Source organism: Hibiscus syriacus, unplaced genomic scaffold (assembly GCF_006381635.1).
Source record: "Hibiscus syriacus cultivar Baekdansim isolate YM2019G1 unplaced genomic scaffold, ASM638163v2 tig00110377_pilon, whole genome shotgun sequence".
NCBI classification, from domain to species: Eukaryota; Viridiplantae; Streptophyta; class Magnoliopsida; order Malvales; family Malvaceae; genus Hibiscus; species Hibiscus syriacus.
The window spans coordinates 940,160-1,012,248 of NW_024062711.1; the positions used below are offsets into that span (position 1 = coordinate 940,160).

A 72,089-nucleotide genomic window follows, 5' to 3' on the forward strand; every position below is an offset into this window, starting at 1 on the left:
AACATTTAAAAGGACAACATATAGGTTTAGTGCAGGTTTAAGGACAACATAAAGAGTAGTAGTTTATTCTTGAAACTTAAATTAGCAACACTGTGAAGTTAGTATTTGTCTTTGTTTTTTTGTTAAAGTAATGCAATTCATTCAAGTTTCAATTTGTAGAATAAAAGAAGTTTCTGAAACTTAAATTCACAACTCGAAAATGAAAATCGCAACGCGAAAATGAAAATCACTTTGTGAATTTGGTGTTGCAATTTAGGGTTTCTTCAACAAAAAGACAAAACAAAGATAAATACTAACTTCACAGGGTTAAAGACTAAACATTTTAGCAGTATTGGCAGCAACCGAATGAATTTAGCAATCTCAGTGAAATGGTTAATCTAATAATAATACAAAAAATTTAAAATAAAAATAAGATATTAAAAAAACTAACCCTCGGTGGTTGATTTTCCATTTCTGACAGTGAATGGTTGTGAGGGTTGCTCTGAGAGATGGAGATAGACGGATTTCGTCGGAAATGAGGATAGATTTTGTTGGAGATGGGGACGGATGTTGCCGTAGAGAGCGAGAGATGGAGATGGGATTGAGTTGTGCTTTAGGGTTTTAGGTTAGAGATTATTTGCGATAATACTGTTTACATTTTTGTTGCGAAATTAATATTGTGTTTCGCGTAAAAACATTTGACTTTCGCGTTGCGAATTTGACTTCTGTGTTGCGATTTACAAATTCACAACGCGAATTTGACTTTCGCGTTGCGAATTTGACTTTCGTATTGCAAATTTGACTATCGCGTTGCGAAATTGGAAACTGAGTTGCGAAATTGGAATTCGCGTTGCGAATTTGTAGGTCATTTTGGCAAATCCAAAAAAAGTTGGTTAAATTTGTATATTATAAGACATTTTCGGTCACTGAGGTTATTTTCTCTTATTTTAATTATCTTTAAATTTCATTGAAAAATAAATTAAGAGAAATTGATTGGTTGACAATAAATCTATAGTTTTATTTATATTGTTAATGCAATATATGTATATATTCAATTTGGTTTTTAGTTTTGAATGTTGGTTATTAGAATATATATTTTGAAACAAATTAACTCATTTGGCTAAGTCTGATATTTTAGTAGATTTGTTGAAACAAAATGCTGCCAAAGCGACATCTTTTTTGTAGACTGATTTATTTGAAATATCAAGATGATTATGCGTTTCTTATGATTCATGTGTTTATTAATTGGCCCAAAAGAAGGTTAATATTTGGCCCTATTTCAAGCGACACTTGTGGTAATAACATGTAACGATTATAAGGTATTTATTTTATACGAGCTTTACATTAGTCCAAAGATTAGTCTTTTGTTCGACATGACTTATTGTCAATGTTTGATTACCACAATAAGAGTATCAATTACTGTTAATATTATTGTCTAAAGACTTGATATTGATGTAGTGTTTGGTATCTTATGATGGGAATTAGCCATAATTTTGAATTTATTTGTTTACTTAAGATGTGAGCTTCAGTTTTATTTATATTTTGTTCTATATTTAAATGATTTATTTATTTTCTACTACAATATCTACTCTACAGACAAATGTAATTAAGAAATTGAATATTAATGATTGAAAAATGTACTTACATAAACATTTGGTTGTATGAACATAGACTTTGCGCTAAGGAAAGAACAATTTCCACCTCTCATGAGGGATAACATTCTTAGTTGGTATAAGGGATTCGAGAGGTGATTTTTTTAAATTGCATTTGACGAAATCGAGAAATATTTTCCCAAAAACAATAAGGTCTAAATGACATCACTTTTGACTTCTTTGATGTCTATAATGTATAAGGGTCAAGGAAATGTGAGGGGGTTACATTATGAATATGTTTCATATTGCTTTAAGATTTCAGACACTTAAGATCGAGATTTTTCTAAAGAAATACTTGTTTTTATAATTCCAATATTGCTTCATATAGAGTTTAATCAACTCAAAGAGAGAAATGAACTCTATATGAGCTCATTTTTCATTGTGTGTGGGATGAAGAAAGGTTGAAGCATAATAAGTTTGAAAGTACTCATTTAAAAAATGCGTATAAAGATAAGGGAAAAAAATAAAATCAGAATATAGTTATTAAGGGTAAAATCAGAATATAGTTATTAAGGGTCAAACTTAAAAGAGATAACAATATGTTATAAATGGTTGTTCTCTTTTGTAATAAGTTAGAACATATGAGGAGAAATTAAATTCTAAAATAGTAAGAAATTACTTTCGTTATTCTAAACTATCAAGGGGTTATAAGTTTTATGATCTCATAATTAGAAATATTTTTTTAAGGTGAGATCTATAACACTATCTTTTACGATGTTGGGTTTAGAGAGAGAAATAAGGTTTGATGAATAGATTCTGAGGATGAATTGAATTATAACTCAATTCCTATTATCACTTTTGATGATATCCATGTGTCCATACATGTCGTTAATCAAAAAGTGAATATAGAAATCTCAACAAGGTTATTTTGAAACAACTCTTCATTTAAGTTGAGAAATTGTTACGAAAGAATAAACTCAACAACCTTAAAGAACAAGTGTAATTAGGAAGGTCCATGAGACAAGAGAAATATTATTATGTTTCTACAAGAAACAAGGCTGACAATAGGACGATGAAAGATGATCTAATCATCTTTCATCATGTCATAAAAGTTATGACTCACAAAAGTGGATTAATGCCATGTAATAAGAGTATAAGTTCTATACAAGATAATAAAGTTTGAGGACTTATCTCATTGCCTGAAGACGCAAAGCTAATTGGTTATGAATGTATATTTATAACCAAATATGGATGCAAATGGTGATGTTGACAAGTATAAGTCGTGTCTTGTACACAAAATATATACTTAGAAATGAGACATTAGTTTTGTAGATACTTTCTGTTGAGTTAATCGATCGACGAATCGGCCAAGATGGGTGAATTGGCAATAAAAATTTTGGTGGAAGCTTTTGCAGAAAATTGAAAATAATTGCACAACGATTTAGAGTGGTTTAACTTTCTCAACCAAATTCTACGTCCACTACTTTAGCTATCCACACTAAGGATTTTCCAACAAATTCACTAATTTGTTCTTTCTTTTGAGGACAAAGTGTAACCTTACAACTCCCTTAAGAATTATACCTCAAATTCTTGAGAACACTCTCTCCCAAAGAGAAATACACAAATTAGTAAACTTACAAGAAAACCTCACAAGGTAAGATGTTTGCACAATTCTAGAAAAAAGAAAGAATACTAAAAAATAAATACAATAGAGCACAAATGGTGTTCTTGAAAGCAAAATGAATATTGAATGAAAAATAGGCTTGAAATGCTCAAACTTGAGGTTTGATGCTTTCTCTTTGATTCTCTAGCTTCTCTTCTTAATTGTTGCTGATCAATGGCTCTTAAGCTTGTTTAAATATTCCTTGGATCACTTGTGAACGTTGGGGATCATTAGTGGAGTCAATAGAGCCGTTATTGTGTGAAAACAATTAATAAAACAGTTGGGAGCGTGTGTGCATCGATGCATAGCCAAGGTGCATTGGTACACTATGTGTAAAATTCAAATATTTCGACCGTTATAAGACTTAGTGCATTGGTACACAAATTACATTCGATGTTTCAAATGAGCCTGGAGTGCATCGATGCATGGTATGTGCATCGGTACGCAGAATGCATTCGATGTTCAAAATATTCAAGAGTGCATCGATGCATGGCTTATGCATCGGTACACAAAATGCATTCGAAATGGGTGTCCATCGATGCATCAATGTAGTGAATCAATACATCACTTTGTAAATTTGAATTTTGGCTCGATTTTGGTTCAAAATACTTTGTGAAAATTGTTTCAAAAATATTTTTAAGTATAAAACACAATTTTTACTCTAGTAAGGATTGAAATTGAACTTTGAAAAACTTGGAGTAATATTTTGATATTCGAATAATTGAATCGAATATACTTTGAAAATAATGTAAAATCTTAAAATTCAATAACATTTAAATTGTTATATCGAAACATCAAAATGTTTTCAACAATCTCCCACTTTTTGATATAACAAAACACTTGAGTAATTTTAATATTTTCTTTGAAAAATAATTTTTGAAATCAATTTTGTAAAATTACTCCCCCTTACTATAACACATCTTTCTCTCCCTTTTTGTTAAATCAAAAAGACTCTATAAAACGTTTTGTTCAAAACAAGACTTTGGAAATTTAGCCAATTGATTTTAAATAAATATAGCTTAATCTACTAAGATCACAATCAAGCGAAAGGTTAGCTATTAGTTTCATAAATCAATATTCATAATCAAATGTGTAATGGTAATTGGTCATATTTATCTAAAATGTGAATGATACACAAATAATAAACATTAAGCACAAATTGAAAATTCAAACCAAACCAATATATATATATATATATATATATATATTAAGTTCAATCATCCAAAACATTCAAGTTTAAACAACCAACATCCATAACAATCCAAAAACATCAGAATGTTTAGCAATAAGTTCTAAATCCAACCCAAGAAAACTAAAGCAAGGCAAGGTTTAATCCATAGGAGGATCGGGAGGAGGAGGATAACGTGCTCGTATTTCGAGTGTGAGAGCATCTAAACGTTCATTCATCTCCCGTTGTTGAGCCCCCATAGCAGTGAGATGGGACTTAATGGATGCAAACCGTAGATCAAATGTCTCCAAGAATGATCAAAAGTATGGAGGCACTTGATCCTCTTGTTGTGTCGGCTCATCATCAGGAACTTCATCGACAATATCTTGCATAAGTTGTTGAAGTTCTGGATCATCGTCTGCTGCCGGTTCCGGAGGAGGTGGAGGTGGAGCTCGTGATGAACTAGCTCCCGGAGTTTTCTCAGGGGATCGAACCCATTGACTAGATTCCTTATCCTTTTTCCATCCCGATTTCTTTAAGGAAGTAAGATTGAGTTGGTTTTGAAGAGGGATGAAAATGTCAAGAGTGACCCTAAGACCAAGTTTGATAAACAAGTTATTGAGAAGACACCCGTAAACTAAAGTTTCTACATTCTTAGAAGAGACAATGTTTACGGTATCTAATAACTCACTAAAAATGATCTATGGCAGATTTATTTTCTTGTTATGTTGGATACATTGTATCCACCATAAATCTATAACTCTAAGTGAGGAGTACCTACCTCCGGATGGTCTAAACCACCAAGAGATCATCAAATGAAGGAATCTGTCGTGATGAGTTCTTAGGGTACTAACACTATCCTTAGACTTATAGGGTGTTGCCACAGTCTCATTTTCGTTATATAAACCTAAGTTATCTAGTCCAAAATGGGCAGCGATTGTGTCGGAATCAATAAAAAGAAATTGACCTAAAAGATTGGATTGAATTCCTATGGTTTCGATTCGACGCTCGTTTTGGACACATACCGCATTGGAATAGAAGATGTGGACTAATTGGTGATAAAAAATAGGTTTGAGTTTAAAGAGTTTATCAAACTTCCAGGATTTAAGAGTAGAAAGATATTGAAAATTCATATCTTCCATAGCTTAGATCGAAGGGATACACTCTTTCCGGATTTTTTATGACTCAAAACAAGTATGATACCTATGGTAGAGATCTTGTCTAAGACCAGACACATTGAAACAAGAGTTAAAAATAGTCATGTTTGGGTCATTCGAGTTTGGATTTGGATTAGGAGGAGGAATAAGAGGTCAGTTTTGACTCGAACGACTAGACGATGTCCTAGGTCGTTTAGGATTATACATGGTTTACGAACTGGAATAGGATAGGATAACCTGCAAATTTAAAACACATGTATGCAATTCAATCAATCCCAAAACTCAAATGAGTCCTCATTATTTCAAGGTTCTCTAATGGGCAAAGTTTTGAAAAACTATTTGAAAAATAATGTTTTAAAATCATAATACGTATAGTTTTCATGAAAACAACATACTTGAATCAAAAACATCAATGAAAACAATAATCTATAAAATTTGTATATTTGAATTTTTTTGAAAAATCTTGTGTCTTTGATAAAATTGATTGTAGGAAATAGTTTCTAAACACTACACAATCAATGCCCGATATTTAATTCAACCTAGAACTAATCAATACTAGTCCTAAGTTCAAAAATCAATAAAATAAAGGTTTTTTGAAATATTACCTTGAAAATTTCGGATTTTGTGAGAATGCGATGTTGTTTGCATAGATTTAATGATGTTAGCAGGATCAGAAGTTGAAGAACAATCTAATTCCGACTTGATTCGTTGGTTTTGAAGCAATTTTGAGAGTGGAGAGTGAGAGAGAGGGCGACGGCAGAGTGTATGGGTGTTAGGGGTTTTGAAAGAATGAAGAAAATTAGGCATTTAAACCCAAAAACCCGACGAGTGTATCGATGCACAACAGAGTGCATGGATGCACCTTCAAGGAGTGCATCGGTGTACCTGCATGGTATATCAATGCATATTCAAGGGATACATCAGTATACTCTCTAGTGTATCGATGCATTATGCACAAAATGCCAAAAATCCATTTTAAACATTCAAAATGCTAAATTAATTAGCTTTAGTGGTATTGGCAACTCATATATTGAAAATTAACTATGTTAATCAATCAAATCAAATCCTTAAACCTAATTTGAACATATAATTAATTCTCACTAAGAATCATAAACCCCCTAACTAACAACAAAGAATGCAATCAAAAATATTATTTTTATAAGCATTTTCCAAAACTAATTAAAATTGCTAAAATTATTTTAAATACTAAGTGAAGATAGGTAAGTTAAACCTAATTCTCTCCTAAGTGTCCAAAATCTTTCTTTATCTAAAGGTTTTGTGAAAATATCCTCTAATTGATGCAAAGTATTAACATATTCTAGAACTATATCTTCTTTGGCGACATGATCTCTAATGAAATTATTTCTAATTTCAATGTGCTTAGTTCTAGAGTGTTGGATGGGATTTTTAGTGAGAAAAATAGCACTAGTATTATCACACTTGATAGGTATGGTACTAACTTCAATTACATAATCTAAAAATTGTTGTTTCATCCATAAAACTTGTGCTCAACAACTACCGGCTGAAATGTATTCCACTTCAGTGGTAGATAATGCAACTCAATTTTGTTTCTTTGAAAACCATAAAATCAACATATTTCCTAGGAATTGGCAAGTACCAGAGAAGGCATCCTCCATAATCTGCATCAGAGAAGGCATGCAAGATAAAGTAGTCATCCATAAAACTTGTGCTCAACAACTACCGGCTGAAATGTATTCCACTTCAGTGGTAGATAATGCAACTCAATTTTGTTTCTTTGAAAACCATAAAATCAACATATTTCCTAGGAATTGGCAAGTACCAGAGAAGGCATCCTCCATAATCTGCATCAGAGAAGGCATGCAAGATAAAGCTAGAGTCTCTAGGATACCAAAGTCATAAACTAGGAGTATCTTTAAGGTATCAAAAGATTCTCTTAACATCTAGTAAATGTGATTCATTAGGGCATGATTGAAATCTCATTGGAGTGGCATGAGGTTTCCCATTTCCAGTCCAAACTTCTTGAGCATATCCTTGATACTTAGCTTGATTGATGAAGATGCCATCTTTTCTTTGCTTGATTTGGAGTCCCAAGAAATATAAGAGCTCCCCCATCATGCTCATCTCGAATTCACTATGCATTAGCTTAGAAAATTATTGGAAAATAACATCATTAGTAGAACCAAATATTATATCATCAACGTAAATTTGAACTACTAATAAATCTTTACCTTTATGCTTTAAAAACAATGTAGTGTCAACCTTCCTTTTTGAAAAACCTTTTTCAATTAAAAAGTTTGACAATCTTTTATACCAAGCTCTAGGAGATTGTTTTAAATCATAAAGCTCTTTTGTCAATTTAAAAACATGATCTAGAAATTTTGAATCTTCAAAACCAAGAGGTTGTTCCACTTATACTACTTGTTTTATAAAACCATTTAAAAATGCACTTTTAAAATCCATTTGATATAATTTAAATTCATTGAAACATGCAAATACTAATAACATTCTAATTGCTTCCATCCTAGCTATGGGAGCATATGTTTCATCATAGTCTTTTCCTTCTTCTTGATTATAGCCTTGAGCAACAAGTCTAGCCTTGTTCCTCACTATATTACCACTTTCATAAAGTTTATTCCTAAATACCCATCAAGTACCTACAGTAGATTTATTACTAGGCCTTTCAACTAATGTCCATACTCTACTTCTCTCAAATTGATTTAACTCTTCTTGCATAGCCATAATCCAATGTTCATCATTTAATGCTTCTTTAATATTCTTAGGCCCTATGCATGAGATAAATGCAACATAATTCTCTTGGGTAAGAGACTTCCTTTCTTCAATGGTTGGATTCTCGAAAACATCATGAGTTTCCTCATCTTTCGTTTCTTCCTTTGATGATGGTTCTCCAACATCATGCCTAATGTCATTAGCTTTTATAATACCCGATAAGCTTTAGAATTTAAGGAATAACCTAGAAAAAATTCCTTCGCCACTTTTAGCATCAAATTTGCTAAGATTTTCTTTACCGTTGTTTAAAACAAAACATTTGCATCTACAAGGATGAAAATAGCTAATGTTAGGCTTTTTATTTTTGAAAAGTTCATATGGAGTTTTCTTCAAAATTGGCCTAATCATTACTCGATTAATAACATAACGAGCGGTATTTGTGGCTTCCACCCAAAAATATTTTGGCAAATTGTTTTCACAAAGCATGGTTCTAACCATTTCTTCTAAAGTTTGATTTTTTCTCTCAACAACTCCATTTTGTTGAGGGGTTCTAGGTGCTGAAAAATTATGGTTAATACCATTAGAATTACAAAACTCAGTAAATCCAAGATTTTCAAATTCAGTACCATGATCACCCCTAACATTAGTTACAGAGTAACATTTTTCATTTTGGATTACTTTTGAAAACGTGATGAATTTTTCTAGTGCTTCATATTTAGTACTTAAGAATAGAACCCAAGTATATCTAGAATAGTCATCTACCAATACAAAACAATATATTTTTCCACCCAAGCTAATAGTCCTAATTGGCCCAAAAAGATCTATATGAATCAATTGTAATACTCTACTAGTTGATACATCATTAATGGATTTAAAGGAAGCTCTTCTATGTTTTCCTTTAGCACAAGCATCACAGGTTTTATCATTATCAAATTTCAGCTTAGGCAACCCTCTTATTAAATCTCCTTGAATTAGTCGTTGTAGAATACTCATGCTAGTATGTCCTACTCTCCTATGCCATAACCAGCTATCATGTTCATCCTTAGAAACTAGGCATAAATTAGTCATATTTAATGAATCTAAATGCACCATGTAAATGTTTCATATTCTATGTCCAACAAGCATAATCTGATTAGATGCAATGCCAATGACTTTACAACCATTTTGTTTCAAATAAAACATTGTATCCTTTATCAGAAAATTGACTAATACTCAATAGATTATGATTTAACCCATTCACATATAATACTTTTTCTATTTGTATGGAAGAGGTATTACCTATAGTACCTATACCTTCGATGTGACTTTTTGAGTTATCGCCAAAAGTCACCTCTCCTCCATTTTTGTCGTTAAACTCTATGAACTGACTCTTGTCTCCGGTCATGTGTTTTGAGCATCCACTATCAAGGTACCATGAGTTTGAACTTGTTTCTCGTGCCTTGTAGCAATGCTCATTTTCCTACAAACATAGATTAACTTTTTATTTTTGGTACCCAATTTCTTTTGGGTCCATATTCATTAGTCTCCAAAATTCTAGTCCCCTTAGGTATCCATTTATGTAGGATATCCTTATCTTTAGTAGTAATGAGTTCTTTAGGAACCCATATACTTCTAATGATTTTTCTATTAGAGGTTCTTCGGGGACCTCTATTATTGTAGTTTTTTAAACTTTTTCTAACAAAGTTGGATTTTGAACTTTCTTCATTTTCAAAACGTTTTGGTCCAACTTTATCAAAAGAAGCTTTAAGATCGTCAATTTTCTTTTGATGATCATCATTTACTCTTGAAACTAAATTATGCAAATCAGTATTTTCTTTTCAAACTTATTTAGTTTGATTTGCAAATCTTTGATTTTACTTTCAAGATCATTGTTGGTCTTGGATATGATATTATTTTCGTTTGAAGCCTTCATTTCGTTTGAATTTTCTTCCTCTGTTTGGGCCTCATTAATTTTCTGAACCGTTTGGCAAATAATGCCATTTCCTCGTCATGATCATCTTCATCTGAATCACTCTAATCTCTTGTGGATTTGAGAGCAACTCCCACGTTCTTCTTTTTCTCCTTCTCCTTCTTTGTCTCGTCAATCTTCTCGAGGTCTACCTCATATTGAAGCATCATTCAATTAACTCTTCGAGAGTTAAAGACTTTAAGTTTTTAGCCTCGATGATTGTCGTCTTCTTTGATTGACAAGATTTTGGAAGAGAGTAAACTAACTTCCTCACAAGCTTTTCGTTTGGAATGATCTCTCCATATGATTTGAGACCATTAACAATCGTGGAAAATCTATCTGTCATAGCTTTGATATCTTCATCCGGTTTCATCCTGAAATTTTTATAACTATGAGTTAGAAGACTAATTTTAGATTCTTTTACTTCATCTGTGCCTTCGTGAGTGACTTTAAGTTTATCCCATATCTCCTTGGCGGTTGTACAAGATGAAACTCTCCCGTATTCATCTGGTCCAAGAGCACAAAAAATAATGTGGATAACCTTTGAGTTGAGCTGGAACATTCTTGTCTTTGCTTCACTCCACAATCTTGAATGAGTGGAAGGAATGAAGTATCCATCTTCTATGATATTCCATGCTCCCATGTCACTTTCTTGAATGAAGTACCTCATTATATTCTTCCAATAAGAATAATTAGCTCCACTGAAGTAAGGAGGCTTATTGATGGGCATAGAATCAAGACCGAAGTCGGAGTTTAAAGTGAAGACCATTGATGACTTGAATATCGATATAACTTTTCCCGAATTGACTCAAAAGGCGATTAAACCTTCAAATGAGTGAGGCTTTCATACCAATTATTGAGTTAATCGATCGAAGAATCGGCCAAGAGGGGGTGAATTGGCAATAAAAATTTTGGTGGAAGCTTTTGTAGAAAATTGAAAATAATTGCACAACGACTTAGAGTGGTTCAACTTTCTCAACCAAAGTCTATGTCCTCTACCTTAGCTATCCACACTAAGTATTTTCCAACAAATCCACTAATTTGTTATTTCTTTTGAGGACAAAGAGTAACCTTACAACTCCCTCAAGAATTATACCCCAAATTATTGAGAACACTCTCTCCCAAAGAGAAATACACAAATTTGCAAACTTACAAGAAAACCTCACAAGGTAAGATGTTTGCACAATTCTAGAACAAAGAAAGAATACTAAAAAATAAATACAATAGAACACAAATGGTGTTCTTGAAAGCAAAATGAATATTGAATGAAAAATAGGTTTGAAATGCTCAAACTTGAGGTTTGATGCTTTCTCTTTGATTCTCTAGCTTCTCTTCTTAGTTGTTGTTAATCAATGGCTCCTAAGCTTATTTAAATACTCCTTGGATCAGGTTTGAACATTGGGAATCATTAGTGGAGTCAATAGAGTCGTTACTATGTGGAAACAATTAATAAAACAGTTGGGAGCGTGTGTGCATCGATGCATAGCCAAGTTGCATCGGTACACTATGTGTAAAATTCAAATATTTCGACCGTTATAAGACTTAGTGCATCGGTACACTAGGGGTGCATCGGTACACTAATTACATTCGATATTTCAAATGAGCCTGGAGTGCATCGATTCATGGTCTGTGCATCGGTACACAAAATGCATTCGATGTTCAGAATATTCAAGAGTGCATCGATGCATGGCTTGTGCATCGGGTACACAAAATGCATCCGAAATGGGTGTGCATCGATGCATCAATGTAGTGCATCGGTACATCACTTTGTAAATTTGATTTTTGGCTCGATTTTGGGTCGAAATACTTTGTGAAAATTGTTTCAAAAGTATTTTAAGTATAAAACACAATTTTTTCCTCTAGTAAGGATTTAAATTGAACTTTGAAAAACTTGGAGTAATATTTTGATATTCGAATAATTGAATCGAATATACTTTGAAAATGATGTAAAATCTTAAAATTCAATAACATTTAATTTGTTATATCGAAACATAAAAAATGTTTTCAACACTTTCTCTTTGATTTCATTGAAAAACTCTTTCAGGATAATATGATACTTGTTTCTCATATTTGATTTTGTGTTTCATAAGTTAGATTTCAAAATTTTGTTTCTCAATGATAACAATGATGAAATATTTTATACAGTGCAATTAGAAAATTGTATATAATGATACAAAACTAATGATATGCAAATTATAGAAATCCATTTATGAGTTTAATATGACTACCGTTAATTGTATAACAAAGTTTATCAAATGATTATCTCGTTTGGTTTTGAGATGAATTTGATTGATAATTGTATATACTATATATAAGTTTACTGGGAGTAAACCAAATAATACCCCTTATTGCTAAAGGAACCAAGTTTAGTCTTGATCAATGCTCTAATGCTGATTTTGAAACTAAGGAAATGTAAAAGGTTCATTACACTTCAAAAATAAATAAAGAATTTAATGTATCCTCAGGTTTATACACATTCAGACATATCGTATGATTTTAGGATATTAAGCAGATATTTAAGCAATTTGGGTATAGATCATTGGATAGTAGACAAATTGATCCATACAATACATTTAAGAACAAAAATGTTACATGCTCACATATCAAAAGTCTAGTAATTAAGAGATCACCAGGTTTATGGACTCCAGCTTATTGAAATATGGATGCAATATTTTGTCATGTGAACTGCTAATTATGGATTAATAAGAAAGACCACTTGAGTTTATTTTGTGACAACTACATTATAGTCCTTTATTCAATATATAACAGAAACACCTTAAGTCTAAGCACATAGACATTATGTATATGTTTGTTAAAGAAAATTCAGAGTGATTATGTGTTTATAGATCATGTTGGTACAAACTCATAACTGCGCACTTACTAAAGAACTGTCAACTAAGGTCTTTCATGAGCACACTACTCATGTGGGTGTAATATCATTTAAAGATATTCAATTTTAGTGGGAGTTTGTAATATTAATGCTCGTTTGTTATAGACACAATTTTAGTTACTTCAATTTAAGGATATTTATGTTAAAGTTAATTTGTGTAGAAATAAAGTTTGTTTTGGTTTATCCACTTTGGTTTTGGTAAAAATTGATCTCACTAATGTTTAAAGAGGACTAGTTGAAAATAGACATGTGCGATATACATTGCATGTAATTTCCATGCTATTCTTCATGATTGATCTATGTCATTTGACTGTGTTTGTATACATGACAATTGATGGGTCTAGTCATGATAAATATGGCAAAGGCCACTTTGATTCTATATGGATATAGTTGATGGACGAGATTGTTATAGAATACTTAATATATGATAGCAAATTTTGAGCTCTTAAGGTTGTACATTTTAGGAAACATATATTGCCCTAGTAGGAGATTGTTGGATTAAAATCTATATTTTTGGGCACATATGTATAATGTACAATGTTATCATAAAGTATGACACAAAATTAAGTCACCAATTATGTTACATTTGTTATATGTAAAGTGTCATGGAATCAAAGTGTAGATACCATAAGTTATATTTATAATTTGATGAGGGACAAAATTATAAATACTTAAAAGATTGACCTAATATTCAATCTATATAAAGAGGTAGTGGTCCCCGAGAAATAGATTAACTTGTATGACTCTTATCTCCATCAGAGAGTTTTTACAGCAAGAGAAAACCTATCTTCTTGGAAGATCACAACCAAAGAAAGACTCAAAGATTTCAATCTATCAATTAATTCAGGTACGTTTCTGCAAATCTAATATTTTGTTTTTGATGATTTGACATGATTAATCTGGTTAGTTTTTCATATTTATTTATAATTTGATTCTTACAAAAATATAATACTACGCCAAAGGCTAGCTGAAAAACGTGCGTACGGAAAAAAAGAAAAGAAAGAAAAGAAAAATTAAAAGAAAAAAGCAGTAAGTTAATGGGTGTTTTGCTTATTCTTATGCTTATCCTAATACATTGTTGTTATGAAATTATGATATTACTTAAATTATCCTATTTAATTTTTATTATATTGTCTGAATATATGATTATAAATGATCTATAATTTATGGTTAAACATGAATAATATATATATATATATATTATCATTTACCATGTTATGATTTTAATATAATAATTATGACATATTGATGTATACGGATATGTCTATTCGTATTGTATGTTACATTGATAGTTGTTACATTTTCTCTCTGTACAGAGAAATTGCTATATTTGTGTAAGGGATCTTTTTTATTCTACTTACTTCACCAAGCTGAAGTTGCTTTGGGACAAGTACGATGCATTGGTTCCTTCCTTGTGAATGTCCTAATTATCACGTTAATCAAGTACGATACATTAGTTCCTTGTCTTGTGAATGTCCTAATTATCACGTTAATCTGGATCACCTTCTTTAACCCTGCATTTTCAATTTTTGATGGATCTTTATAGGACATTCAGCCATTCAAAGTCAAATCTTGTTTCTTTAACCTTTATCAATCGTCAATCAAACTTGATGATTTATCAAAAATAATTTCATCGAATTTATCTTAGTAATGTATCTCATTTGATTGATTCAACAGTATTGTATTCAAATACATCTGGATCTTATGTTAGCAAACAATGGCGGTTGACAATGGTGATCATTCAACAGGCAGTCTAAAAAATTAATAAAAAAATACGGAGCATACAGTTAGATAATGAATTTGTCAACATGTACTACCCATGACTTATAATTTTTTTTAATAGTTTCAGGTGATTACATGGTAGATGCATACTATGCAGACGTAGCTATTCGAATGTGAGTTCTCTAATAAAAATAAAATTTTCTTTTATCATTAAAACTACTCAATAGGTTCTCCTCATCGCAAATTAAGAATGATGAGTGGAAAATAGTAAGAGTGAACGGACAAGAAAAGCAAATTTGATGTTCAAATTTATTTCCTAGACTACTTATAATCATTGTACAACCTATTTTGTCTATCACAATCCATTGCTTTAATCTTGTTATTCTGGTATAAAAGATAATATACTAGTATAATCTCTCACCTTGAAAGTAAACTTCTCTAGAGCTGTATTCAATTTCTTTATAAAACACTTGTAAGTTGTAGCACTGCATTAAGATCTATAAATCCATATATAATAAACAATTTTGAAGAGTTAACTTTTGTTCACCGAGTATATTATAAAGAAAGGATTTTGAGAGCTGGTGAGTAGTTTAAACAAGGAAAACAGATCACTAAATTCATGGTATTGGACAAGAAGCACAGTTTACAAATCATGAAATCAGTCAAATTGTTTAGTAGTGTATGAAAAATAACGAGTAAACAAATATGGTGAATGGAACAAAGATTATTCACTCATCCCAACCCATGCTGGCAAGCTCACTGCAATACATTCAGCCTCTTCCAGCATTACCATGTCGGTAGTTTCGGAAGAAGCTCAGAAGTGCCTGTGCCTGCAACAAACATCAGCTTTATGTTGTTTAATTTTTCAGGGTTAAAAGAAAGGAATTGATTGAAAAATAAAAAACGAAGACCAGAAGCAGTATCACCTTCTCTTTAGCTCTGGGGGTGCCAGACTGGGACAATGCCAGTAATGGTGGAACAGCTCCTTCTTTCAACACCAAATTGCAATACCTATTACTGTATGTACAGAGAAGTAGAAGTGCAGCAGCCGCATTTTCCTTTCCTCTTTCTGAACCCAATTCCACAACCTCAACCAGCACAGGAATGATCCCACCCTCTTCCCCAATTGCAGTCCTTCCTTCATAAATTGTAGCAAGCTTTGCCAAAAGAAATACTGCCTTATCAACCATCCCGGCCGATGGTTGCATCAAATCCACAAGATATCTTATGGCACCAGCCTGCACGATTCGAGCCTTATTTTCATGAAATCTTGACAGATTATACAAGGCTGTTGCTGAATCTTTCTTTCCCCTAGGGGTACCCTTCCTCAGCATATCAACAAGAGGCCTGATCGCCCCAGACCTTCCGATTTTGACTCTGTTTTCCTCGAGGACTGAAAGGCTGAAAAGAGCGGCAGCCGTGTTTTCTTTAGCAACAGGACTTCCTGTCTCAAGCACATGAATCAGAGGGTCAATTGCATTTGCGTTCATAATAGCTGTTTTGTTGCTATCAATATTTGATAAGTTGAGCAGTGATGTAACTGCATTTTCCTGAGTCTTTATATCGGGTGAATAAAGTAAATCAAGTAACAAGCTAATCGCCCCACATCTTGCTATTTTAATCCGATTGTCCCTACTCTGCTTGGTAAGTAACCTGAGATGAGCCGTGGCCTCACTTTGAGTTTCAATTGACGGACTCTTCAAGGCATCAACCAGCTTCTTAACCTCGGTTTCAAGAAGAGGACAGGGCTGATCTAAACTCATGGACTTAATGGGACCAAGCAACTTCACATTGTTTGACTCACACCAATTTGCAATCAGTGCCTTCATTGTGTAATTAGGTATAAAAATGGTATGAGCCAAAGTCTGCCGTGACTGGGGGCACACAGTCAGCCCAAGATCAATCCATTTCTTGATGAAATCCCGGTCATAGGTGTGTCCTGATGCGACAATCACTGGATCAGCCATTAGCTCTAGGGAAAGGGGACAGATAAACTCAGGAGGTATAAGAACTGGGCTACAGGTCTGAGATTGTTTTATTAAGACAAGGCGACTATGCATGCGAGTTACAAGATCAATAAGTTGACCAATGAACTCAACTTCTACAATTTGTTCAGCTACTTCAGCATTCTCCTTCAACTTTTCAAGGGCCATAGCCTCTATCAGAGTCTCCTGTTTTGAATTCAAGCTTAAGCTCTCAGCAATCTTCACTAGAATTTCTGAGCTTGATCCAGGACTATCCAGTTGATCCCTTATGGCTTCAATAATGAAAGACGATGTTTGCTCATATCCTACATGCTTAATTTTCTGCAAGCAGTGCTGTGATCAATCATGCCAATTGTTAGACCTCCTGAAAAGTGGAATCCTCTTTAGCATTCTTTAAACTTATAAATCAAATCAAGAAGACATTTCTTTATTTTCTCACATCTCAAAATTGTAATGCCATATTTCCATTCACTCTCTGATAGATGACTTCTCATCTTAGTAAAAACCCTTTGCTAATCGTTGAGAGAATATGATAATTATATATGAATTATAATCTACTAATAAACACAAAAATAAAAGTACAAGCTTTACTAAAAGTAAAACCCTCAATAATTTTGGGCATAAATTACCTCAAGAGTTGTAGAGCTCAAATCATTAGGAAGACGCTGATTGGAAGACTTCAAGAACTGGAATATGTCCACGCTGGAATTTTGAATCTTTGATAATAAGAACTCAACTTTCAGAACCTAGACATTAAATGGAAGATAAGGTGGTTATCTAAGTAATTGACTAATAGTTTCATTGGCAAATTCTATTCTCTATGATACTATTTTCTATAAGGCATCCAACAAAGCAATTCTCCACCTGAATGTGATCGAACATTCAAGAATCATACTTGGGGGATAAACTTATTCCAAAAGCTACGCATTCTAATAATTACTCTTTACGGGAACCAAGACAAAGTTCTCTGTCTGATCAAACGTGCAGAACATACACCTGATAAGTTATTCCATAAAAAATTAGTGTACGATGACAACAATAATCAACAAGAAGCATCATGGAAGAAAATACTAATGCTGTCAAGAGTAATTGATCAAATCTTTATCATATGAGGAGTACTGTCAATGCTAGAAAGGTTAGTTGAGGTGTTTCTACCAGCTATTACAAATACGATAAAATTGCAAAGTAAAGTAGCAAACTGAAATTATAACTTGCAACTTACAAAATAAACTTTACTCAAAAGGGGTTGCCAGGTTTCAAATTTCTCCAGCAATTCTTGTACAGAGGGACACAATTCTTCAAATGCCTTGCTAAGCACTTCATCAGAAGTAATGTCTGAACCAGTGATTGCATTAAGAATGATGTGCTTCAACAGTTTTAATATCTCTTTTGCTCGTCGGTAGTACTTCCAAATTGGTTCTGAGTTAATTTTCTCAAGGTATGACAATTTTAAAAACAAGGAAATGTTACTAAGAAGTGCTTTTAACAAAGACATCTCCATATGATCAGTTTCTGGAAGAAAAAAAAGTCAAGCAAGACCACAAATAAGAAAGAGGAGCAGAGGGTGAAAAACAGAAATAATCAATCATCTGAGTCCCATCTGAACTGGGATATTGATAAAACAAACAAATTTATGTTATCGCATTGAGATGACAAGATTCAAACAAACATTTCATAAGGTGTAAGGTTTTAGAAACTTTCTTTAACCATTATGTTTTGACCAATTCCAGCAAGTCAGTAACTTCAGAGTAATAATATCCTCTTAAAGCTCATTTTATTTTTCTGTTCTTCATTTTGTTTCAAAACCTCAAATTTTGTATGTCAGAAAAAAAACCTAACGGCGTCCTTAAGGAAATGAGCTATTGATTTTGTTTTTCTTAACAAAACCGGTAAAAAATTGTCGGAAATATTATTATTTCTACTTAAAATATTATTGAGCGTTTTATCGAGTTTTGTAATATATCAGGTAAAACACTACCTAAAACATTATTTTTTTACCGGATATATTACCAAATCCGGTAAAACTCTCAATAATAACAAAACCGGTAGAAATAATAATATTTTTGGTAATTTTTACTGATTTTATTAAAAAAATAATAACAAAACCGATAGTGTGTTTTCTTAATCGTACATTAAATTGCTGCACGTGAGACTTCCTAAAAAGAAGGGAAATTAAACTAGCACCAAAATGCATATATCAAAATTAAAAGTGAGCAGTAAACAGATATGCCACAGTAAAAGAACATTAAAAAGTTAACAGAAAGAAGAAGAAATTGTACCTTAATGCAGCCTGTGAATTCTGGGATTCTTGGGGTGTTTTTGCTTTGATCTCTTAATTCTTGATGAGAAAAATAAATTAATAGTAGTCTTCTGATGCCTGGGTCTTCTGGCGTTTTCTTCACGTCATTTTTTTCCCCTAAAATTTTTTAATAATAAATGTCCACACATTTTGTTTTGTCGGCCGAGGCGTCAATTTATTGACCGTCGATCGTCGATAATTATTAATTATTTATTTTTTATTTATATTTCTTTTTAGTTTTTTTTTAATTTTAAATAAAGATTATTCTTTGTAACATGTTTTTTTTGTTTTAGTGGCAGGAGTTTTTTATACTCATGTAACACGATCCTTATTGTTTTTAATATATTTTTTTGTATATTTTTGCAGTAGTTTTGGTTATCGTAAAAAAATTATCACGATATTTATTTTTTAATTGGTTTTGTTAGTAGTCAATTATAGTCAGATTCTCTCTTTTATCAATTCCCACTTTTGGTAAAAGATTGTTTGCCGATGTAATCAGAATTGTGTAGCGAAGTAGCCTGCTAGATTATTTGGTTTGCCACCACTCCTGTATCATTTTTAAAACGTCTTATTCGACAGAGCCAATGAGTTTTTATGAAGATTATTAGATTTTGATATTGGTTGCCATTCTCAATGGAAAAATTTTAACGCTCTTCGTATCTTTAGGTTTAACATTTTTCTTTTGTATGATTATTTTGGTGACTATTGTCTCAAAATTTCTCTCTACATTTTGATGCGTTGTAATTTTGATTCATTTTATTATTAATGAATTATTAAAAAAAATTAAAAAATTTGCATGCACATACTGTAATAGACTGTTGTGTATCCATTGCACCAACTTATAACTTGCGAAGGTATCAGGTGGCTTCACTCGATGTTCAGCTAGCAAAATTAGTCAAGAAAACAATTTATATTGAAAGAGTTTGAATGATCTAAAGGAAGAAAACAATTTATATTGAAAGAGTTGAATGATCTAAAGGAACACTTAGAATTGCAGAGGTATTAGGAATGTAGGTTGATGAGCGGACCTGAGATCTTCCAAAACATTTCCATAAGATGTCTTAAAATTCTTAATTAATATGCAAGTCTGAAGTGTGCATTAAAAGTCCATCAAAAGCTCCCGTTTGCATTTGTTTAACCTATTATGTAGTTGGTGCTCGGTGACCAATTTAAATTACACCAGAAACGATAAATGAACAGTAAAATAACATTGCTTCCTAGAGTTCAAATTTAGTACTTAGAAAACAACTCAATCAACAAAAGCATCAATTTTTTTGTCTTTCTATAAAATAAACAGATGAATGGAGTTCTGGTCCTGTAACAGGTTAAAATCAAAGTAGTCAGAATTGCATAGGTGGACACACTAGAACAAGTACACGCATATCAATAATTTCCAATAAACTTGAAAAGCACAATCCATCGTTTAAAAATCATGGTTTTCACAACCGGACCGGTTAGTAAATCGGTCATGCTATCAGTTTATTAGTTCAACCGGTCGAATCAGTCCGATCGATCGGAAGAACCAGACGAAGTCATAATTATTTAAAAAATTAAATAAAAATACCAAAAATATTTAATAAAAAATATTTTTTTATATCACAAGTTATATTTAAAAAGTCATAACTTATATAAGTTAAAAACCATAAAATCAAGTGAAACAAAATGATTCAAATTAACTACAACATAATATTTAAGGTAAAACATATTAAATAATAAATATAATTATATAACTATAATCAAAAAAATAAATTTTGGGCTAAAAAAATCATAACAAAAGTCTATGTTTGGTTTAATTTTTTTAAAAAAACAATCCCACATGGCTAAGAAATATAGAAGATCATCCCAAAAGTCTAAAGAGTAAAAATATGAGAACAAAACAATCCCACATGGCTAAGAAACATAGAAGAGATAGAGGTAATTCTGAGGGTAACAAGCAGATGAAGTAAAACCTCCAGAAACAAGGTAGATTATAAACGCAACATATCCGCCGATGAACGCAAACACTACACTTGTGAATATTACACCAGTGACTTGGGAGGAGAAGAAGTCGAGTAGAAGATACCCGTTAATCAACATCACCAGAATTGCCACGAGCCATGCAACTGTCTGCAAAGGAGAGACGGGAAACGTTTAAGAGCATAAACAGAAATGGTGGCATAGTATAACATTGGCACAGCGATTCTTTTAGACAACAAAACAAAGACATTAGCGGTAGCATACCTTGAGCACAAAACCAATTTTGAAGGTGCCCATGACTTGCTCCTTGGATACCAAACAAAGAAGTGGGATAAGAGCAAAGGGGATTTGAATCGATTGAAACACATTAAGCCATTCATTTAATACATCTAGCGCTGATTCAGAAGTATCGAAAATAAGAGCAACTATTGTCGCAACCGTCTTTCGGTTGGGCCCCGGAATTGGGCTTCGACTTGAAAAATGTGGATTGGAGTCGCCACCGATCATTTATTTAAAGATAAATGGGTTGATCGGATACCCTATTTCTTATCTGATCTGCGTCTTACGAGAAATATGTCGGGCTCGGGAGTCGATTACGGTCAAGGAAGGATTAGCACCCTTGAACCGCCCTTTCGGTACTACGTAATTTCCAGTTGTCTTAATTAAGAAAAATAACAAGTTAAATTAAAAGATAAAATAATGATCCAAAATTACTTACCTTTGACGGATTTACAAATATACCCTTTAAAAGTCAAAATATGGGTTAGAAGAGATGAATAAATGATAAATAAAGTAAAACAAATAAAATAAGGAGATTAAGTAAGAAATAAAGTAAATATAAAATGAATAGAATATATAAAATAAAAAACAATAACACTAATATATGCACAACAAACAACTAAATAAAAATAAAATGATAATGCAAATAAATAAATAAAACAAGTAAAAGAATATAAAAACATAAAATATAGGATAAATATAAAAATAGATAAATAAATGAGTAAAATATATAAAAAAGTAAAAGCATATATATATAAGTAAAATAATAATAATAAAAAAAAAGAAAATCAAAAGTAATATATACATGCAAAATAGGAAATATATAAATATATATATATATAATAACACTAATAAAAAAACATATATACATATATAATAAAATTAATAGAAAGTAATATGCATATATAACAAGAATAATAAAGTAGGAAAAAAATGATTTAGGGGGAGAATTAAATATTTTAAAAAAATGAACACCCCTCGGGGGTGGATCTAGGTTCGAAACTTCGAAATCCCACCCTTTTTTAGTCATCGGCGCAACCCACGTTTTGGGTTATTCGAACCAAATCTCAAGAAAAATAACGTGCACATGCGAGAAATGAACGAACCAATGTAAAAAAAATGCTACCTTTTATTTCCTTTTCGAATCGTTTACAACAACTTTGCCTTTGTATTTTCCGTGCTTTCCTATGTGTTTTGTGTGTAAATCCTCTCTTCAAATGGTGAGTTACAATGGCTATTTATAGTGCTTGTGGATCCTATCTTTAGGAATTTAAATAATAGTAGAACTCTATCCTATTTTTAGGAGTTTGAATCCTAGCAAAATTTTATCATATTTTTAGGAGTTTGAATCCTAAAATTCTATCATATTTTTAGGAGTTTGAATCCTAGTATGACGAAAAATGTGTGTTGACAGCTGCCCCTCTTTGCCCATAGTCGTGTAACGGGGATAGGGCAAAGATTAAAAGACACACTTTTCATTCAGTGGTGTTGAAAATTAACTTTGATGTTTCAATAACTCCCTGTCGAATTGAGTTACGGATGACTCCTCCATCGTGAAGTCGAGTTCATCTTGAAATGATATGAAATTAAAGCCGTAGTTCGAAATTTGAATCGGCACGTGGCTTCCCGTTACCCTTCGGTCTTCTTCTTGGTTTAAAGACCTTGGATCAGAATCGAACTCAGAAATCTTCATTGACAGATAGCTTTTTCTTGACTTAAGCTATGTTGTTTGAAAATGGTTGCTTGTCACTAAGGCACAGCTAACCCAGGTCCTCTTCTCGACTTGAAAACCTCGACTGCAACCGGAAAGTAGTGCGATTGATGTGTCATCGATCTGAATGGAGTCGAACTCGACAATTTTGATGGCAGATAATCTTTCTTTGAGTTGGATATCCTTCGTCGTGAAGTTGAAATCCAAGTAAGTAGCATTGTTCCAAGTCCAATATCCTCCGTCGTGAAGTTGAAATTGGCTCTGGAACCGGGAAATTGTCTGTTGACAACCAGCCGTCCCTTCGTTGTGAAGTTGAACTTGTGTTGTCTCGAGTCCAATATCCTTCGTTATGAAGTTGAAATTGAATTTGAATGAAATTTTGTTGACAAGCAGCGGTCCCTTCGTCGTGAAGTTGAACTTGCGTTGTCTGGAGTCCAATATCCTTCGTTGTGAAGTTGAAATTGGTTCTGAGATTGGAAAGTTGTTGTTGACAAGCAGCGATCCCTTCGTCGTGAAGTTGAACTTGCATTGTCTGGAGTCCAATATCCTTCGTTGTGAAGTTGAAATTGGCTCTGAGATTGGGAAGTTGTTATTGACAAGCAGCGGTCCCTTCGTCGCGAAGTTGAACTTGCGTTGTCTGAAGTCCAATATCCTTCGTTGTGAAGTTGAAATTGGCTCTGAAATTGAGAAGTTGTTGTTGACAAGCAGCGGTCCCTTCGTCGTGAAGTTGAACTTGCGTTGTCTGGAGTCCAATATCCTTCGTTGTGAAGTTGAAATTGACTCTGAAATTGAGAAGTTGTTGTTGACAAGCAGCGGTCCCTTCGTCGTGAAGTTGAACTTGCGTTGTCTGAAGTCCAATATCCTTCATTGTAAAGTTGAAATTGGCTCTGAAATTGAGAAGTTGTTGTTGACAGGCAGCGGTCCCTTCGTCGTGAAGTTGAACTTGCGTTGTCTGAAGTCCAATATCCTTCATTGTGAAGTTAAAATTGGCTCTGAAATTGAGAAGTTGTTGTTGACAGGCAGCGGTCCCTTCGTCGTGAAGTTGAACTTGCGTTGTTTGGAGTCCAATATCCTTCGTTGTGAAGTTGAAATTGGCTCTGAAATTGAGAAATTGTTTGTTGACAACCAGCCGTCCCTTCGTTGTGAAGTTGAACTTGTGTTGCCTCGAGTGCCACGATATCCTCCTTCGTGGAGTTGAAATCGCAGATGGCCCCTTCGTTGTGAAGTTGAGCCTTGACTTGAATATCCTTCATCATGAAGTTGAAATCCAAGTATTGTATGTTGCGGGTGGACACAATTCCCTTCGCCGTGAAGTTGAAACCGTGGAGACCCCTTTATTGTGAAGTTTGGCTTCGAGCTAGATATCCTTCGTCGTTAAGTTGAAATCCACTCTCGAGCAAATCGTGTCGCTTTGAGTTCAATATCCTTCTCCGCGAAGTTGAAATTGACTCTAGCTAAAACCTGAAAAAGTTATGCATATATGTGATGCTATGGATGCAATGCTCTTAGGTGTGCCTAAAATGCATATGCAACATATGTTATCTTGGGGCTCTGGAGAGAAATCTCGATCTCCAGTTGCCTGTCTGGAATCTTGATTCTTGAATCTTCAAATTTTGATCCCTGATCTTGAATTCTTCAAATGTTCAAATCTGATGTGCACATTCTATTTTTGATTTGAGAAATGCTTCTCGACCATCTCAAGTATGTGCCTGAGCTGAGTGTAACGGTTCAGATGATGCTTCAAAAGAAGTTGCCTTGAAAGAGATAGAATTCGTTTCAAGGGAAACGATCTCAAAGATATCTGTTGTTTCATGAGAAACGGTCTCAAGGGAAACAAAATTATGTTTTAAGGGAAATAAATTTGAAGATTTTGTGTTTCAAGAGTAACTGTCTCAAGGGAGATAAAATTTGTTTTAGGGGAAATAAATTCAAAGGTTTTGTTTCAAGGGAAACTGTCTCAAGATAGACGAAAATTGTTTCAAGAGAGACAAAACTTAGTTCCAAAAGAAACTGTCTCAAGGGAGACGGAATTTGTTTCAAAGAAAACATATTCAAATATTTTGTTTCAAGGGAAACTGTCTCAAGAGAGACAAAATTTATTTCAAGGGAAACTGTCTCAAGATAGACAAAACTCTTCTAGTGAAAACGGTCTCAAGCGAGACAAATCTTGTTTTAAGAAAAACAATCATGAGTGAAATAAATCTTCTTTCGAGTAAAACAGTCCCAAGTGAGACAAAGTCTGTTTTAAAAAAGCAATCTCAAGTGAGATAATCATCTGCATTAAATGAGACTGTCTCAAGCGAGACAAAATTTATATTGGAAATGTCGAATCTGAAAATGAATATCGATCTTTCTGTCTGTCGAGTTGGTTGAAGTGTAGTTTCTTGCTGCTGAGCTAAGCAACCGACATCAATCTGTAAAGGTGCTTTTGAATCGAGTATCCTTCGTCTTGAAGTCGAACTTGACTCTAAAGCTATAAAAATTATGTACGTGGAAAGAAAATGATAGATATGACGCTCTAAAATGTATGCATAAGATGCATGTAACATGAATTGGTTATATTTTATCTCTTGAAAAAGGCATGATAATTCGCATTAGGATGTTGAATCCCCAAAGATGCCTAAAAAAATGCCCCAATATTTCATGTTGAATCTTCAAAGATGCCCCAAATGTTCCTCATTTCTTGCTTCAGCATTGATTCTGAGCATGAGTTTTGTGTCTAAGAGTCACATGTCATTTACCAAGATCCACTCTAGAGAGACTGTCTTGTTTGAAAAAAAATGTTTTTCTTTCTCTTTTAATATCAATTAAAAGAGTTTCAAAAAATGTTTAATCCCAAGTTTTAAAAATATTGCCCCTTTCACAGTTTTACAATTGAGACGAATCATAAAACTAGAGTTCATTGGATATCAAAGAATTAATTACAATGTTAATCCTTCAATAAATTATAGCTATTTGACAAGTGTCAAGATCAAAGCTATCTTTGAGAGATGGTCAAGTAAGGAAAAGATAAAAAGTCTCAGGTCATTGTGTTTGGTCAAAGGTTTGGCATTTGATGCTCAAAGGTTTGGTATTTGATGCTCAAAGGATTGATGGGGTAGCTTGCATGCTTCTCTACTGGAAGTGTTCTCTGACTCCCAACCTTCGTTGTCACACTCGGATTGTGCGATGCCTTATCAAGGAATTTGTGTGATCGCCTCAGTTGCACAATTTTTATATTCGAGCCGCCTTTTCAGGTTTTCAACTCGAATCCTCCTTTGGTTTCAAGACGTTATTCAGGATTTATGTCTTGAACCCCCCTTTGTTATTTTTCTCTATCATACATTAATTACATTGTTTTTTGCAAACAAAGATTAATCCTGATGGGCGGGATGAAATCTGAAGATAGTCTCTCCTGTTTAGAAATCCATGTATGATTAGAAAGGACTTTTAAGGCACGTAATGTAGGCCAGGGTTCATGGTTATGAAAGAAAATGATAAATAGGCCCAAACAAGTGTTTCAGGGTGTTGAACCAAGGATCAATTCATTTTGATGCTTTCAATCTTGTCTTGCTCAAAATGTCTCTTTCTCTTAATGCTCTATGATCTTCGAGTGAAGTGATTCGGGAATGATTGTGCTTGATCAATCTCGTAGTTTGAAGCTTGATGCACCATTTGTCTTTAGGGAATTTTGCATGTGCTTTTTGTCCCCTTTTTTTTATTTTTGTTCTTTCTTTTTTGTTCTTGTTTTTTCCTTTTTTGCTTCTTTTCTTTTTTCTTTTTGCCCTTTTTGTTCTGATTGAATCATCGCACTTGGCATTTGGTTCACCTTTCGGTATCTCATCTGAATCAATGTCTTCACTCATGTGAGCAGATTTTCTCCACCTTGCCCCCCAGTGTGGAGGGTGATCCTTGGTTAGGGTTGAATCAGAAGAAAAAAAATACTATAGGCTCAAAAGGGGATGCAAGGGATATATATTTTCTCCTGTTGTGAAGGGATAAAGAAAGAAAGCCGTTCATCATTTCATACATGTAAGTCTTCACAGAAGAAGTATCCCCAGGGGGATAGATTTTCAGGATTAATTCTATTCACATGAAAACAGTGCAATTAATGCATGATAGAATTATTTCAAATGAATTGTTTTTTTTGCTCCTTGCTCCCATCATGTCTCAATGTTCAGGCTCCCGACGATATGTCCCAAATTGTATCTTGGAAGAATGCTCATGTTCAAATGAACAACTCAATGCCTTGGGTTTTAATGGTAAAAAAGGTTAATTTTGAGTCTAAAAAGACAGTTGTGTGATCTTATTGACTCAAAGAAAGGTATGGGTGTATCAAAAAGATAAAGGTAATGTTCAAGAATTTCAAATGGAGGTAATGTCAAAATTTGGTTTTTTGGTTATGACCATGAGTTATTTTGGGTAAAGAATCAAGGTATTTTATTCTAGGGTTTGAGACAGGGTAAGAAATGTCTAATCTTGTCATATGTCAAAAATCTATAATTCTTGAAGAATTAAAAGAATCCTTAATTCATTTAATATTCAAAGAACTAAAGATTAAAATTTGTTCAATTGCTCCACCTTAGAAAGTAACATGAATTCAATCGTTTAAAAGATGTGTTCAAACAAAACAATCCTTATAAGTACAAATGGTATATGCCATGCCCCCTTCTTCGGCAAGCGCCTTACAGTTTTCAGAAGAATTTTTGGGAATCCTTATGTGGCAACAGCTTCAACATCGTAGCCCTTAGGAGATGGGCACTCTTTTCTCAGATCATCCTGGCAGGCTTAGTCCTACAATCAACTGATCCAGCTCCCCCTGTACTGATTTTAGTTTTTCTTTAATTGTTAAAATCTTACTTTCATGTGGTGTAATGTGGTTAAGACCACTTCATCGAATCATCCGTGACTTAATTTCATGTTTATGAATATGCTTAAAAATGTAGATGAAGATGCAAAAATGCAAGAATGCATGAAATGTTCGAGGTATTGATCCAAGAAATGTGCATGTTATTATGAATAATCCTTATTGGGGACAAAAATGTTTTATCTTTTAAGAGACAAAAATATCCTGACAGCTTCTAACATGTTGACTAGTCTTCTGCTTTCGTCTTTCACCGGTTGAATAACCTGTCGAACCGCTCCGGCCTCTCTAGATGAACTGTGAAAATGTTGAGTTATTTTTCATACTGGTCCAAGAAGTCTTGAATGATCACATCTCGAGTATTTACTTTTGTTGAGTATGTTCCCAATGAATTCGTCATTGGAGCCCTTAATTGATAGGAACTATGTGAAGTTCATTAATCTGTTTCTTGAATTCGCCAGCAATGGTCTCCAATTTCAGCTATCATTTTGCCATTGTCGTGTTCAAATGGACTTCCAAGATACATAACCTTCATCCTACCCCTGCAACATCTACCAGTCAGTTCTTCAAAGATAAGCTTTCATTGTGCTTGATGTAGACCCGGTTCATTCTGAGTCCTTTATAATGCAGCAGAGTGATATACTCTTCAATTGTGGGTACCATGTCTTCAGGATTGAATGTGACACATAGTCGCCTTGTAGACTATCCTCTGTATTTTCATCTCTTGTATTACAACACCTTTGTCCATGGATTCAGATTATTCGAGTTTTAACAAACACGTTTTAGTGGATCAATGACCTCTTTTGAATGATGCAAGTGATGAAAATAAAATAAAATAAAATAAAGATGAAAAGAGTTAGTGAGGTGAAAAATAATCAAAAACGATCATAAAAATGAAAGTCCTACCTCACATGCTTATTATTCCTACCCGAACATGATCTCTATCCCGCAAGTTGATTTTGAACAAGTCCTAACCGCATAAATTTCTAGTTCACATGCTTTGAACAGAAAGTAAAGTAGGAAATAATTCCGGCATCCTAGGGTTTGGAATGAGGTTTTGGGGTGGGCTTAATTTCTCCATAGTCTCATGGGTTAGGTTCTAAAAAACGGTACCCGAGTTCTCCTTGCTGGTGCTCCCTTGGGCCTACCAGACCGTTAGTCCTAAACCCATCACAGGCTTGTGTGGACTAAGTTAAACTCGAGAGGACACATTCCCTTATGCCCATACGGAGAATAAATTCACACGAAGGCATAAGGTATATGAATCCCGAAGGCTACTTGCTAGGCCCATACGGTGAATAAATTCACACGAAGGCGTCGCTTTCACCCCCACTTAAAACGGGTTCGGAGCTCGAGTATAGAGCCTTTAGATGAAAAAAAGAAAACTTTGAAGGCTGAAATCATGAAAAAACGATTAGTCCAACTATTTACTCGAAAATAATCAAAAGTAAGTAAAAAGGATCAAAATATTACCTTAAAATTTAAACTTACCCTTTTCGTTAAAAAGACAATTGAAAATTACCTTAGCCTGACTCACTTACCGTCCCCAGCGGAGTCGCCAAGCTGTCGCAACCGTCTTTCGGTTGGGCCCCGGAATTGGGCTTCGACTTGAAAAATGTGGATTGGAGTCGCCACCGATCATTTATTTAAAGATAAATGGGTTGATCGGATACCCTATTTCTTATCTGATCTGCGTCTTACCAGAAATATGTCGGGCTCGGGAGTCGGTTACGGTCAAGGAAGGATTAGCACCCTTGAACCGCCCTTTCGGTACTACGTAATTTCCAGTTGTCTTAATTAAGAAAAATAACAAGTTAAATTAAAAGATAAAATAATGATCCAAAATTACTTACCTTTGACAGATTTACAAATATACCCTTTAAAAGTCAAAATATGGGTTAGAAGAGATGAATAAATGATAAATAAAGTAAAACAAATAAAATAAGGAGATTAAGTAAGAAATAAAGTAAATATAAAATGAATAGAATATATAAAATAAAAAACAATAACACTAATATATGCACAACAAACAACTAAATAAAAATAAAATGATAATGCAAATAAATAAATAAAACAAGTAAAAGAATATAAAAACATAAAATATAGGATAAATATAAAAATAGATAAATAAATGAGTAAAATATATAAAAAAGTAAAAGCATATATATATATATAAGTAAAATAATAATAATAAAAAAAGAAAATCAAAAGTAATATATACATGCAAAATAGGAAATATATAAATATATATATAATAATAACACTAATAAAAAAACATATATACATATATAATAAAATTAATAGAAAGTAATATGCATATATAACAAGAATAATAAAGTAGGAAAAAAATGATTTAGGGGGGAGAATTAAATATTTTAAAAAAAATGAACACGCCTCGGGGGTGGATCTAGGTTCGAAACTTTGAAATCCCACCCTTTTTTAGTCATCGGCGCAACCCACGTTTTGGGTTATTCGAACCAAATCTCAAGAAAAATAACGTGCACATGCGAGAAATGAACGAACCAATGTAAAAAAAGATGCTACCTTTTATTTCCTTTTCGAATCGTTTACAACAACTTTGCCTTTGTATTTTCCGTGCTTTCCTATGTGTTTTGTGTGTAAATCCTCTCTTCAAATGGTGAGTTACAATGGCTATTTATAGTGTTTGTGGATCCTATCTTTAGGAATTTAAATAATAGTAGAACTCTATCCTATTTTTAGGAGTTTGAATCCTAGCAAAATTTTATTATATTTTTAGGAGTTTGAATCCTAAAATTCTATCATATTTTTAGGAGTTTGAATCCTAGTAGGACGAAAAATGTGTGTTGACAACTATCATAGTAGGAATAATTGCAAAACACCTAGTGATCAATGCTCTTAGCCATTTTTTCAGCCTCAAGTTCAAGAAACCTCCCATGATGAACTGCCCTGCATAAGTGCCGGTAATAGTGCTACCTTGACCGGCTGCTAACAACCCAATTGCCCAGATATAAATAATGGGGAATGCCCCACCAACAAATTTTTCTTGAAGATACTGCCCAGCATTCACAAGACCAATGCTACTGGCTATTTCTGTGCCATAAAATGCCTTGGCAAAGACAGTTGTGACAAGCAGATTGACTATAAAGGATATCAAAAGTGCTGTGGCCGACTCTATTGAGTAATAATTGTGAGCTTCTTGCAATCGGCCTTGCTGTGATCGATTTCACGTGATAGCACAAAAGCAGAGTGCAAGAATACATTGTGAGGCATAATAATGCAGCCCACAACTCCCACAGCTTGTTTGATGGATTTGGAGCTATGTTTTGGAATCAAAACACCTGAAAAAACCAAACCATTTGATCATATCACTCATCAGTCAATTACACAATATGGTACGAAAGAAATTGCTACAGCCAACAATGGAACCGAGTGCCTCACCAAGAAGAATTTCGGTGCTACTGGGTTTTGTTTGACCAAACATCCAAGCAAATGAGACTGCCATTGTAGCAATAAGGACAGCAAAAAATGCTTCCAGCTTCCTCACTCCATAGTTTTCAAGAAACAAGAAGATAAAACTGAAACAAGGCATAGAAAGAAAAGTGGTCGTACTTCAACAAGTTATGATGTTACAGCCAGCTACTTCATAGAGGAAGGTACGGGAATAACTTAGTCAGGGCTTGACAAAATTATAACATTAAAAAGTCTCACTTTTATCATTTGCTCAGACAAAATTGGGTTTTATATTTACTAAAATAGCTCTAAATTCTTCAAAATTAAGAGATCATATATAATAAAAAAAATACTAGTGAAAGTTTGAAATAAGAAAATAATTCATCAAAAATCAATAAGAATACTGACCGATCAAAAGCTGTAATAACAACACCGGCCCACAAAGGCAAAGCACCATTACCCAAAATCTTAATAGCAATAGCACTTCCAATAACTTCCAGTATATCAGCTCCAATCAAAGCCAATTCCGCCATTACCCACAAAATCATCCTGGCACAAGTCGGATACTCTTCTCTACACAGCTCAGCCAAGTGTCTCCTCGTCGCCACACCAAGCCTAGTCGACAGCAGCTGAACCAACAACCCAATTGTCGTGGCCCACATCAACAACCACATCAAAGAGTAACCCTCTATAGCTCCCTTGAAGATCCTCTTCTAAATTACCAGGATCTAAAAACGCTATCGACATTAAAAAACTGGGTCCCATGAAAAGCCAAAGCTTTTTCCAAGAAAAAGGCGGTACATCCAGTGACCCTTCATCCCCCATTTCATCGATTCCGATGATATGTACTTTTTCCAGGAAAAAGGAGCTAGTGTCGGTGATTAAACGAATGTCTTCACTCACCCTATTTGTGCTCAGTATGGGATGAGTCATATAGGGATGTGTCAATAGGGATTGAGGGGTTATTTTAGTTGCGACTTCTTATACCATATTGGTAGAGATTATTTGAGGGTTTAAAGAGCGACTCCAAAGTCGACCTAGAGATCAACACCATATGTACATAGAGGTCGAGGACCATGAAGATGTGGTAGTACTACATCTGGATAGTAGAGCAAAAGGACAACCAGATATGTGGTCGGTGCAAAGCAGAGGGTAGCCTCTAGACAGTACACGGAGAGAGCCCGAGAGGAGTGTGATGTAGTAGACGTGATATCAATTACATTCACAATATTCCCCATTCCAATTACTACATTGATAGATCCCAATTTGTACTACTCTTATATATGCTCTTACTACTCTTATATATGCTCTTACCTAGTTCAAGAGATAAAAATCTCAGTCGAAGACTTAGAGGTATGAATTCGAGTATCGAGCCCTGTAGGTCAAGATATCCTAGTTGACAAGATTCTTCGATGATACCTAGTAGAAATTCAGGGTTAGAGCTTCCTAGAAAACTTGATGGAGTTACCTTTTAGACAATTCGACATGATCTTGGGTATGGATTGGTTAATTGAGAACAATGCCAGTTTGAAGTGCAAAGCCAGACAACTTAAGCTCAGGGCGAATAATGGTACCAAGTTAGTAATGACCAGCGAGAAGTCAATCCAATCAAAGATTGTATCAACTATAAAAGCTTAGCGGATGATCGATCGTGGGTGTGAGGCCTTCTTGGCTCATGTAGTCGACACTCAAATTTTAGTTCCAACACTCGATGATATTCGAGCAGTGTGATATTTCCCCGATGTGTTCCAGAAGAGTTGTCGGGTTTACCACCTGATTACCAACTAGAGTTTGTCATTAAGGTAATGTCAGGTTCAAATCTGGTGTCAATTGCTCCCTATCACATGACACCAATAGAATTGAAGGAGATAAAGGCTCATATTCAGAATTTGTTTGAAAACGATTTTATCCGACTGAGCATATCTTCGTGGAGAGCGTCGGTCTTGTTTGTTTAGAAGAAGGATGGGTCGATGAGGCTATACATCAATTATAGGCAGTTGAACAAGTTAACCATCAAGAACCGTTACCTACTTCCTAGGATACACGATCCCTTCAACTAGTTGAGGGAAGTGTACGTTTTCTTCAAAATCAACTTGAGGTCAGGTTATTACCAGTTGAAATGAAATAAAACTTCAATTGAGAATAAAAATGAACTCAGAATAGTTAGAAACAATAACAACTAGGTTGACATAAAACCAGCCTTGTTTGAAGCTCGGGGCACAATCAGGACACTTGAGTTACTTTAGCAGATACGATCGTACAGTTGGATATCCTAGTAAGTGCCAATACACTTCAGTTACAAGTTGGGTGCAATTGTCCCAAGACTCAATGGAGTAAGTTGGTTGGGTGTACATTTATGATACAATTTCATATTTCACCCTAAATACCTAAGGGTATATAAAAAGGCTAGAAGGGTGTGTTTCCTCCGAGATACAGAACCCTCAGTCACACCATGATGCCTACCTCAATATGTCATATCACCATTTCCTTAAGTCTTCATATATATGCCTCTAGCATGCACATTTAGTGAATTCAAGTAGTATAGTATATTTATTTTTGAGGCACTGAACTTGTAAGCTCAACATTCAGAATGTGTTTCCCTGTGAAAGTTCTTAAGAGGTCGTCCGTGGAGTGTTATCGTCACCAGGTATTTCAGCTCAATAGAGACTTCATAGTACGTCTTGATTGTATTAGAGGACATGCATTATTGTAAACCCAATTATTATTTAGTCGTAACTTTATTTTGTTTTAAACTCATTGTATTATTTTGGATGATTAGGAGCTCTCCAACGTTGTAAAACTCATATTTATTATGCTTTTATTTTATATCACTTGAATGGTTATTTTATAATGTTTTACAGTTGTTTTAAAAGAAAAAAATTGGGTTAGCCACTTCGATGGTCCCATGTGACATCATAGTCCACCGATCTTCGGGTCGGACTGGATTAGGGTGATACAGATATCAAGGGAAGGTCTGTGATGGAAATCATCCTTAGCCTTTGTGAAGTCATAAACCAAATTCTATGCAACATGAATCACTTCTTGATCATTATGTAATACATTGTCATGGGCCAACTTGTTTCTTTTATTCTATATATTCTACAGAAGAACAAAGGATTTAATGAAATCAACTTTTTCGAGAGAAGTTTTTACAGGTGTTGATATCATGTGGGTACCTATTTTGAAGAAATGGTTGTTAGCTCCATAGATTTCTCTTTCAATGAAAATTAATTGAACAAAAAGTATAAACAAATCTAAAACTCAAATTCATTCTCCTTTATCATTTAATAATGAATGCTCAAATACACTACAATCACTAGTACTCAAATCTAAAACTTTTAGGAATAACAACCATCTTGTCGTAACTTTTTTTCCAAAACGAAAATGATTTTTATTTTTAAGATATAATAAATTCTTCTATTTAGAAAATGAATAAATCTTAAATTAGAGTCACCATCGACCTTTGGGTTAGGTAGTTCGAGTACCTAAAACATTTTAAAAATAATTTAAATAAATAAAAATCATTTTTAAAACAAAATTGATTAGCGTTTACAAGAAATTCATTTTTAAGGGATCAAAAGTCGATTATGTGTGTGGAAGTGTAAACACCCCCACAACATCCAAAATTGGTACATAATAGCTTGTATACCATTGTGGTGGTGATATTAAAAAATGCTATAAATCAAGGGTTATCTAATGATTATTTTATCGCTTAATTAATCCATTACGAACTAAAAGAATATTCTCTATTTTTAAGAAGAGATCACGAGATTTGCACATCCTTCAATGGGAAGGTTACCCTATCTATCTCTTCCCTATATGAGAATATTCATTCTTTACTTATTTAGGATCTCATATTAATCATGTATAAAATAAAAATGAAGCAACATATAAAAATGAACAAATGCACGATTATCATAAAATAAGGTAATTATCATTTCACCAACATTTTATTTTATTTAAGGCATTAATTTCAAAATAAATAAAATTAACAATATTTTTTTATAGTTACTGAGCATGTTACGAACTTCTGAAAGTAACATGATTGGACCTAAGCTCATTCTGATGGTCTGCCTAAAGTAAATGATGCATTGAAACTAAATGGAGACTAAGGAAGGAAGGACAATGTTTCCACAACAACAAGATGAGACACTAGAAAAGAAACTACCCTTAGAGATAATCTTTATTACTCCACTCCCTCTCTCGACAAATCATACAGTGCTCGATCCGAATTATCCTAGAAGCAGAGGCTTGAAATTTGCATTGATGCAACCAAATGTCTTAATTATCTACACACTAGATCAGCTGGAGGAATCATTCACCGTGATGTAACGTCCACAAACATCCTACTTGACGAACAATTAGTAGCCAAAGTTGCTGATTTCGATCTCTCGAAATTAGGCATTCCTAATGTTAAACACAGTGTTAACGTGAAAGGTACATTCGAGTATCTCAACCCGAATACTTCCTATCACCACAATTGACGAATAAATATGATGTCTACTCTTTTGGAGTCGTGCTTTTCGAAGTACGGTGTGCCAAGCCGACATTTATCACCTCGATTAGGAGGGAAAAATTGAACTTAGCTAAATGGGGAATGCTTTGGTTGAGGAATTGACAACTTGAGAATATTATTGATCCAATGCTAGTGGATATAATTAACCCCAGTTCATTAAGGAAGTTTGCTGAGACAGTCGAAAAATGTTTAAGGCCATCCGATAGAGAATGGTCGATTATGCAAGATATGTTATACGATTTAGAGTATGTATTACAGCTTCAGTTAACTCCGATGAATAGACCGTATGAAGATAGTACCACTAATGCTTCATTAGAATTCACGATATCAGTTCTTCGTTAATTACCTTCCAATGACGAAGAAGATACAGCTGTAAGATTTGACGATGGTTCAAATATAACTGCTAGCCAAGTTTTCTCAATAATGAGGGTTGGTGAGGCCAGATAATTTCACCTGGTGTAGTTAATAAATTACATTTTGTAAGTGGTATTATTTTTGGTAATTTCCCCCTTTATATGTTTTTATTGACTCAAATCCAAGATGATTATGCATTGTAAACTATGACAAATAAATTTTTAAATATTTTCTCTTTTGTGGTCAAACTATAACACTAGAAAAGAAACTACCCTATTTTCCTTGAAGAGGTCAGAAAGGCAAAAGCAAACGAGACGTTCATTCCAGGTATTTATGTTATTGATATTAATTTGTTAGCATATACTTATTGGGTATTAGATACCAATTATGGTTCACATATTTGTACTTATGTGCGGACACTACAAAAAAGAAGGAATCTGGCTAAGGGAGTCATGGACTTACGAGTGGGAAATGGAGCAAGAGTTGTTGCATTAGTTATAGGGACATTTTTATCTTTTCCTAGTGGGCTTGATTATAATTTAGAGAATTGCTATTTTGTGCTAAGTTTGAATAAAAATATTATTTTTATTTCTTGTTTGGATAAGATTGGTTTTCAGATAATTATCAAGAATAATTGTTGTTCGTTTTATCTCAACAGTGTTTTTTATGGATCGACAAAATTAGTTAATGGTCTTTATATTTTGGATAAAGAAAATGTCATTTGTAACATAAATACAAAAATATCACAGACAAATGATTCAAATTAGACTTATCTTTGACATTGTCGTTTAGGCCATATAAGTGAGAAACGTATATCAAAGCTCCATAAAGATGGATTCTTAGATTTTTTTGCCTTCGAACAATTTGATGTGTGTGAATCTTGTTTATTGGAAATGATAACTAAGGCTCATTTTAATAGTAAAGGTGAGCGAGCAAGTGATGTATTGGAATTAATACATAGAGATGTATATGGGCCAATGAACACACCAGCTAGAGGTGGTTTCTAATACTTCATTACATTTACCGATGACTTCAGCCGGTATGGTTACATTTACCTTATGCACCATAAATGTGAAGTACTTGAAAAGTTCAAGAAGTTCAAAAATGAAGTACAAAACTAATTAGGCAATAGTATTAACGCACTTTGATCGAATCGAGGTGCAGAATAATTGAGTATAGAGTTTGATGAACTCCAAAAAGAGTGTGGGATTATCTCACAGCTTACACCACCTGGTACACCACAATGGAATGGAGTTTCTGAAAGGAAAAATCAAACATTGTTAGACATGGTTTGATCGATGATGATTCATAGTGATCTTCTAACTTCTTTTTGGGATATGAACTTGAAAGAACTACTTTCACACTAAATCGTGTTCCATCTAAATTGGTTCAAAAGACACCATATGAGATATGCACTGGGAAGTGGTCCTAGTATGTCTTTATGAAGATTTGGGGTTACGAAGCTTATGTCAAACATCAGATGTCTATAACGCTTGAACCTAAATCACAAAAGTGTATATTTGTTGGATATCTTAAAATATAAAGTGTATTATTTTTCAACCCTAACAAGAACAAAATGTTTATTGCTCGAACGAAAGTCTTTCTCGAAAGAGAATTTCTCTCAAAGAAATGGAATGGCAGAAATATTGAACTTGAAAAGGTTTAAGAACAACAGATTAATGAACCAGAGGTTGAATAGGTTCCACAAGTTGTTGAGGAACAATTAACAGATTTAGAAACACAACCACTGCAAAGGTCCATAAGAAAACACCATGTACCTGAGAGATATAGATTTCTCGTTACCAGTCGTAGAGATATTCTTCTTATGGACCAAGATGAGCCTAGAACTTATCAAGAAGCAGTGTCGAGCCCAGACTCTAAGAAATGACTTAAATCCATGAGGCATAAGATGGATTTCATGTTAGTAAACCAAGTATGAACTTTGGATGAACCACCTAAAGGGTCAAACCTATAAGGTGTAATTGACTTTTCAGAAGAAAGCCTAAATGAATGGTAATGTACAAACATACAAGGGGCGATTGATCACTAAAGGTTTTCGACAAGTTCATGGTATAGACTATGAAAAAACTTTCTCCATTGTTGATATGTTTAAATCTATACAGATCTTGCTTGCAATAGTTGCATTCCATGATTATAAAATCTGGTAGATGAACGTCAAGACCGCTTTCCTTAATGGGAAATCTGGTAGATTTAGGTGAGGCAATATATATCTTAGGAGTTAAGATCTATAGAGATAGACCAAGATGACTCCTAGGTCCGATTCAAAGTACATACATAGGTAAATTATTGAAAATGTATAGTACAAAAGAATCAAAGAAAATGAGACATGCCATATCACTCTCGAAAGAAATGTGTCATTCAACTCCACAAGAGAGAGAGTGAATGAATAAGATTCCATATACTTCGACTATTGGTTCTATCATGTATGCCATGATTTGTACTCGTCCAGACGTATCATATGCTTTAAGTATGATGAGTTGGTATCAAGTAAATCCTAGTGAATGTCAATAGGTTGTAGTTAAAAATATTCTTAAGTACTTAAAAAAATTAAAAATACTTTTCTTGTATGTGGAGGTGAAGAAAAGCTCTGTGTAAAAGGTTACACATATGTTAACTTCCAAACTGATAACGATGACTTACGATCGTAATCGGGTGTTGTGTTTTGTCTTAATAGAGGTGATGTGAGCTGAAAGAGTTCAATGCAAGACACAATAGCTAATTCTACAATAGAGGCTAAACACATTGCAGCTAGTGAAGCAACAAAAAAGGTTGTTTGGATCAAAAAGTTCATATCTTAACTAAGGGTTGTTCTCAACATATCAGATGTTGTAGAACTTTATTGCAACAATAATGGAGCCATTAAACCTAAAGATCAAATTGAGATTGCTGAACAAGAAGAACTAGCTAAGGATAAGGAAAGAATTCGACAAGTCAGCAAATTAATGGTGAAAAATTATTTGCCAAGGCAAAAGTTGCTTCACCACCTGTAGCGGATGAAGTTAGACTTCCATCATCTTTCCCTCAGCAATTGAAGAAGCATAATGACGAGATACAATTCAGAAAGTTTGTTGATTTCCTTGATCAGCTGCATATCAATGTTCCATTACTTGAAGCCATTGAGTAGATGACTTCCTATGCCAAAATTTGGAAGGACATTGTCACAAAAAAAGAGAAAGGTTGAAAGAATAGAAATTATTTCCATGACAACAAAATAATGTTTTGCAATGAGTAAACTTTCACCGAAGCAAAAAGTTCCTGGTAACTTTGTTATACCATGTTCCATCGTTGATAGATATGTTGGAAGAGCTCTTTGTAACTTGGGGTCAAGCGTAAATCTAATGCCAAAGTACATATTTTTGAAGCTTGGAATGGGTAATGCTCGACCAACCACTGTGATTTTACAACTAGCTAATTCTTCCTGAGGACATAATTGAAGATGTAATTGTTAAAGTGGACAAGTTTGTCTTTCCAATTGATTTTCTCATTCTAGATTGTGAAGCTGATTAAAATGCGACATCCATTCTTATCTACAGGGCATATTCTAATAGATTGTGAGAAGGGAGAGTTCATGATGAGACTGGCTTATCAAAGTGTCACGATCAATGTCTTAAGCACTCTTAAATGTGTTGATGATTTTGAAGAATGCCATTATATTGAATACGTTGACTCATTGGAGGAAGCTGGAACAGAAAATTCTGGTTAAAGAAAATTTTTACATCTTGACGAGTATGATAAATTTTGCCAAGACAAAATTCTGTGGAAGGAAAAATTTATTTTTTTGCCAATATGATGTTTTACAATCTAAGGAACACAATACTTGTTGCAAAGGATAATTTTTTTTGAATGTAGCATACAAAAAATTTTGGTTGGGCAAAAGTTTCTTGATTGAAGTAGATGAAAGACATATTGAAAGTAGAGCAAGTACAAAGTCTGAGGAAAATTCATTGGAGGAAGAACATTCTAGTTTACTTCAAGCTAGACTAAGTATGAGATTCAAACACCTTGATTTCAATGAATTTATTCCTCCAAAACCTTCACTACAACATGCACCTACCTTAGAACTTAAACTGTTGCCATCACATTTGAAATACACTTATTTAGGTATTGATGAAACTTTACCGATTATAATTTCTTCTAATCTAACTCCCGAGCAAGAGGGAAGTTTGTTGAATATTTTGTCACAACATAGAAAAGCTCTCAGGTGGACCATGGAAGATTTAAAGGGAACCAACCCTACAATATGCATGCATAAGATCCAGTTGGAAGATAGCCATAGTAATTCTATGGAACCACAAAGGAGACTTAACCTGATAATGAAAAGAGTGGTGATGAAGGAAATCATAAAATGGCATGATGCTGGAGTGATCTATCCCATATCCGATAGTTCATGGGTAAATCTGGTTCAATGCATGCCAAAGAAGAGTGGTGTGATAGTGATTAAGAATAGGAATGATGAGCTTTTGACTACAAGAATGTCACGGGCTGGCGGATATGCATGGATTACAGGAAGCTCAACAAGGTAACGAAGAAAGAACACTCCCCCTCCCTTTCATCGATCAAATGCTTGATCGGTTAGCAGGCAAGGCATTTTACTATTTCCTTGATGGATATTTTGGATACAATCAGATTAGCATAGCACCTTAAGATCAGGACCACCTTCACCTACCCGTATGGTACCTATTCATTTAGAAGAATGTTGTTCGGACTATGTAATGCTCTGGTAACTTTTCAGAGGTGTATGATAGCCATTTTCTTAGATATGGTGGAAGACTTCATGGAAATATTTATGGATGACTTCTCAATCTTGGGCGATGACTTTGACCGATGCCTCTGTAATTTATCTAAAGTGCTAAAGCGATGCGAGGAGTCTAGCCTTGTGCTAAACTGGGATAAATTTCATTTTATAGTGACCGAAGGAATTGTGTTGGGACATAAAATTTCTCACCAAGGCATCAAAGTTGATAAAGCCAAAGTGGAAGTAATTAAGAATTTACCTCCACCCACCACTGTAAAGGGCATACGAAGTTTCTTAGGGCATACATGATTCTAGCAGCGATTCAACAAAATCAATCGTTCATGTTCAAAAATGAATGCCTCAACATATTCACTGATATGAAGAAAAAACTTACCTTGGTACCAATTGTTGTTCCACCTGACTGAGATGCCCCTTTTGAGCTGACGTGCGATACAAGTGACTATGCGGTAGGGGTAGTGTTAGGTTAAAGAAAAGGTAAAATCTTCCATGTCATCTATTATTCTAGTCATACCCTTAATGATGTATAACTTAATTATACCACCACTAAAAAGAATTGCTTGCAGTGGTATTTACTTTTGATAAGTTTAGGTCATATCTTATTGGAACTAAGGTTATCGTACGTACTGATCACTCTGCCATTAAGTACTTAGTTAATAAAAAAGATACAAATCCTAGGCTTATTGGATGTATATTTTTATTGTAATAATTCGATTTAGAGGTAAAGGATAGGAAGAGTACTAAAAACCAAGTAGCAGTTCACTTGTCTAGGCTAGAGAACAAAAACATTTTCCATGACATGAAGAATATTCAGGAGGATTTCCCTGACGAGCAAATTTTATTTGCCATGATTGTGCCGTGGTACGCTAACATAATTAACTTTCTTGTTAGTGGTGTTATTCCTCTAGATCTATTTATCCAGAGCGAGAAAAAAAATTCAGACATGATGTATGCCACTATTACTGGGATGAACCATTCCAATTCAAGCAATGTAGCGACCAAATAATCTGCAGTTGCGTCCCTAAAAAAGAACATAAGGAGATTTTATTTCATTTCCATTTATTCCCATGTGGAGGGCACTTTGGTGGGAGAAGGACTGCTTCAAAGGTCATTCAATCTGACTTCTACTGGCCCACCTTGTTCAAGGATGCGTATGACTTCTATAAGTCATGTGATTATTGTCAACGCACTAGGAGAATATCGAAGAGAAATGAGATGCCATGGCAAAACATTTTGGAAGTTGAGCTCTTCGATGTATAGGGGATCGATTTTATAGGACATTTCCCCTCGTCTTTTCGTGATCTGTACATACTCTTGGCGGTAGACTATGTTTTCAATGGGTTGAAGCCGTGGCCACGCCTTGTAATGACTCCAAGACTGTGTTGAAATTCTTGCACAAAAATATATTCACATTTTTGGAGCACCATGAGCAATTATCAACGATGAAGGTACTCAATTCAACAACAAATTAATTGCCAATGCGCTAAAAAGATACGGGGTAGGCTAACGGGTAGGCTAAGGTTTCTAATCGTGAGATCAAACAGATTCTTGTGAAAATGGTCAACCCTAAATGCAAAAATTGGTCACCAAAGCTTGGTGAGACAATGTGGGCCTATCGAACAGCATTCAAAATGCCACTCGGAATGTCACCATTCAAGCTAGTATATGGCAAGGCGTGCCATTTGCCCGTGGAATTAGAACACAAAGCATTTTGGGCCATCAAGGAACTCAAAATAGATATGCAACTTGCTGAACAAAGAAAATTATTGGAGCTGAATGAAATGGATGAATTTAGAGCTCATGCGTATGAAAATGCCATTCTCTACAAAGAAAAGATGAAACTATGGCATGACAGAAAAAATTTTCCTAGGCAATTTTTTCCTTGACAGCAAGTATTGCTCTACAATTCACGACTCAAGCTATTCCCAGGCAAGCTAAAATCTAGATGGTCAGGATAATTCATCGTACATCAAGTCCACAGCCATGGCACAATAGAAATTAAGAACCTGGACAATGGGTCAACCTGTAAGGTGAATGGTCAACGAATGAAGGCGTACAATGGAGCACCCATCTTGTGTGATAAACTGACATCGATACTTCATGATAGCTAAGAGTTTTCCCTTCTTTCCTGAACAAATTTGGTTGCCTAGGCAATAAATGCACTCTATATATAAATAATCTATGTTATTTTATTATGCACGAGTTATTTATTTTTATTTTATTATTTATTTTTGTTTCTTTTTGTAGTTAGGGTGTACGTGGCAGCTTAGTATGAAGCTTATGTATGGGAAGGAGAAAAACCCTAAACAAATTAATTTTAGCGACACTTTTAAGAGGGAAAGATATATTCCCTTTATTTTATTAATTCTTTTATTCAAACCACATATCTCACAATTAATATCATATCTCTTTTCTCTTTTCATTTTTACCATTTTACCCCCAAGAAACCACCCATTACCCATTATTGTTCTCCAAAACTGTCTATTTCCTCTTTCACCTCATTATTTATTTTTTTAATTTCTTCTTCAACCTTTTTTTTCCTTTTCTTTTACACCTTTCACCCATAACCCTCCATTACCGCCGTTAGAATCTTCTGCTCTTTCCCTACAATCTGTCGCACCAATCACCATGGCCAAATTCAAGATGAATCTAGGCGCTTCTACATCCTCTACCGTAGCTTCAAGATTTGAGCATTTCCAAACCGTCGAGGCTGAGGAAAAGTACAAAACCCTAAAAAAATAACAAGTTTATTTAGAGGACAACTTTGTCTTCCCAGAGGCTTGCAAAGAACCCTTTAGATTGAAGGTAATGGACATAGTACGGAAGCATAAATGGGAGAAATTTTCCTGGCATCCAAAGGTAGTGGCGACGGAAATGGTCCGAGAGTTTTACACCCACTTAGGCGACCCATCCCAACACATTGTGTATGTTAGAAGGAAATCCATCCGGTTCACTCCCTCAGCCCTAAACCGCTACTTCATGCTCGGCATGGTGGAGGATCAACATAAAAAATTCTCTGCCGAGGCAGATCAAGAAACATATGATAGTGTGATGGAAGATTTATGTTTGGGCTAGGTGAAGTTTGAAGGGAATACGCCCAACCGTAAATGTGTAGACCGCCGAGCCCTTAAGCCAATTACCAAGCTGTGGAATTATTTTTTGAAGGCAAGCTGATACCTACTTCAAAAAACACGACAGTGTTGATGAGGCAATTGATGTTGTTGTACTCTATCATTTTCGGGCACGCGATTGATGTCAGTGAGATAATTTTTAAGCAGATTCACGAGTGTACGAAGAGGACCCGAGGTAACCTTCTTTTTCCCAATTTGATAATTACTTTGTGTAGGAAGAAAAAAGTCCCTAAGGAGCCTTTCAAGGACTTTATCAAGTCGAAAAAAGGCATCACTAAAAAGAAGGTGCATGAACTTATGAGTTTTGATGACAATGCTCCACATGAGGGCTTGGAGCGAGGAGCAAAATCAGTTATCGAGGCAAGAATGACAGTTGTGGTCACATTTACTAGAGAGGTGCAAGAGCGGTTGGAGCATCTGAAAGGTTACATGTATACATTCTTTAACTGTGTCAAGGCACGAGATGCACAAATGAATGCTTTCTTTAAGTAGTTGTTCTCGATTATCAATGAGGACTTACCACATTTTCCGAATGAAATCCTGCGACACATGGCCCCTTCAAGTGGCAGCACTTTTCATGCCTCTACACAAAATGTTCCACCTGAGTTGCCTATGGATGTCACTCCTCTTGCCACACATGTCTCCCCTATACACGAAGAACACCATGGTTAGACAGATGAATATCTCAGCTCCTCCTCCTATTCTTCCGAGAACACTTAAGAAATCTTGCCAGAATTCTTTGATGGTGATGATTTTATCCCAGTCTTTTACCAGCTTACTCCCGAACAAGTATCTGAACAACCCTCGGATCTCAATACTAAACCAGCTCGTGATCGTGAAGTAAGCCAGTCTCAAGACACCCTACTGAGCCCACCCACATCGAAGAGATGTCATCACCGACTAGTCCCCCCGAATATACAGCGTCGCATCAAGCGAACAGTTGGTCATCTTGCTAGGCCATCTCCCTCTTTGCTTCCTTTAGGAGATACTGGATCCGAAAGCCCCCTCCTCTCAAACGACACAGAACCCGCGTATTCAGTCAAGCCACTCTACCACAATGAGGTAATCTTTCTTTCATTTGCATTTGTATTAACATTTTAGAATAATTTTCATTTACATTTGCATTCATATTCATGCATTGAGGACAATGCATTCATCAAGTTTGTGGGAGGTGTTGTACTCCATACTTAGTTTTTACATTTAGGGTAATAATTAGTTGAAATATTTGTTGTCATGGTATGGGTTTTATTAGGATAGGGTTGAAAAAATTGATGATAACCGATGATGAAAGCAATTTTTATTGCCTATGCCAGAATTATTTTACATGATTGTTGAAGGCTAGAACCAATCTTAGGACTTGATTCTTTGTGACTCTTTAAACACGATTGTATGTTTTCTATGTTTAAGGTTGTTGAGTTAATTGATAGACGAAATAGCTAAGAGGGGTTGGTTGACATAGTGTATCGGTACATCTCAGGAGTGTATCGATTCATTGGTTGTGTATCTGTACACTAATTACATTCAAAATATGGGGTGTATCGGTACATACAGGAGTGTATCGGTACATCCATTTGTAAAAATTATTTTTGGCTCGATTATGGTTTGAAATACTTTGTAAAAATTGTTTCAAAAATATTTTAAGACTAAAACACAATTTTACACTTAAGTAAGGATTAAAATTGACATTTGAAAACTTGGAGTAATATTTTTGATATTCGAATAATTTAATCGAATATATAATATTAAATCGAATATAAAATCTTAAAATTCAATAGTACATTATTTGTTATATCAAAACATCAAAATGTTTTCAACAATCTCCCATTTTTTGATATAACAAAATATTTTAGTAATTTTAAGATTTTCTTTGAAAATCATTTTTGAAATCAATTTTGAAAATTACTCCCCTTACTTTATTCTCCTTTTTTAGTTAAATAAAAAAGACTCTATAAAACGTTTAAACAGGTTTTTTTTTAAGAAAATAGCCAATTTATTTATTTAGATATAACTTAAGCTGCTAAGATCACAATCTCACATAAGTTCTTCAAGCTCTGGATCATCATCAGCTGCCGGTGCTAGTGCTGCTCGTGAAAAACTAGCACCCGGTGTTTTCTGGGTTGATCAAACCCATTGATCTTTTACCCATACCATCCCAACTTTTTCAAGGTTGTGAGATTTATAGGATTCTTAAAAGGGATAGCTACATCAAGCTGGACCCTAAGATTGGATTTGATAAAGAAATTACTAAGAAGACAACCGTAAACTAGGGTTTCTACATATTTGGAGGGAACGTTGTTTACGGTTCCACTAGTTCAGCATAAACGATTTGTGGCAGATTTATTTTCATTTTATTTTAGATACAATGTATCCACCAAAGGTCAAGTACTCTTAGAGTAGAATATCTACCTCCAGATGGTCTAAACCACCAAGAGATGATCAAATGAAGAAAACGATCGTGGTGATCTATCAAAGTACTTGCACTAGCTTTGGCTCTATAAGGAGTAGCCACAATTTCTCTCTCGTTATCTAAACCAATGTTATCTAAACCAAAGGTGTTAGCGATTGTCTCAAATTCAATATAAACGTATTGGTCTAAGAGATAAGACCGAATACCTACAGTGGCAGTTTGAGACTCGTTTTGGACACACACCGTATTGGAATAGAAAATACGGACGAGTTGGTGATAAACGATAGGTTGAAGCTGAAAAAGTTTATCAAATTTCCAAGTTTTTAGAGTAGAAAGATATTTAAACTTCATATCAACCATGGCTTGGATTGAGGGGATATGCTCTTCCCGGATTCTATATGACTCAAATAAATTAGAGAACCTATGGTAGAGATTTTCTCGATGACCAGGTTCGTTAAAACATAAGTTTAGGATGATGATTTCTCGTTCGTTTGGATTTGGATTAGGAGGTGGAATAGGAGGTCGATTTTGAGGTTGGTTTGACAGACTAGATGATATCCTGGGGCGTTTAGAATGAGACATGGTTAAATCGAAATGGATAAGGATACTTGCAATTTTAAAAACATATGTATGCAACAATATCAATTCCCAAAACTCAAATGAGTCCTCAATATTTCAAGGTTCTCTTAATAATATCCTAATGGGCAAAATTTGAAAACTATTTTGAAAACAATGTTTGAAAAATCATAATACGTATAATTTTCATAAAAACAGCCTAATTTAAATTAAAAGCAACAATTTTAAAAATAAACACTTTTTTTAAAATTACAATCTTCTTTTCTCTCTTGTTTTATTAAAGGCTTTCTCTTTTTACTTTACAAGTTCTTTTTCATTTTTCTTTTTCAAGTTTTGTTTTTAATATGCTAAGTATGACTTTTGTCATGCTTAGCTAAATTTTTCATAAGCCGAGAGCTGACGCGATGACTCAATTCCAACGGGAGAATTGAAACAAACCCTTAATATTTTTGGAATATCTCTCTCAATCTCTGCGCTTATTTTTCATAATCAAAACAAGTTCTCAAAATCAAAGATTGACTTTGATCAAGAGATTGTTGTGATTAAATGTGTGAGAGGAAGATTCGGCTTATAGAAAGAAAATTCGACTTCCTGGGAATACACTTGGCGAGATGGCTTCGCAAAGAGGAAATTGAGATCAGAATTTACGGTTATTGAAGTAACAATCCGAGTCGGTCGCCACGAACTTAAATGGTAATTGATCTTCAACAATTGATGTTGATTAGATCAATTTTCGAAGCTGGAATCAAAGATTGCCTTGGGTATTCAGTTACAAGATATAGTCACGGGGATTACCCTTGTAGACAAAGTAATTGACGTGAATCCTGAAGGGAAAATCTAATTCAATGATCAAAATGAAATTGAGTCAAAGCAAGGCTTGAGGCTATTTTTACCGTATTTATTCACAAACTTTATCCTCTTATATTTACATTAGTTGCTTTTATTTTATTTAATCATTTTTATTTAAATCTCATATTACAAACCCCCCATTTTACTATTTTTCGCATGGTTAAAACCATTCAAGCATAAATTTGTGATTTTCTAAGTCCCTGAGGATTCGACCCTTATTTCTCTATACTATGTATTTCCTTATTGATTAATTCAGAAAAAAAGGAATTTATTTGACATCGAAAATGACAGTTGTCAGTTCACCATCACTAGAGGAGAATACTTTAGTTTGTTTCATTTATACCTCTTTCTCTAGGTCACCATTGAGAAATGTAGTTTTCACATCCATTTGTTTTAACACAAGATCAATATAAGCTATTAATACTAACACAATGCGTAAGGAATCTTTCTTAGATATTGAACTAAAAGTCTCAATGTAATCGATTACTTCACACTAAGTGAATCCCTTTGCAATGGGTCTTTCTTTATATATTTCAATGTTGCCCATAGAATCTTTTTTTGTTTTAAAGACTCATTAACATCCAATGGCTTTTACACCATCGAGCAATGGTACAAGATCCCAAACATCGTTTCTTTTCATGGAATTCATCTCATATTTCATAGCATTTTACCATAATTTCGATTAATCGTAACTCATAGCTTGTGAAAATGACTTAGGATCATTTCCATCTCCAACATTAAGGTCAAACTCTTGTAGATACACAATATAGTCACTAGAAATTGTTGATTTTCTTTCTCTAGTAGATATCCTTAAGGTTGAATCAATATTTTCTTGTGGATCATGTTGTTCAATTGGTTGTTTAATAATTTCTAGAATTTATTGAACAACTTGATCAACTGGAATATTTTCTACAACTTGTGGAATTTCATTTAATGGCTATTCAAAAGTCGATTGTACTTTAAGGGTGTTATGTATGATAACATATCTCTCACTTGAAGTGAATGGGCGATCTATATGAATTGAGTCTTGAAATAGATCACTCCTACTGATTGAGTCGCACTCAATAAATTTTGCATTTCTTGATTCCACAATTCTAGTGCTATGTGATGGACAATAGAATATTTATCCTTTAGACCTTTCAACATATCCAATGAAATATCCACTAATGGTCCTCAAATCTAGTTTTTTTCTTATGATTTATAAATTCTAACTTCGAATGGGCATCCTTATACGTGTACATTTTGCAAACCCAGTTTCTAAACTTTAAACAACTTAAAAGATGTCTTTGGGATAACCTTGGTTGGAGCTCGATTTAATACATACATAGTCCTTTTTGGAGCATCAACCCAAAAGAATTAGGTACCTTATAACTACTAAGCATACTTCGCACCATATCCAGTAAAATTCGATTTCTTCTTTCTGCAATACCATTTTGATCAACCAATCTTTTCATGGTGTATTAAGCAACTATATGGTTATCTTGAAGAAACTTTGCAAATAGATCAGGTCCTTGTCCATCTTCGATATATCTACCATAATACTCATCACCTTTATTAGTTCTCATGATCTTAATTTGCTTGCCATATTGTGTCTCTACTTCAACCATGAAAACCTTAAAGGTTTCTAATGGTTTGTTATTGTGATGAAGCATGTAGAGATACATGTATTGTGAGTAATCATCTATAAATGTGATGAAGTATTTCTGACCTTATACATCCATATCTAGTCAACATAAATCAGAGTGGATGATTTTCAATATGGTCGAACTACTCTTGGCACCTGTCTTTGATTTGTTAGTCTGCTTGCCGTTAATGCAGTCTATAAAAGTGATGAAATCAGAAAAATCTAAGGTACTAAGTACACCATCATTTACTAATATCTTTATCCTTTTAATGGAGATGTGTCATAATATTCGGTGCCATAAAACAGAGGAATCTTCATTTATAACATAACGTTTAGAACTAGTTTGAATGTGCATAACATTATGAGTGACATCATTTTTTTTAAATTTAAATAGTAAAGACCATTGGATAGAATTCCATTTTCAACAATTTTTATTTATAAAATAAATTGAATTCATTGTTTGAAAATTTTAAACAATAACCCAGTGATACAAGTCTTTAAACATAAATTAAATTTCTAGAAAAACTTAGAATATAAAAAGTCTTTTCTAAAATTAAAACAAAGCGACTAATAAGCACTAATTCGCATGTCTCGATAGCTTTCACATGTGATTGCATTTTATTTCATGAATAGGTGTATCGCTCAGCTCCTATTAGTTACCTCATGTTTCTCAATCCCTATAAGGAATTTGAGACATGGATTGTAGAACCTGAATCAATCCACCATGTGTTATAATCAACTTCAACTATATTTGACTCAAAGCAAACAAGTGAGATTGATTTACCTTTCTTCTCACGCCAACTCTTGAACTTGACACATTCATTCTTTAGATGCCCCTTTTTTTTTACAAAAGAAACATTGGACTATTTCTTAATGACAACTTGGGATTAGATTTTAACATTTACCTTTGGCTTGGCCTGGACTAATATCTTTCCTTTAGTAACTGTCAGTTCACTTTCTCCCATATTTAGTATGAGTCTACCTTCTTTCTGATCACACATAGTCAAAAGTTCATCGATAGACTATTTATCCACCATTTATCCATTTGTGTGTTATAAAAGATCTTAAATGGTCTATATTAAGGTGGGATAGTGTTTAGTATAAAGTGCACCAGGAAAGAGTCAGATATTCCAACCTCCAACCTCTAAGTCGAGCTACTAAATCTCGTATCTTATTGATATGATCACGTACATCTTTCATAGTAGTGAGCCTCATGGACATGAACCTGATAATTAGGGTGCTAGCCAAGGATTTTTAAGAATTTTTGAATTAGTTTTATATAGCCATTAATAGTTCTTGTACATTCTCATAATGATCAATTGAGCCATGAACATCAGCAAGAACCTTGATCTTAATGAACATAATGCTAAGGCAATTAGATCTCTCCCACTTTTCATATAAAGTAAGATCAACTTGAGTGTTGGTTTCAGTGATATATGGCTCAAATTTTTTTTATGGCATAGTCAATATCCAAGCACCCGAATTAAAGAAGAATACTCTTATTCCAAATCATAAAATTCTCACTTATTAATTCAGGGATATCTACTTGATTATCAAACATATTCATAGGTTGTAAAACTGCAAGAAATAGCGAACATACATGCTTAATAAAAATTTGAATGCAAGAATAAATCATAATTTACCAATGAAAATTATGTAAACAATGGATCTAGTGACATAAAAATTGCATCTTATGATAGAATTATTTTCTATCTCCTTTGATAAAATTATTAAATTCACTTTCATAATTCCTGTGGGTAACTATGTAAGGCATCTAATAATCTTATCTTAATAAATTATGTAATAGGATTTAATACCTAAGTTCTATGCAAATGATTTATAACTTTAATAATTTTATTTAACTAAAAATTATATGGCTAGTCTTTAGCTAAATAAAATTATGTAAACCACTTAGTCATATATTAACCTTAAATTTTATTCAAAATTGTTGCTAATTCATCATGCAACAATGTATATGGTCTTAATGAGATCATTACCATAATAAATAATTTTATTTAATCAAATTTGATATGGTTAATTCTCTAATTAAATAAAATTATTTAGATCTCTAGACATATAATATAAGGTTTTATATCTAAATACTTTATGCAATAATAATTTTATGCACCTAAAATGTATTTATTAATAACCATATAATTTACATACATTTAATCATAGTTTAGACGCATAAAATTTGTACAATATTTATAAAATTTTTGTAAAATTATTTCTAATATAATTAATTTTAGAAAGCTTTATTTATAAAATCTAATGATTTTAGCAACAATGTCTGCAAAAAAAATTCTCAAACTTTAAAAATCATGACATCAAAATTCAAGAAACATACAAAGTTTTAAAATCAGACAAGATAGAGATTTAATCATGTTATTATACCAAATGTTAGACATGCATTCATACATCGAGCATAAACGCAACGGAAAAAAGATCATTATAGATATCTCCAGCGATTTCATATACCATTTTGTCGAAATATGAGATTTGGTTACACCAGTCAAATTCGTTGAACCACCGTCGACCACCATAAACCACCACAAACCACCATCAAGCACTTCGAACTTGGCTACACAAAAGCTAGGACCACTAAGGATCTTCTAAGCACTCGGAAACCTCACTGGATGGAATAAATTTCCAACTCTTTAAATGTGGAAATACTTTCAACATTTTTTGTACGTAGGGACTGTTAAGTGTATAAAAATACTATGGTTTCTATCTTTTTACTCATAATTATTGTTAAATCTAAGCTCATTTTAGTTGCATTATTAGTCATCCATGTATGATTTCATAGTTTCCTTCACCGTTAAGTTTGATATTACATTTTGGTTGGTTTTTGTGGAAAAAATATTGTTTGTATGTGTAAATTTATAAAGATTAGGAATTTCCTTATCAAACAGGAAATATCGTGGCAATTGAAGTTGATTTTTGAAGGGGTCCACCTCATTCAATAATATCACGATAAAAAGAGGATGAGCCTTAAAATTTTGGATTTCCATGCATGATTTAAAGAGAATAAGAAGTCTACATTGCAAGGAAATTTGGGGAAAAAGATAAAAGAGAATCAATACCTCTTTTATTCCAATTAAAATTCATCATCAACAACAACCAATTTAACCTAATCCTCTCCTATAAATAAGAAATGAATCAAAATCTACAAGGGGTGGTCGACTAGAAAGAGAAAAGGTTAGCATCTTCATATTCTTTATTTGTTCTTGATTCCTGTTGGGAAATTTTTATTCTGTATTTCTTTTCCACCCAACCATGAACTAAACTAAACTGGATTGGGTTATTGGGTTTTACTGGTTGTGAAAACGTTAGATTTTTTAAGTTCTTGATTGTAGTTTAAAGTTTGTTCATTCTTAGTTATTTCATTGATTTCGATTGAATTGGGAGAGAACCTCGAGAATTATCCATTTATCTAATATCGAGAGAGTTTGATTCAAGAAATGAATGATCATTATCTTCATTCAAACGAACGTTGGTGAAGGTTAATCCTTCTTAGAAATAAGATTCAGATTTTAACAGCTAAAATGAATGCAAGATCGGTTGTTGTTCACCCATGGTTAACGTATGGATGTATCACTAAGGTATGCACAATTAACCAGTTCTTCAAGTTAGGGATAACAAAAAGATATTGAAGAACACTTCACCGAGCTTTGAAGGGAGGAACCAAGTTGCTAAGGCAATTGAATCATTTTCAGTTGTCAAGGAAATCGAGTTTCCTCAACAATCAATTACCTAGACAATCAATAGAGTTATCACACCGCAATTCACAATAACCTGACTTGCTCTCTTATCCGATCATAATCTACTTTAATTTACTTGCTCATTTACTTTATTTGTTAGCTCAAACTCCTACGATCACTAATTTATTTCTCTTTATAGTGTAAAAAGTTATAACACATAGTTTCACTAATCCCTATAGAGATGATATCTATTATATACTATAACTTGCAAAGTGTATACTTGTACCAATTGTGAAGCACTTAAATCACGCAACAAGTTTTTGACGCTGTTACCAGGGATTGGTAATAGCGACTTTGATTTTTATTTCTTTCACCTTATTTTTTTTTTATTTTTTTTCATATTCAAAGGGTTTACAATTTTTGGTTTTGCATCTGTGTATGAGCAGGACGAGACCAACATCACTAGAATACCCATTTGAACCCTAAATAGAGTGGCTTTTCGTAGAAGAAGACGTGAAAAACGAGCAGCAATAGGGAACGATCCAACGAACAATCCAAATGTCGTTGGTAATCAGATAGCCGAAGCGAGAGGAGGAGCTTTAGTCGAGCGATCTGCTCAAGTTTGGAATAGACCCATTCGAGATTACTTAGAAGAAAATCTCAACGGTCTGAATCCGAGAGTTGTCACACCTGAAATAGAAGCTTCCTATTTCAAATTAAAATAATAATGTTCAACATGATCAATACAATTGGTCAATTTGGTGGATCCACAACAAAAGATGTCTGACAACATCTCAAATCATTCTTGGAAATTTGTAACTCATTCAAGCGACAATGAGTCCATGAGGATGTCTTAAGGCTGAAATTATTCCCTTATTCACTGAGGGATAGGGAAAAATCGTGGTTAAATAATATCCCATATGGATCTCTTGAATCTTGGACGGATTTATGTCGTGATTTCCTTGTTAAATTTAGTTCTACAATTATGACTGATAAATTGGGTAATGATATTACTTCTTTCTGATAGAAAGATGATAAATTTATGTATAAGGATTAGGAGCTAAACAGGGAGCTTTTACGCAAATTTCCCATGCATGGATTCCCATAATGGACTTAAGTTACGATGTTCTACAATTCAGTGAATACGCCGACAAGGATGATGCTAGATGCTTCGGCAAATAGAATACTCCTCGACAAGTCACCAAAGGAAGAAATGGAGATCCTGAATCATCTTACCAAGAATGATTATCAGTTCCCAACTACTAGAAGAGGAGGAGTCATACGTAATGCCACGGTAAACGAGTTTGATTCATCGAACATTATTTCCATGCAGTTGGCTACCTTAACTAACTTGGTTAAGAATATGCAGTGACCTAGCAATACACAAAAGATAAATGTAGTAAATTCATTTTTTTATTTAAGTAATGGTAACCATGAATCTTCTGAGTGTCCACATAACCTAGAATCTAGCTTTTATGTGGGAAACTACAATTGGAACAACTATGCAATGTCAAACACATATACTCCAGCATGGAGAAAGCACCGAAATTTTTCATGGAACAACTCGAAAAACTCTCTAAATAAGAACAATCAGAATTTATTTGCATCAATATTCCAACAGAACATGCCAAGGAAATAGTTGACGCAACAACAAATACCGCTGCAATAATAACAATCATCAATATCTAGTTTTTTGGAAAATTCTTTTCATTCTTTTATGTTAAAAATTGAATCTTACATGGTTGAGAATAGTAATTTAATGAAAAAGACTGAGATGAGACTACAAAACCAAGGCACAACTCTAAATCCTTGGAGACATAGTGGGACAATTCGCCTAGATTCTAAATACAAGACCACTAAGCAGTTTACCTAGATATACTGAGGTCGCGAAGGGATTAGGTCATGAACAGTGCATGGTAATTACTACTCGGAGTGGACTAAAGCTAAATGAAACCCCTGTATAGCCTACGGGGAGAACTCAACCAATAGAACAGACCCTTTTTTAGAAAGATGCATCCAACAAGAATGCCTTAATTGATATTGATGAATCAGTGATTGCCCAAGCAAGTCCATATGTCTCATTAACTCCCGATACTGAGGTGAGTCTATCGATCAAATTCCAAACAGATGGAAAGGATGAGGAGATTAGAATTCCACCATCATTCCCTCAGAGGCTGAAAAGCCAGAAACAAGAATTATACTTCAAGAAATTATTGGGCATCTTGAAGCAAATCTATTTCAACCTGACATTGGTTGAGGCTATCGAGAAAATGTTGAACTACACTAAGTTTCTTAGAGACATTTTCTCTAAAAGAAAGAGGCTAGGAGATTTTGAAATAGTTACTATGACGGAGGGATGCATGGTCATGTTGCACAACTGATTGCCACCCAAACTAAAATATCCCATAAGTTTCACAATACCATGTACAATAGGTAATCACTACGTCGAGAATGTGTTATGTGATCTTGGAGTAAGTCTAAATCTTATGCCTAAATCTATTTTCCAAATATTGGGTATCAGGAAGGTTAGATCTACGATGGTTATGCTACAACTTATAGACAGATCCTATGTGCAACCAGAGGAAAAATTGAAGATATACTGGTAAGAGTTGATAAATTTACTTTTCCCGTTGACTTTATTGTTCTGGATTGTGACACATATGAGTTTGCACCTATTATCCTCAAAAGACCATTCTTAACAACATGAATAACCCTAATTGATATTGAGAGAGGAGAAATCATGATGAAAGTGAATGACCAACAAGTCACATTAAATGTTTTTCAAACCTTAAGGTATGATGATGATATGGAGGAGTACCAATTCATTCATGCCACCATCGAATTCAATTTTCAAGAATAGGGGAATTGCCTTAACAATTATAATATCAAACTAAAGAAAATTGAAGAATCAGGCAATGGAGAGCAAGAAAAAACAAATCAGATAGTAAGTCGACTGAGTAAATATTTTGAACTATTAGACTGCTCAGGTAAGGAATGTAAACTTGGAAAACCTTCTATTGAGCAACCTCACAGTTTATAATTAAAACCATTGTCAGGGCAACTAAAATATGCTTATTTGGAAATCGATAACAAATTTCCCATTATTATTTCTTCCAAGTTACATATGGAACAGGAAAAGAAGTTGGTTAATATGTTGGCACTACACAAAAAGGTAATAGGATGGACAATTTCTGACTTGAAGTGAATTAGTCTGGCAGTATGCACAAAATATTATTGGAGGATGATGCCAAACCTTCAATTGAGGCACAAATAAGACTTAACCCAGGTATGAGGGAGGTTGTGATGAAAGAAATCATCAAGTGGATTGACACCGGTATCATATATCCCATTTTCGACAATATATAGGTAAGTCTGGTATAATGTGTACCGAAAAAGGGATGTATAATCGTGGTAAGTAATGAAAGCAATTAACTCATTCTAACTAGAACTGTTATTGGTTGGAAGGTTTATATGGATTACCGTAAGTTAAATAAAGTTACCAGGAAGAATCATTATCCTTTACCCTTTATTGACCAAATGATTGATCGACTTGCAGGTAAACCCTTTTATTATTTCCTTGATGGTTACTCAAGTTGTAATCAAATTGCCATATCACCAGATGATTAGCAAAAACCACATTCACCTACCTCGTATGGTAGATATATATTCTAGAGGATGTCGTTTGGACTATGTAATGCCCCAACAACCTTCCAAAGATGCATGATGTTAATTTTTCTGATATGTTAGAAGATTATCTAGAAATCTTCATGGATGATTTTTCGGTCTTCAGAGATAGTTTTGACAATTGCCTCAGCAATTTAGAGAAAATGTTAATAATACGATGTGAAGAATCTGACCTAGTCTTAAACTGTGAGAAGTGTCATTTGATGGTAGATGAGGGAATCGTGCTTGGGCGTAAAAGATCCTCTAAGGGAATAAAAGATGATAGAGCTGAGGTGGATGTAATTAAAAGATTGTTGCCACCCAACTTAGTCAAAGGGATCCGAAGTTTTCTCGGACATGTAGGTTTCCACATAAGGTTTATTTATAATTTTCTAAGATTTCTAAACCATTGTGTAATTTTCTTAAATAGGATAAAGCCTTTGATTTTGATGACTAATGCCTCAGCCTTTGAAACTTTAAAGAAGCAACTTGAGACAACACTCATTATCATTCCACCTAATTGGTCACTACCTTTTAAACTCATGTGATGCTAGAGATTTTGCAGTAGGAGTAGTCTTAGGTCAATGAAAAGGTACAATTTTTCATGTGATATTATGCTAGTAAAACTCTTAATGATGCTTAATTAAATTACACAATAACGAAAAAAGAAATACTAGCAATAGTTTTCGCCTTTGACAAGTTTCGTTCATATTTGATTGGTACAAATGTAATTATCCAAATTGGTTATTCAATAATTAAGTATTATTTGGTAAGAAATATGACAAACCTCGTTTAATTCATTCGATATTACTTTTACAAGAATTTGAAATTGAGATTAAAGATAGAAAATGATCGAAAAACCAAGTTGATGACCACTTGTCAAGGTTGGAAGGAAGCAATGGAGATGATGATTCACTAGAGATCCACGACGCATTCCCAGAAGAGCATGTGTTAGTTGCCACGGTAACACCAAAGTATGTTGATTTAGTAAATTTTCTAGTTTGTGGTATTTTACCTCATGAACTTACTTATCAAGGGAAGAAGCATTTTTGACATGATACTAAACATTATTATTGGGACGAGCCCCTTTTGTTTAAACAATGTACATATATGGTCATAAGGCGATGCGTTCTAGAGGAGCAACAACAAAATATGCTCTGATAATGCCATTATCCACTTTATGGAGAACATTTTGGAGGAATGTGCACTTCTTCCAAAGTCTTACAATTTGGTCTATATTGGCCCACTCTTTATAAAGATGCCCAAGAATTCTACAAACAATGTGATCGTTGTCAACACACAGGCAATATTTCAAGACGACATGAGATGCCATTGCAAAATATCCTTGAAGTCGAGTTGTTCGATGAGTGGGTTATTGATTTCATGGGACCCTTCCCTCCCTTATTCAAAAATTTATACATCTTACTCGTCGTTGACTACATGTCTAAATGGGTTGAGGCAGCTGCAATTCCTATAAACGATTTCAAGACCATACAGAGGTTCTTACAAAAAAAATATTCACATGGTTAGGAATGTCAAGGGAAAACATTAGTGATGAATGCAAACATTTTGACAAAAAATGATTGCCAAGATATTGCAACGTTTTTGAGTGACACACAAAATTGCCATGGCATATTACCCACAGACAAACAGGCAGGCCGAAATCTCCAACCATGAACTGAAGATTATCCAAGAAAAGGTTGTCAATCCATCTCGTAAGGATTAGTCTCTAAGAATTGATGATGTACTTTGGGCTTATCACACAACATTCAAGACACCCCTAGATATGTCTCCTTATAAACTTATCTATGGCAAACCTTGCCACCTTCTGGTGAAAATCGAGCATAAGGTATTTTGGGCCATCAAAACTGTGAACATGGATTGGGAAAGTGCATGGCAAAAATGCTTACTAGAACTCAATAAAATAGATGAATTTCATGACTTAGCTTACGACAATGCAAGGATCTATAAAGATAAAATGAAACGATGGCATGACAAGAAGCTATTGTTGCAACAATATTTTCCAGGACCATTAGTACTTTTTTCAATTCTAGGTTAAAACTCTTTTCGGGAAAATTGAAATCGAGATGGTCCGAGCCATTTGGAAGTAGTAAAACCATTCTCCCATGGTGCCACAGTAATCAAGTCCATCGTTAACGAACATGAGTTTAAGGTTAATGGACAACGATTAAAGCACTACGCCAACACCCATGTTGAGCACGATAAGGAAGTGGCTACCCTCAGAGATGCATAAATATGCTCTCCATAGATATTTTTATTATTTTAATTTATTCATATTTTTTCTTTTTAAGTTTTATTTACATTCTTATTTATTTTAGTATTTATATGTTTTATTTAGTTTTTCTCTTTATTTAATATTTATATTTTTGTCTTGTTATAATTTTAGGATAAGAGTTCAAGAAAAAGAGGAGTTGGATTCAAAGATGGAGTTTATAATTTTAAGGGATTAATTGATTTATCTTATTTAATACCCTTTACACCAGTACATAAGGATTCTGAATGCACCACTAGCAACACGCTCTCAACCATCGCAATCCAACAAGTGAAATCAAACAAATGGCTCGAAAGACACTCATTAGTCAATGTGAAAACCTTTCTAACTAACTCATTTGCTTTGCATTGCATTGAGTATAATGCTCCTATCGAGTTTGTGGTTTTTTTATAATTAGTTGCATCCATTTAGTCATCCAATATAGTTGCATACTACTGCATATGTTGCTTGCCATGACTTTTACTGGAGTTAACTGTTTAGACTTGTTGAATATCCAATGATGAATTTTTCCATTGCACTTAATTGGTTAAACCTTTAATTTAGTTTTTGCATGAACATTACTTAGGATTTTGCTACGATGCTAAATATAATTTGACATGGTTGTGACTTGTTGATTAAGAGAGACTTAGTGAACTTAGGCTGTGTAAAAATTGGGTAAATTAAAAAGAAAATTAAGAAAATAATTTCTTGCTACAGGTGTCTGAAACCAGCTCTAGTTGTTATACATTAAAGAATTGCTAGAGGTGCCCGAAACTGACTTTAGTTGTTGCACATTCAAGAATCGCTAGAGGTTCATGAAATTGGCTATAGTCGATTAAATTTACTTGTTTTGCTAGAGGTGCCTAAAATTGGCTTTAGTAAAAAAAACTCCCCGATAATTAATTTGATAATGCCTATTGTTCACATGGAATCTTATTAGTTGACTTGTATACAGCTACCCATACATTATCACGAGCATCTTTGTTTGATTCTGAGTAATTTCTGTGCTATTTGAAAAAATCAAAAGGTCGCCATACTCTGTCTCATGATTATGAGGATTGAATTCAAGATGAATCATTTTTTATGGTCGAAACCTTGAAGGTAATTGTTAGTTTTGCATTGCTTGAAGACAAGTAATAGTTTGAGTTTAGGGTGTGTTAAGTGTATAAAAATACTATATTTTTACCCGTTTTCTCATAATTATTGTTAGATCTAAGCTCATTTTAGTTGCATTATCAATCATCCATGCATGATTTCATGGTTTCCTTCAATGTTAAGTTTGATATTACATTTTGGTTGGTTTTTATGGAAAAGATGATGTTGGTATGTGTAAATTTGTGCATATTAAGAATTGCCTTGGCAAACAAGAATTATCGTGGAATTTGAAGCTGATTTTTGAAGGGTCCACCTATTCAAGAATATCACGACAAAAAGAGGATAAGTCATAAAAATTTGGATTTCTACATAGAATTTAAAGAGGATAAGAAACTAAATTGCAAGGAATTTTGAGGATAAAGATAAAAAAGAATTATACCTCTTTTATTCCAATTATAATTCATCATCAACAACAACCAATTTAACCTAATCATCTCCTATAAATAAGAAAGGAATCACAATCTACAAGGGGTGGTCGACTAGAGAGAGAAAATCTAAGCGTCTTCTTCTTCTTTGTTTCTTCTTGATTCATGTTGGGAATTTTTTTACTTTGTATTTCTTGTGCACCCAACCATGAACTAAACTAAATTGTCCTGAGTTATTGGGTTTTTGTGGTTGTGAAAACGTTTGGATTTGTTTAAGTTCTTGATTGCAGTTTAAGTTCAAAGTTTGTTCATTCTTGGTTCTTTAATTGATTTCGAGTGAATTGGGGGAGGATCTCGAGAATTATCAATTTATCTAATATCAAGAGAGTTAAATTAAAGAAATAAATGAGCATAATCTTCATTCAAACGAACGTTGGTAAAGGTTAATCCATCTTAGGAATAAGATTTAGATTTCAACGGCTAAAAAGAGTGCAAAATCGGTTGTTGTTTACCCGTGGTTAACGTATGGATGTATCACCAAGGCATGCACAATTGACCAGTTCTTCGAGTTAAGAATAACAAGAAGACATTAAAGAACACTTTGCAAGCTTTGAAGGGAGGAACTCAGTTGTTAAGGAAATTAAATTATTTTCAGTTTTCAAGGCAATCGAGTTGCCTTGGCAGTCAATTACCTAGACTATGCATATAGTTATCACACCGCAAATTACGATAACACGGTATGATGTCTTATTCGATCATAATCTACTTTAATTTACTTTTTCATTTACTTTATTTGTTAACTCAAACTCCTACGATCACCAATTTATATATTTTCTATGTTATAACTTACGACGTATACACTTGCACCAATTGCGAAACACTTAAATCACGCAACATGGACCTTGGCTTATATGGGTATTTATAGGTGTGGTTCCCATCAAAAGCCACCCAAAACTACCCGTTATATCTCACCCTTAATGCACGTCCAAGTTAAAACTCCAAATGGAGTGGGAACATGCATGAGAGTTGTGCAACTCATTAAACCAACCTTAAGGCTGCTTTAATTAATTGCTTAAAGCAGCTACTTTACTTAATTATTTACATTGTTTGCTAATTTCCTTTGATTTTCTCATCATTTTATTTAAAAGAAAGTGCAACTCATTTTCTTAACTTCAAACTTTCAAAGAAAATGACTTAGTGAGCTTTATGAGATATGTATTAATGGACTGATTATATGAGAGATAAAAGGAAAGCATTATCCTTGCTAATGATAAGCTATTTAACCTCACCTAACCATATTACGTGAGATTTAATCATCTTTTTAATAAAACTAGATACTTTTGTTTATATTAAAAATTTTACTTATTTTTTTATTTTTTTCTTATATGTTATATTTTAAATTTTTTAATATTTTTAGGGTGAAGTACACAAATGGTCCCTCGACTATAGGATGTTGCTTTGTTGAATCCTTCGACTATTACAAGTTACAAAATGATCATCTGACTATTTATTATATTCTAAATTCGTCATTTTTTGTTAAAAGATTGACAACAAACATAGTTGAATGTTAATTTATTGTCTAAGATGTGATAGCCGTTTGAGATTCTAGGACCATATTTTATCATATCTCAAACAATATTTTAACATCCAACTCAAACTGTCGTCAATTTTTTTTAAAGAAAATGACAAATTTGGAACATAATGAATAGTTAACTGACCATTTTGTAACTTTTAATAGTTAGTAGACTCAATAAAGCAACACCCTATAATCAAGAGATCATTTTATAACTTTTGATAGTTTGGAGACTCAACAAAATAACACACTTTAATAGGGTGCTTAAAGAGTTTAGTAGCTCGAACTCGACTCGATCAAAATTCGGTAAAAGCTCGACTCGAGTTGACACAAATGGTCCCTCGACTATAGGATGTTGCTTTGTTGAATCTCTCGACTGTTAAAAGTTATAAAATGATCCCTCTGACTTGGGTTGACACAAATGGTCCCTCTGACTATTCATTATGTTCCAAATTTGTCATTTCTCGTTAAAAGTTTGACGACAACCAATGTTAATTTGTTGTCTAAAATGTCATAGCCGTTTGAGATTATGGGACCAGGTTTTATCATATCTCAAACAATAGATTAACATCCAACTCAAATTGTTGCCAATTTTTTTTAAAAGAAAATTATAAATTTGGAAAATAATGAATAGTTAACTAGCAATTTTGTAACTTTTAATAGTCATTAAACTCAATAAAGCAACATCCTATAATCAGGAGATCATTTTATAACTTTTGATAGTTTGGAGACTCAACAAAATAACACACTTTAGTAGGGTGCTTACAAAGTATAGTAGCTCGAACTCGACTCGAAAAAAATTCAGTAAAAGCTTGACTCGGGTTAACTCAATTCGAAATTGAGCTCGACTAGAGACCGTAACGAGCTGAGTCGAGTAAAGTCCAACTCGACTCGATAAGTTCGCGAGCAACTTGTTAAATTTTTATGATTTTTAAGTCGTTATCGTAAAAAAATTATTTAATTTTAAAAATTATTAATTTACTAATAGATAATAAAAAAACGATAAATTACTAATTTATTATTTTTAATAACTAATTAAAAATATTAAATTATTAATTAATAATTATTATTTTACTGCATAAAAATCATATCCTAATTATTATTTTAATGTATTTATAGATTGTTATTTTGGTGTTTTGACTTTGAATTTGTTTCATATACTCTTTTGATAATTTGTTTTGTTAAATTTATTAATTTATGTTTATATTAAGTTCTATATAATATTAGTAGATTTTACTTATAGTTAAAAAATAAAATAAAAATTTTTGTGAGCTTAACAAGCAACGAGTGGAGCAACAAATTAACGAGAACGGGTCGAGCAAAATTTTAACAAGTAATGAGTCGAACAAAAAATATTCTTAACAAGTACGAGTTTAACAAAATTTTAACGAACTTAACAAGCAATGAGTCGAGTCGAGCAACAAAATTTTTTAATGAACACGAGTTGAGTATTATCCAACTCATGATCGACTTACTCGATAAGCACTCCTACACATTATAATCGTAGGACCATTTATGTATTTTATCATATTTTTTTACTATCATTAATTATACAAATCTTAAACTAATAGTGGGTCATTGAGCTTTTTATCTCTTTTTTCTCTTTAATAAAGTGAATTATATTAACTTTTTTGTCTATTTATTCTTTTCTTCTTCATATGAATAATAATAATAATTTTATTTGTTATTATAGCACTTTTTTTTTACTTTGATATAGCATCTCCATATTCAAATAACATTATTTAGTTATCATATTGATCAATATTTACTTTAAATTTTTGAACCGATTATTAATAATGTCACAACTATCAATGATATGTCGCGTTTGAGTTATAATAATGTTAATTTATCAATAAGTTATAATTGTTATATATATTTTTGTGTTAGTATTGATGGTGTTTATTATTCATCACTGATAATATTTATTTTTATATATCATTTGTTTGAGTTATTTATTTGAATTTTTTATATTTTATATGATTTTTTATCTTTAGAGAATTCACGTGTATTTAATAATTTTAAAAATAAATAAATTAATTTATATTTTTATAGTCTTTAAGTGATTTAAATATTTCTCTTTATATTAATTTAAAATTAACTACCAACAACAAATTAATCTTGTTAGATGAGGTACTAGATATCTTAAATAAAATTAAAGATTTAAATATTAACATCTATAATTAGAACAAATCAAGTTAAAAAAGTCGTCATTTGCTCTATACCAACTCCGAATCGAATATATGTGATTATACGGAAAACATATATATATATATATATATAAACTAATTGCTACTATTATTAAAAAAACTCACCTAACCATATGAGAAGTACGGAAATCAAAGTGCTTCGGATAGTCTACTAATTCAATGATTTTGTCTGTCTTGCATGTTTCATTCAAAGGCAATTATTATGAGAAGACTCTGCTTTGAATAAAAGCTTGTTGTTGACATCATCACCGCCACCGTCTTAACCTAATTATGTGATCATAGTATTAGTAGTTTAATATTTAATAACTGAATGAATATGACAAAACCCTGTTAGCTAACAATATTAAAAAAAGTAATCAACGAGAGTAATAATTGATGTCTAATCCGAATGCTTCCTCCTGGCTCTCTTCAATCTACATCTCCATTTACCCTCCTTGAATTCAAATTGTTCAAATTTTTACTTCGGCGTAGCTGTCAATTTTTATGTGTGGTCATTAACCATGTAATATTCCTCAGTAGTTCCCTCATAAATGCAAAGCAAGGAAGAGGGTACAGCCGACAATGGTGGACATGTTGCTATTAATGAAATCCGGCGCCACAACTTTTGTTTTCAGACCTGAAATTTCCACAAAAATTCAAAATGGGGAAAAATATCAACCATTGTTAAGCTGTGGGGGGCTTTTTTTTATGTGGGTCCTGTGCTTTAGAATGTGGGCAGTGCTCATTCATTTTCATATGACACTAATAAATAACAATGGTTTTATTACTTGTAGGGTTGATGAACACACAAAAGTTCAAAATTTTCTTCCCCTCTCAAGGGAAAAGTTTGAGGAAAGAAAATATCAGTTTCCTTTTCAATTAGTTGTTGCCTATAAAGCATTTTAACAGGAAAAAATTGTTCTCTTGCTTGTGGGGCTTTTGGTTTCTTGAAACATTGTACCTTGATTAAGCTCCCACATAAGGAAGGCAACTAAAACCCAACAATCTTTTGGCTATGATGTAAAAGGGAAAAGAAAAGCTTCCTAATCACAATATTTAGAAATGCCAAAAAAACATACCAAGGTTCGGTTCGTTTTTCACTAAAATGGATCTTAACCGAATCACACATCGTGGGTTTTGAAAAATCGAAACCGAAACTAAATGACACAAAAACCACAGTTTTTGTTGGGTTAGGTTTAACGGTTTTTTATTGTTCACTATTTTTTAAAATTCGACCTCCAAAAATATATATTTAAAATTCAAATCAAATACAAATTTATAAATTCATTTTGAATTTATTATAAAATAAATTCATTTTAACTTAAAGCTTAAATCGAATATAAATTTATAAATTCATTTTGAATTTATTACAAGACAAACTCATTATCTATACTTCTATTGATGATTGTCAGGTATGTCTAACCATAATATAAAGAAATTAAATTATTGATAAACTAGATGTACTGTGTACTAATTGAATTTAATAATTACATTTTGCCTGAATTCTCACTTTCATTATTTATTGTTTTTGACACAATTATGGCTATTATTATTTGGGTTAAACTCAAATTATGCATTCTTTTTTCTTTAACAACTTAAATTATTTTTGGTCGGACTAAATTATTATATCTAATCATTTTAAGTCTTATTATCTTTTTAGTTAGAAAAATATTTACCGACCAATAAGATTTTGACAAGTCATATAAAATTAGGTACTTGCTTTGATCAAATAATAATTTAGAGGCTTAAAGCAAAAAATATTATAGTTTAAAGACTTATTTTGAAAAAAAAATTGTTTAAATACTTAAAGTGATAACATATAATAGTATAAAGACTTAATTTGACCAAAAATAATTTAAATACTTAGAAAAACATCACAATTTGATTTTTCTTAGTTTTAAGTCTTATTGTTTTTTAAAAGAAAATAATTAGTAATTATATTCCAACCAAGATGGGGTTAATCGCTGCTGCATTCTCTTCCTATTTTCTTCAAAAAGCTAAATTTCTCACTCCTGACTTTCCCCCCTCTTTGACGTTTTGGAGAGACAGAGAGTTGGAGTAGTTGAGGCTTGAGATTCTAATTCAAAATAGAAAATATACATATTAAAAATAGTAAATTATAAGTAATTTAATTATTTTTGTTATTTTCTAATTATTGTTTTAAAAATTATATTTAATATTTAAATTTAGTTTCATTTTGATTATTCGTCTAAAAATTTAACTATAATACTGATATTATATATATGATTTTGAAAAAGATAGTTAAGTGATTAAAACGAAATAAAATAATAATTTAAGTACTAAATATATAATTTACCCTAAAAACTATTCTTGCTTTTTTTTCCCCGAAATTTTTGGGAGTTTTCATTTGTCGCGTTTGAGTTGTCCAGTATTCCAATTTCCCACCTAATTTTATTTTACAAATTGCTTCTTCCTTTTCTTTGTAAACCTAACCCCACCCTCTTCCATTCATTGTTCTGCTCTCTTCTTCAAACTGAAGAACTCGGAGAAAAAATGAATCTCTACATTAGTTTTTTCCAGAACAGTTTCTGATCTTCATCAGAAAGAAAAATGGCAGCTGACAAACCAAGCTCTAAAGGCCAAGCATGGTTAGATTTTCACTTTATTTTCATTTCTCATCTTTCACAAAATGTAACCTTTTTTTTTCTTCTTATTTTGATTTACAGGTTCTGTGCCACTGGATTACCAAGTGATATTATCATTGAGGTTGATGATATGACTTTTCATCTCCATAAGGTTAGCATGGTTTTGATTTTTATTTATTTTGGGATTAAAACTAACCCATATTCTGTTTAATGATTTTCCTTTTCCTTTTCTTTTCTTTTAGTTTCCCCTGATATCCAAAAGCCGAAAGCTTGATCAGTTAATAGAAGAGCAAGGTCGGAAATCAGCTACTGCAACCGTTGCCAAACAAAAGCAGCGTGAAACAGAGACTGAAATCGAAGAAGAAACAGAGGAATATCAAGAGCAACAAGATGATGCTGATGAAGAAGGATATCGTTACCGGATATCTCTTCAGGGTTTCCCCGGTGGTTCCGACACTTTTGAAACCGCCGCCAAATTCTGTTACGGCGTTAAAATAGATCTCTCATCCTCCACCATCGTTCCTCTCCGCTGCGCCGCCGAGTTTCTCGAAATGACTGATGAGTACTCGGAGGATAACCTTATTTCCAAAACCGAAAGGTTCCTTTCTCAATCCATTTTTAAAAGCCTTAAAGAATCGATCAAGGCGTTGAAATCATGTGAATCAGTGGTGTCTTTAGCGGAATCTTTAGGCATTGTTCAAAGATTGATTGATTCGATTGCTTCGAGAGCTTCTTCTGTAGACCCAACACTGTTTGGCTGGCCAGTGAATGAAGGAGCGATTGAAGCTAAAGGAGCCTCGACTCAAGCTTTATGGAACGGAATCGAAACTGGTTTGAGAAGAAAAGCTCTAGCTCGAACAAACAATCTAGAGTCGTGGTTTGAAGATCTGGCAATGCTGAGTTTACCGTTGTTTAAACGCTTCATTTTAACGTTGAAAAGGCGAGATCTGAGTCCAGAGGTCATAGAAAGCTGCCTTATGTGTTACGCTAAGAAGTACATTCCAGGAACTTCTCGCTCAAATCGGAAACCGTCATCGTCGTTGGCTGCCGCTATTTCAGAGAGTGAACAGCGAGAGCTTTTGGAGACTATTATCTCGAACCTCCCCTTAGAAAAGACCCGTTCATCAACCGCGATGCGGTTCTTATTCGGTTTGTTACGAACCGCTAATATATTAAACTCATCGGAACCTAGCAAAGCGGCATTGGAGAAGAAGATCGGTTTCCAGCTCGAGCAAGCAACGTTAGACGATCTTTTAATCCCGAGCTATTCGTATCTCAATGAAACGCTCTATGACGTTGATTGTATTGAGAGGATTTTAGGTTATTTTTTGGATGGATTAGAAGAGAGAAGCGCCGCTGGAATAGAAGCCGAAAACGAAGGAAACGACGATAATATCATTAATAGTAGTAGACTGCCTTCATTAATGCTCGTTGGAAAATTAATCGATGGTTACCTTTGCGAGATCGCATCTGACGCCAACTTGAAGCCGGATAAGTTTTATAATCTCGCAATTTCACTTCCTGATCAAGCTAGAAACATCGACGACGGACTTTACAGAGCTGTTGATGTATACCTCAAGGTACTCAAAAGAGATTTAACTTCTTTTGTTTTTTTTTCCAAAAAAGAACATGATTGAAGCTATTTAATTAAGTTTTTTTTTTCCAAAAAAAAATATTTTTTTTCATTATTTTGCAGGCGCATCCTTGGATACCGGAATCGGAGCGGGAAAAAATATGCGGAGTATTAGACTGTCAAAAGCTGACACTAGAAGCATGCACGCACGCTGCACAAAACGAGCGGTTGCCGTTACGTTTGGTAGTCCAAGTGTTGTTCTTCGAGCAGCTGCAGCTACGCCACGCAATTGCCGGCACGTTGTTGGCAGCGGAAGCGGCGCCAATGAATGCGGGGAGGTTGTCGGAGACGAGGAGGGAAGGGGAAGAGGAAGATGAAGAAAGGGTGTCAGAATCACGTGGGGAGGAAGGCAGAAGAAGCAGTAGCAGGTGGAGAGTAGCGTTGAGGGAGAATCAGGTGCTGCGACTGGATATGGATAGCATGAGGACGCGGGTACATCAACTGGAGAGGGAATGTTCCACGATGAAGAAAGGGATCCAGAAGATTGAGAAAGAAGGTCCACGTGGCGGTTGTTGGAGGGGGTCGTTGAATAAAAGGTTTGGGTGTAAGTTCAAGACTCAAGTTTGTGATTCCCACGGATCAACGGTTGCAGAGACACGAAGGGGAAGACATCATCATCAACAATAGAGTTGAGCGACAATGAGGTTGTCTCTTTTTCCTAATTTTCATTTTATTTGGAGAATTTTGTTGATTGAACTTATCTTTTGAGGCAGCGGACAAGTAAATAATGAAAATGACAGGTCCTGTTAGGTTAGTGGAGAAGGGTGACCATTTATTTACTGAAAAGTATTTCAGTTTTGTGCTGCGTGGAAGCATAATGGCGGATCAAACTAAGAGTACAAGACCCTCATCTGTGTTTTCTTTTAAATTCAATCTTTGTGTGACCTTTGAGCTTTTAGTTTATATGTATAGGCTCCATTTCAACCCTAAATTCTGGTCGTACAAAATCAAGATGGTGGTGGTAGGGATTCGAGAGATGTTTGGGTGAGATATGGTTTGAAATCAATGTACTGTGTTCTGCCAAAAGTTACAAGAGTACAATGATAATCAGAACTCAGCGATAGGCATAGTGTTTGAATGCCTCCTTTCTCTTTGTATGGTATGGTTAATAAAGGCTCCAAATTGTGCCGACTTTAGAAAAACATCAAATATGGGATTGGGTGTTTTCTTCTTAAGTTTGGGATGGCCTCAGACGAACACTGATTTATAATTGAATTAAATTATCCTCAAATGTTCGCATAAATAATCGTTTTTTAGCTCCGACATTTTATTTTAGAACAAAATATTTTTTGAGTCGATAAAAATTGTTAGTTAATTAATAATTAACGTATGTGGTAGGTTCATCATCAAAAAAATTAAAATAATTTTAAATATATATTTATAAGTTTATATGTAATTAATTATAATGTTTCACACATGGACTTACTTCGTCTGTATAAAACATTGACAGTTTTCAACAAACAATTTTCATTGACGGGAGATTTTGCTCCAAAATGAAATGATAGGAACTAGAATGTTCCAAAAAAAAAAAAAAGTAAAGTAACCATTTACAACGTTGAGGGGCAATTTTCTTATTATGCCATTGAATTAAGAGTAAACTATAGCCACGGTCGTTGAAGTTAGAGTAATTTTTTATTTTGGTCACTTAAATTACAAGAGTTAAGTTATAGTCACAACCATTATTGATAAACCGCAAAATTGGCAATGTATTAATGCCCATTACAATGATGATATAGCATATTAACAAAAATGTAATATAGTACAGGGGCTAGATCTTTGATGAATCGAGGTTCCACAATGAAGCGATAAAAGACAAAACCTCCTCTTCAGATGGTGGTGGCACGGAACTGCTTGTTTTTGCTCTTTGATATCCTCCATGAGATGAATGAACTACTTGCAACCACCCAACCAAGAGCACCTACGATAGCACCAAAATATTTGCATAAAACTTCAGTAATGCTGAAACTTAACCAGATTATAAGCATCAGCTGAGAAAAGGGAACAATACTCTCAGTAAATCAATGAGATTGCTAATGCAGAACGAAAATTTGACTCAAATAAAATGAGATACTTAGAAGTATTAGGTTTGAGCACCAACAATGATAAGGTATTTGTACATTTATTGTCAAATGGTTGAGAGGCTTTAGAATAGATACTATCACTTGTAATCACTCTAGATTAATAAAAAAAATAGATACTTAAACTACAAAATTTAATTAAAAGCCTATGCAATCCAATACCTATCAGCCAATCAAACAAAAGTACAGAAAATTTAACTAATCCATGTACCTGATTACATTTTTTCTCTGGAGTTCTATAGTTTTCAAATTATAATTAAAAGGGTCATTTGTCAAAGGATTAGATTTGTGTTTAAGTAATAGTTTAGAGACCAAATTAGATGTTATAATTTTTCTTAGCGTGCCACATTGTAATATACAATTAGACAATAATGACAGAGTGATCATATTACAACTGATCAATAACGCTAGTGGTCATAATATAACTTTTGAAAATTTAGTGGTTAAAAACTTAATTAAACTTTAGTGACTATGAGTGTAATTTACCCTCAAGTTAGAAAAATGTAAATTAAGGCTCTTTAAGCTGTGCCATTAAAAGTGCCACGTGTTTGTATAAGAACCAGCACGAAATTCCTTTCATTTTGTAGTAAAATATAAATATAGGTGATATTTAATTAAATATGAAATTAAAGTCATCTAATTTCATTTTTTTTTCAATTTTCAATCTATACTGCGGAGGTTTTCCATCCAATCTTTGAACAGTATTAGGCTAGCAGAATACGAATAATTAGATCTCATAATTGGGCCCTCAAAGACTTTGTTTTGGGATAATTGTTTGGGGCTTAAACCCATCAAAGTTAGCTTAGATCTAAACCCAACCCAATGGCAATGGGCTGAAGATTCAAACAAACTAATTCTAACCATAAATCATTTCGCCTATAAAATGAAAGTTGCGATGGTCATCAAAGCATTCTTCTACTCTTTTCTCCCCGAATTAAAAAAATGCTAGGAAGCGCGAAGCGAGGTTTCTTTGTGTGTTTTCGTCCATGGTGAGGTAATTGTGGTTTAATCGATGTATAAAAAGAGGGTTTATCGGTGATGATTTCAATACGATGACGAGTCTGATGTTTTTCCATTCTTTCAAATCGTGACGACAAATCGAGGCATTTGTTTGAGAGAAATTCACAATTTTATATTAAAAACTCCAAATAAATAATTATTTAAAGAAATAGGACCATCTAGAAATTATTTGGAAAATAACCCCAATAACCCAAAAAACCGTCCACATCGGACGATCTTGCGACCTACAAACTAAGTGTTAAATCCTTGCACCCTCCAACACGCGAGATACAT

At 33.6% G+C, this 72,089-nt stretch overlaps 4 protein-coding genes and 1 non-coding gene across 6 annotated transcripts; 2 read left to right on the forward strand and 3 right to left on the reverse strand.

Annotated features, from left to right (window-relative positions):
- Positions 1 to 15,582: 15,582 nt before the first annotated feature.
- LOC120121651 (U-box domain-containing protein 4-like) lies at positions 15,583 to 19,140 on the reverse strand. The gene is made up of 5 exons (XM_039140966.1): positions 19,093 to 19,140; positions 18,036 to 18,319; positions 17,443 to 17,559; positions 15,755 to 17,134; positions 15,583 to 15,658 (listed from the first exon to the last, which is right to left on the reverse strand). The coding sequence occupies exons 2-5, from the start codon at positions 18,312 to 18,314 to the stop codon at positions 15,599 to 15,601; spliced, it is 1,836 nt and encodes a 611-aa protein (XP_038996897.1). The 5' UTR covers positions 18,315 to 18,319; positions 19,093 to 19,140; the 3' UTR covers positions 15,583 to 15,598.
- Positions 19,141 to 21,002: 1,862 nt separating this feature from the next.
- LOC120121542 (metal transporter Nramp3-like) lies at positions 21,003 to 30,893 on the reverse strand. The gene is made up of 3 exons (XM_039140874.1): positions 30,734 to 30,893; positions 21,333 to 21,493; positions 21,003 to 21,218 (listed from the first exon to the last, which is right to left on the reverse strand). The coding sequence occupies exons 1-3, from the start codon at positions 30,816 to 30,818 to the stop codon at positions 21,003 to 21,005; spliced, it is 462 nt and encodes a 153-aa protein (XP_038996805.1). The 5' UTR covers positions 30,819 to 30,893.
- A 130-nt stretch (positions 30,894 to 31,023) lies between these two features.
- On the reverse strand, positions 31,024 to 32,266 carry LOC120121543 (metal transporter Nramp4-like). Its single transcript, XM_039140875.1, has 4 exons — positions 32,135 to 32,266; positions 31,742 to 32,046; positions 31,322 to 31,458; positions 31,024 to 31,221 (listed from the first exon to the last, which is right to left on the reverse strand). Exons 1-4 carry the CDS (start codon positions 32,264 to 32,266, stop codon positions 31,055 to 31,057), a joined length of 741 nt encoding a protein of 246 aa, XP_038996806.1. The 3' UTR covers positions 31,024 to 31,054.
- A 34,747-nt stretch (positions 32,267 to 67,013) lies between these two features.
- LOC120121611 (BTB/POZ domain-containing protein At5g66560-like) lies at positions 67,014 to 69,856 on the forward strand. Of its 2 annotated transcripts, XM_039140933.1 has the most exons (5): positions 67,014 to 67,088; positions 67,167 to 67,236; positions 67,328 to 68,665; positions 68,782 to 69,362; positions 69,459 to 69,854. In XM_039140933.1, the coding sequence occupies exons 1-4, from the start codon at positions 67,051 to 67,053 to the stop codon at positions 69,343 to 69,345; spliced, it is 2,010 nt and encodes a 669-aa protein (XP_038996864.1). In that variant the 5' UTR covers positions 67,014 to 67,050; the 3' UTR covers positions 69,346 to 69,362; positions 69,459 to 69,854. The 2 variants fall into 2 exon arrangements, with proteins under 2 accessions (XP_038996864.1, XP_038996863.1); XM_039140932.1 differs by having other exon boundaries at positions 68,782 to 69,856.
- Positions 69,857 to 71,826: 1,970 nt separating this feature from the next.
- Positions 71,827 to 71,916, forward strand: LOC120121672. Its single transcript, XR_005516010.1, has one exon. It is a non-coding gene; the product is annotated as a small nucleolar RNA SNOR75 (small nucleolar RNA).
- Positions 71,917 to 72,089: the final 173 nt, after the last annotated feature.

Excerpts from the sequence above, each read along its gene's own strand:
- LOC120121651 (XM_039140966.1), bottom strand. The coding sequence starts at position 18,314 with ATGGAGATGTCTTTGTTAAAAGCACTTCTTAGTAACATTTCCTTGTTT. Across the intron at positions 17,560-18,035 it reads TTTTGAGTAAAGTTTATTTT|GTTCTGAAAGTTGAGTTCTT; the intron begins GTAAGTTGCAAG and ends TTTAATGTCTAG. Across the intron at positions 17,135-17,442 it reads TGAGCTCTACAACTCTTGAG|AAAATTAAGCATGTAGGATA; the intron begins GTAATTTATGCC and ends CACTGCTTGCAG.
- LOC120121542 (XM_039140874.1), bottom strand. The coding sequence starts at position 30,818 with ATGGGAGGTTTCTTGAACTTGAGGCTGAAAAAATGGCTAAGAGCATTG. Across the intron at positions 21,494-30,733 it reads AATTATTCCTACTATGATAG|TTGCTCTTATTTTCGATACT; the intron begins TTGTCAACACAC and ends TTGCGACAATAG. Across the intron at positions 21,219-21,332 it reads AAATTGGTTTTGTGCTCAAG|ACAGTTGCATGGCTCGTGGC; the intron begins GTATGCTACCGC and ends TCTCCTTTGCAG.
- LOC120121543 (XM_039140875.1), bottom strand. The coding sequence starts at position 32,266 with ATGACTCATCCCATACTGAGCACAAATAGGGTGAGTGAAGACATTCGT. Across the intron at positions 32,047-32,134 it reads GGGATGAAGGGTCACTGGAT|AAGAGGATCTTCAAGGGAGC; the intron begins GTACCGCCTTTT and ends CTGGTAATTTAG. Across the intron at positions 31,222-31,321 it reads TAGCACCGAAATTCTTCTTG|GTGTTTTGATTCCAAAACAT; the intron begins GTGAGGCACTCG and ends TGGTTTTTTCAG.
- LOC120121611 (XM_039140932.1), top strand. The coding sequence starts at position 67,051 with ATGGCAGCTGACAAACCAAGCTCTAAAGGCCAAGCATG. Across the intron at positions 67,089-67,166 it reads AGCTCTAAAGGCCAAGCATG|GTTCTGTGCCACTGGATTAC; the intron begins GTTAGATTTTCA and ends TTTGATTTACAG. Across the intron at positions 68,666-68,781 it reads CTGTTGATGTATACCTCAAG|GCGCATCCTTGGATACCGGA; the intron begins GTACTCAAAAGA and ends ATTATTTTGCAG.